Source organism: Narcine bancroftii, chromosome 1 (genome assembly GCF_036971445.1).
Source record: "Narcine bancroftii isolate sNarBan1 chromosome 1, sNarBan1.hap1, whole genome shotgun sequence".
NCBI classification, from domain to species: Eukaryota; Metazoa; Chordata; class Chondrichthyes; order Torpediniformes; family Narcinidae; genus Narcine; species Narcine bancroftii.
In genome coordinates, this window is record NC_091469.1 from 36,562,953 (window position 1) to 36,621,127 (window position 58,175).

Consider the following 58,175-nt stretch of genomic DNA (forward strand, 5'->3'; position numbering starts at 1 on the left):
ATTCAGGACAGAGAAAAATTCTAACCAGAGATCACAATATTTTTATAAATTAAAATCAAGGGAAATAGGGTTAATGCAGAAAATGGCATGAAAGCTTTGCTCATCCTTATAGTCTCAAACAGCAGGTGTGGATATCATGGAACTAACGCCTCCTGTGATACCAACACAGGCTGAGAATTCACAAACACCTCCTTCACAAAATGTCTCATTGTCATTTTTCTTTGGCTTTCTTCAAAGCTGACTGCAGGGAGTCTGGTAATGAATTCTGCTGAACCTGGAATGATCACTTTCAGTGCTAGTTTACTGTAAAAACAAATCTAAAGATTAAAAGATTCATTATGGGGAATTGACCCATAATGCTTCAGAGTCTCAAGATCAGGCTGCTGAGTTAGCCAGATCAATTTAAATTTTGCTTCAGTGGTCTAAAAACCGAAGTAAATTCTCAATACAGGTATTAAGCAATTAACAAATCAGTTTATAATAAACAGTTAGTGGTCTTCTCTGGAGTCAGACATGATACCAGAGTGCCAACAAAGTCAATGAGTCAAGAGTGGCTCAGTGGGATGGGACCAATCTTTCACTGTAGTATCCTGTGTTATTACGGTGTGAATCTCAAATAGAATTCTCATACAAAAAATAAATACGGCTGTCCTATAAACCAAGATGCTCATTGATTCCACACACATCTTTTCTGAAATTCTCATTGTCATCACTTTGCCAAAATTTCTCCTTGTGACCAATAGCATTTCCAAAGAGCATCAGTAGCATGGCAGCACTTGGGAGTTGCTTATTTGCAGCTTGAGAGTTGGAGGTTAGGGTTACTGACAAATGTGCATTTGTAAGGAAGCTTCTAGCTAGCTTCCATAAGTTGGCTAGACATAGCTAGGGGCCTTAATAGAGCTTTCTAGGGGTCATGTTCATATTCTCCATCCCCGCACAGTATAGAGGATCCCACAACTTCTCCAAGGGCATGCTTTTGAAACCTTAGTCTCCCATTTGGAATGTGGAGTTCTTCATGAATTATAAGTTTTACTTCTCCCTCAAAGTTCAAATTATCCCCCTCCCCCGATAATATCCATATGGATAATTTTCTGAAGGATTTGTTACTTCTGAAGCTCTCCCCTGACTGGCATATTATTAGAAGAAATTTCCAAAGAAAATTGGAACATTACAATCAGGAAAAGCTTCTGGCTCTGATGGCTTCTCAGTTGAATTTTATAAATCATTTGTCCAATTACTTGCTCCTCCATTATTAACAGTTTTATCAGATGCTTTGTCCAAGAGTAGGCCTCCTGATACTTTTTATAAAGCCTCTGTTTCATTGATACCTAAGAAAAATAAAGATCGGATAGATTGTGCTTCTTATACACCAATCTCTTTATTAAATGTAGAAGCTGAAATTCTTTCAAAGGTTCTGGCAATCAGATTAGAGAATATTTCACCTTTAATTATCTCCAAGAGCAAAGAGAATTCATTAAAAATCAATACTCACATTTTAATATTTGACATTTAATGAATATAATTTACTTTCCACCATCTAAAGTTACTGATTTAGATGCAGAAAAAGTGTTTGACTGGGTTGAGTGGCCATATTTATTTGAAATTTTGAAAAGATTTAAATTTAAATTTGGTCCAGAATTTATATCATGGATCAAATTGATCTACCATCCCCTCAGGCTTCAGCACCTACTAATAATCAAAGATCTGGTCCTATTAGATTGTTTTGAGGCACGAGGCAAGGTTGCCCACTTAGCCCTTTATTATTTGACCTGGTATTAGAACCATTGGCTATTGCATTTCAGGGCTCAGAGAATATTTCAGGCATTCAAAAGGGGGACAAAAATCATAAACTTCCACTTTGTGCTGATGATTTGTTATTATATATCTCACATCCAGAATGTTCTATACCTGCTATGATAACATTATTATCAAGCTTTAGTATTTTTTCAGGTTACAAGCTTAATTTGCACAAAATTGAACCTTTTCCCTTAAATGGTTCTGTTCCTATCTATGACAATATTCCACTTAAAATAGTGAGGGGATTGTTCCCTCTTTTAGGGGTTAAAATTACTAAGATATTTAAAAATCTTTTCAAAAAAAAACTTCAGTCCATTGTTTATCACCTCAGACCAACAATCATACTTTCATGTGATAAATATTTTAATGTTTGAAAATGAATCACTTTGTGGTTAAGGGACCAGATTGCTTTTGCCTTTCACATCACTGTCCTCACTTTTAAGCAGTACTTAAGACCTACTGGGCCACACATCCGGGGAGTAAATAGCAACAGAACATAAACTATGTTGCAACATACATCAACAATACAAAGATGTCACAATTTATGCATTATTGTTTTATGTCTGTGGTGGGAGAAATGGACTAAAGTTTCACATACTGCTTCTCTGCTTGATACATTCCCCTTATTCTATGCTTTGCTGCAGTCCAGGATAGCTAGCAATGAGGCAAAAGCAATTATATTGCTTGTGACTCAATTATGTGAGGAAAATTTCTAACATTCAAAAGAAGGGCAACATTCATGTGTTGCCCAATGCCAAGAAAAGTCTTTAGGTGGATAAAGAAGAAACAAGCATCCAGACTTGTCCCAAAGTTTGAGGCCATATCCCACATAACTGCAGCTTTATAGCTGAAGGCTTTGGTGTCCTCTTAGGAGTGACTCTATTCAGGAGAACAGCAAGCTACTCTAGACAGAGATAGTCCATCTCCCAGTGCAATTTACCAAGGGAGTGAAGAACTGCTAAATATAGTGGAATGTTGGGAAAAGTAAGCACCTCAAATTCACAGACATGTCAACTGAGAGTTTTGACACCTCAATCTACCCTCAAGTATCTCATTTTCAATGGAGATTTTGAACTCAGGCAGAAACCGCATAAGCTGATGGTAGCTTAGCACAGGCAATAAATACAACCTTATGAGGCAATGGAAATGAGGACAATGATTGAATCTCAAATGAAAACTGTTACATCTCAAACCACCAACCACAGAAGATGCAATTCAAAGGGTTAAATTTTGTCTCTATATTTATTAATGACTATGAACACTATAATTTCTTAACACAATGAACTCCACGGCAAGTATCTATAGCAAATATACAGATAACATATATTTATAAACAGTGTGTATGAGGAAAAACCCAGACCATTACAATAGTCAAAAAGGAAAAATCCCCAAACACCTTTGGTCAGTCAGTCAAGTAAGTCAGTCCAAAAAACACAGTCCACAGAATTCAATCTCAAAGTTCAATGATCAATTTCTTTAGTTCTTTAACTGATAATAAAATATATCATACTGAACATTCGAGAGAGAAATGACTGAGGTTGCAATGTAGTAAACTTACGAATCATCACTTATGAGGCATGTACATTTCACACAGCTCTCCAGCTGTCCTCTGCCGTTCCAACTGCTGCTCTCTGTTTCATAGCTGGATTCTCCCTTTGTTCTCGAAAGTTCCAAGCTGCACCACAAATTGCACAGAGTTCTTAGCAGAAATCCATCCTTTATAATGAAAGTCTATAGTCCAAAAGGTCAGTCCATGGTCCATAACAGAATTTGTAACATCCACAACATATCCATTATAATTTTAAAAAAAATTAAATTTAGACATACCTCATGGTAACAGGCCATTTTGGCCCATGATCCCATGCCTCTCAGTTACACCCAATTAACCTACAATGCCCAGTATGTTTTGTACAGTGGGAGGAAACCAGAACCCCCAGGAAAATCCCATGTAGACACGGAGAGAATGTACAAACTCCTTACAGACTGCGTAGGATTCGAACTTCAAGTCCCGATCACTGGCACTGTAATGGAGTTGTGCTAACCACTACACCAACCATGCTGCCTAGATTAGATTTCTTGCTTCCCAGTGAACAATTATATTTGAAAAAAGCTATAATTATTTCTCCATAATTGCAAGTCATGGCTTTCCAACATGAAGTCATAATTCAACTCTATTAATTCCTATAACTGATGGGTGAAACCATTGCAAAATAGAATTATATAGACCCTTTGGCCCAACTTCTCCATGACATAGCATTCTGGGCTGAACAATTAATGTATATACGCATGTAAGTCGAATTTTGTGGATCAATTCTTAAGGTAAAATTTAGGGGGTCGACTTTTACACACATACTACTTTTGACTGCGGTATATATCTGCATCATTTGAGGCATTGGAAGTTCAAGTGGGTGAGCGTGTGGCTGGGACCTGATGGTAAGTCCCTGTTCAATGTATCATGAGCTCTGATAGATGTTAAGTCCGCATTCAGGGCGTTGGGAATGGATGAGTGGGTGGCTAGGGCCTACGCGAGAATCTGCTGTCGAGGCATCGGGAGCTCAGATGGGTGGGCTCCCAGGGGTTGTGAAGCTCAGATGGGCAGGCAGCTGGAGCATCAGGAGCTCAGATGACCAAGTGACCAAGTCAAGGGTCTGCGGTTGGGCCGTCAGGATCTCCAGTGGGAGATCCCACATGGGATATATGGAAAATATTTTGGGACAAAAATAGGGGGTTGACATTTACATGGTATCGCTTATTACACATGTATATAGGATGGGTGATTCTACCAGTCAGAATAATGGGAATCAGAATCTTTATTGTGAGCATTTCATTCCATGTAATCAGCCAGCTTGCATCTCCTTTCCTATGGACAACAGCCTGTTTGCTTTCCATTTTCTCAACTAGACCATTAAACACAATATGTCAGATCCTGGAAGTCTCATTTAATGACAGCTTATACTAGAGCCACCTGGAGTTGGATGGGACCCAACTCCACTGCCATCTCTTTTGTTGACTGCAGCAACTTCATTTACATCAGGTCTGTGATGAGGTAATCATATATGAACACTACACTCATTAATTGCCCCGTTGCCATGAATCATACCTTAAATGGTGCCCCCTGATTCTATCATTATAATGAAGGCCAGAAGATTGGTTAGATGGAAAAAGCTTTGCAGGGGATATGGATGGTGAGGCAAGATTACCCAATACAGTATATTAACCAGCTGAAAAGGATTAATATCTAAGAACCTGAAAATATCTGGAAAAAGCATCAAGCTATAGTGATAGAGTAGTCTGTAAAATAAGTCCTTTTTTTCCATTTGTGATGTTTATAATTAAAAATTTCTTACATGTTCATGCTAATCTTTAGCAACTTTGCTTTAAGTTGTTGAAAATCAATGAACAATGAAATAAATGATAAGAGTTAAATAAGAGCTGATTGTGATTAGTTAACAAATCAAATTGAATTATCAGATAAAACCTTTTTTTGTTGACATGCCAAGAACACATCCGTGAGATTTTCTTGCATAAAGGAATACCAAATGTGCTTCTTGAGATGATGGAAAACAGAGTGCTTCCTTCTACAAGCGGAAGCAAGAAGTTCAGTTCCACATTAGAGGTGTCAGGTATTTTCATCATCTTTGAGGTAACATTTCTAAATGAATTACCCACTGCTGGAGAGCACTTAGGATGGTGATTGTCGGGTGAGATCAAAGTGTGCATTAGTTACCTTGCTCCCAAATACTCCTTGGAATTTTGAGGAATCTGGCTACTTTACATTTATCCACATCGTGATGCTTTGGTGAACTCAGCATGAAGTATAAAAATAAATTTAAAAAGTGTCCAATTAATAACACCACAAATGTGGAAGCATATATTGATACTGAAAGATGGCTTATGACAGAGAGAACTGGGATTTAAATCCTTGAGTAATGAAAGATGACAGAATATGCTTGACTACTTAATCCTGCAGTATAAGCAAGGTTCGTCTTAATACTTCATTAACTACTTAATCCAATAAACCTTTATGGTAGAATAGGACTTCGCTTTCAGCTTGTTTTACAAAGTATTGAGTCAGAGTCATAAAGTTTGCAGCACAAATACAGCTTTTGTATCAACGTGTTCATGCTGACCAAGTTGTCTATCTAATTTGCAAACTTTTAGCCCATTTTTTTGGAATCTTTTCTGTCCATGTGCCTGTCTAAATGTCTTAAATATTGAAATCGTCCCTGTCTCTGCCACTTCCACTTTCAAAAGAAAAGATTCAAGATTCCTCCATGTTTATGGACACAAAATTTGTTTTCTTTTGTTTGACCTGGACAGGCACATAAGAGATACTTTTAGTCCAGCACCTTTATCAAGATGAGAAAGAAAAGCAGAAGAGAGTCTTTTCAGAGACCTTGATGGATATCATCTCCTCCTCCCATGCTGCCGCCTCCTATATCTGCATGGCCTTCTGTTTATTCCAGCAACAAACCAAGCTCAAGGAAATCATCCTCCTCAGCCCCTGGTTCCAAAACCCTGATGAGATTAGGAAGCTAATCTGTCCCTGAGGCCCTTTGGAAGCCTCCCAGTCCCAACACTTGGCTCCATATACTGGTCGCCAGCATCCACAGCCTGGTGTGAGCCCTTCAATCGCAGAGCCTCTTGCTGGTCCACTGCTGTGGTCCCCAACACAATAGGGTTCTTTTCTTGGCTTCCCCTTCTGGGCTGGCAAATGTTCTCCAGCTCTGGAGCCCTGTGGCTAGTCCACTGCACCTCCAGAGCCCACAACCCTTGAGATCTGGCCTGGCAAGGATGACCATTGCCAACCTAGGCATGGTGCTATCAGCAACTCTTGTTCTCTACCATTCCTCTCTCACTTCTCTTCCACTGAAAATTGACTAAAAATTCTCTCCTACCCACTCCTGATACCTTCTGAGATCCTGCCTCACAACAGAGTAATTCAAGCATTTTCTGTTTTTTTTTTATTTCAGATTTCCAAGATTCTAAAGTCTGATGATAATTTTGAAGTTATGGCATTGTTGGACCAGGAGACTGTGCCCACAGGTGGTCGATATCATCTTTGAACGCAGCGGGTTTTTGGATAAGCCACTGTTGGAAGCAGCCTACAGGTCAGGTGCAGAGATAAAACAAGCAATGTTCAGCCGATCGTGAGTCGAAGTGGAGAGTCAGGCAATAATGCAGAGAACAGTGGTCAGACTACAGCGAATTATAGCCCAAGTAAGGTGGAACACCATCGTGCCTATCCATCCATCAGTCAGAGACCTTAAAACCTAAAAGTCAGACAGTCGTGGCCCTTCAACTCTCCTTCCTCCTACTCTGTCCCTCTGGTTTGCTTCCACTCCCCATTCCTAGTCGAGGCTTTCGCTTTCTGCCTGAGCACGGCTGCCTGCAGACTGGAGGTGCCCCTCTCTGTGGGCGCATCTCCACGTCCCGTTTCCCCTACTTGCCAGGGCGAGCGCGAAGGGAATCTTAGACCATGCTGCTTACGTTGACAATCTCCCTGCTCTTTCTCGTCTGCAAAAGTAAGTCCAAACCTTCCTTTCCGTGGTTATGCACCAGGACAAACTTAACCAGATAGGTGCGAAATCTTATCCTTAAAATAAAACCGGGCCAACGAGCGCAGGGAGTCGTTGCAATTGTTTTAACTGCAGGATTCACACCGCTTGCCTTGTGTTGCTTCTGAACAATTCTGTTATTGCGCTGGTGCCCAGCAGGTACAGGCGCTGTTCATTGCGCGGGGTCTGGGAGACGGCGCGGACTCTCCGAGCTCGGCTCAGGTGCTGAAGGTGTCGATCTCTGGCACTGCCGCCGCACGTTGCCCGCTGTGGCAATGCCTTCCCGGGGAGCAATGCTTGCCTCATATTTCACCACTGGCCGTTTCAGTGGAACTTTCTAGAAAACTTGGAATATTGTGAATGGCAGCAAGGGCGTAATAAACAGTTTGCAAACATTTCTAACCGCAAACACTGACATGCTCCCGAGGTATCATGCGTCAATTGGACACCATCCACTCCTACATTTATTTCTTGCAAGCAATCTCATCCTTCGTTGAAGCAACAAGATGCTCAAGGGGTATGGGCATCGCTGGCATTGCCGGCGTGTATTGTCCATCACGAGCGGCCCCGGAACCAAGCAGGCAGAGGCAATGCAAGACATGAAAGCGCTGGAGAAACTGCATGTCACGCAGCATCTATAGAAGTGAAGGGTAACCAATGTTTCGAGCCTGAGCCCTTCCTCAAGGTCTGAACCAAATGCAGACAGGCGTTGAATAAGAGAAGAGAAGAAGGAGGAAAGGGCAAGGGGGAGGGGGGGGGGAGAAGTACAGGCTAATAAATAGATGAATATGGGTGAGAGAGTAGTAGAGAGAAAAGTAAATGGGGGAAGGGTGGGAAGGGAAGCTGGAGGAAACTAGACAGAGAGATGGGGAAAGAGAAACTCAAGGGTGGGGATTCATGAAAATTGGAGAAGTTAATGATGTCTGGTTGAAGAGAGCCCAGAAAGAATATTAGGCATTGTTCCACTGATTTATGGGTAGTTTGACAGTGCATGAGGCCTTGGACAGACATGTGTCAGTGTGGGAATGGTGTGAGGAATTAAAATGGTTGTCCTCTGAAATGCCCCTGTTATTGCAGTGGACCACCAAGCAAAGGTACTCAACAAAATGATCTCCCAATCTGCGTCCAGTCTCTTCAATGTAGAGGAAGCCACAATGGGAGTCCCGGATGCAGAAGATGACCTCTGCAGATTAACAAGTGAAGTGTTCCTTCACTTGGAAGGATTACTTGGGGCCCCAAATGGTGGTGAAGGTACAAGTGTAGCATTTCCTGCAGTCATGGGAATAGATACCATGGGGGGGGGGGGGGGGGGATTAGTGGGAAGGGATGAGTGGATGAGGGAGTTCTGGAGGGAGTGGTCCCTAAGCAAATGAAGAGGGGAGGAGAGGGGAAGATGTATCTGGTAGTGCAATCACATTACAGATGTTGGAAATTGTGGAGGATAATATGTTGGGTGCGGAGGCTGGTGGAGTGGAATATGAGACATGGAGAATCCTGTACTTATTGCATCTTGGGTCATACAAGGCCAGTGCAGATGTAGAGGAGATGTGGCTAAGGGGTGAGTTGATGACAGTAGAGGGGAAGCCATGTTTTTTTTTAAGAGAATATCTCATAGATTTTGGAATGATTGTGACATTAGTGGTTCTGGAGCCACATATAAAATCGATGGTAGATATCCTCAGTTGTGAACTAGTGGGATTTTATAGCAATAACAGTGATATTTCTTTTACCAGCATTTTTACATTTTACTTAATTTATTAAATAGAAATTCTTCAGCTGCCATGGTGCAATTTAACTTCAAATCTTAGATCAATGTTCATGCAATTCCTTTACCATACTTCCATATATTGTTTGTTTGTCAGCATCTCACCCGATAATGTTAAGATGACATTTATTATCAACTAAAGTAATCATTTTTCAATAAGTTTAAGCAGAAAATATTATTTAGATCTGAATATGTTCAGTTCCATTTCAGTAGAAATTTCAGGATTTTATTTGGGTTTCTGTTATCAATTCACTTAAAATCAGCTTGTTCTCTTGCCAAGTATGTAAATTTTAAGATTTATCTATAGGTTTGTTTGAAATTAATCCCAACAGTAATTCAGTGAGACTCAATTTATATTGACACTGTTCATTCAATATAGGATATAAAGACACCTGAAAGTTAGTTGAAGCTTTGCCACTAGCATTCAAAATTCAAACACACTGTAGTGCTGCTTGATTAAAAAATTGTGCATGAATTTAAGTACCTTTTTGTCTCAGGGGTATGTATTCACACTGGCAGTTCAACTTACTTTGTTTGTCTCAGCCTACTCTAAGATATATTTTAAAATTATATGCCTCTGTTAAATAGAAAAAAGTAGTTCAGCATTTTAATGACACAAATTAAAATTTGAGGCACTTTGTATATTTTCAATTAACAATGTTCTTATTTATTTACTCATTTTCTTTCAGTTTTGTATAGTCTGAAATTCAGCTGATAAGATTCAGCAGCGAACAACAATTTCACAGAATCATGGACGCAGGAAGTCACTTGGTTGTTCAGATTTACACTGACTCATTATAAACAATCCCATCTTTTTAATTTTTTTGGAATATTTCATTTTAAAGTTTTCCCTACATGTAATTATTAAATCATGATACAATACAAGAGATGATTAAATTGAAAATCTTTCATTCGTTACATTAAAAAATAAGAAAAAGTAAAAGAACTATTTGCTCGGTATCGCTCTCCCACACACTGGCATTTAACAGATTTTATATGGTCATTTTCATTTTAAGGAAGAAGGTTAATTCAGGTCTCAAGAGACTGGAAGGATATTTCTACATATTTATACCTAAAGTTTGCATATATGGGCTCCAAATCTGCAAAAATATAAAATAATTATTTATCAAATTATATGTAATTTCTCTACAGGAATACAGCTTTGAATTTCTGCATTCCATCTTCCCATGGCCTAAATGTAAATCTGATTTCCAAGTCACTGCAATACACTTCCTTGCTACAGCTAATGTTATTTTAACAAATTTCAATTGATATATTGATAATTTCAACTTAGGTTCTGATCCTTCTATATTTCCCAATAAGAATAAATCTGGATGTACGGAAATACTTATTCCAAGAAGATCCCTAGCTCCAACCAAAAAGGTTATACCTTGGAATATGACCAAGTTGAACGCAAGAAAGTACCTATCACTTCACCACACCTAAACTATTGATCTAATGGCTCTAATTTCATTCTATTCAATTTTTGTACTGTTAATAAAATCATGGTGAACTCATCTATATCTTACATTAATAGTATTTGTCATGCTTTCTTGACAGAAATCTAACCATCTTTGCTCATCAATTTTAATATTCAAGTCCAGCTCCCATTTCTGTCTAAATTTATGCACTCCTTGTTTAATAGTTCCCTTCTGCCATAAAATATATATTGCAGAAGCAAATTTCTTAGTATTTCCTCTCCTAATAAGAGTTTACACTTCACTACAAATGGGTAACCACATCTCTAAACCTAACTTTTCCCTTAAATATGCCCTCAGTATTCCTAAATATTCCTTATTTGTTCATCAATTGTTCAAAAGACAACAACTGACCTTATAACCATATAACCATTTACAGAGCGGAAACAGGCCATGTCGGCCTTATGTATAACAATCTTCAATATTTTAACACCCTTACTGAACAAATGATTAAAAATCGATTATCTGTTGAAAATGATACAAGTTGGTTTTGAATTAAAGGCATCTTAGGTGATAGACTTCCTTTTATTCCAATTTTGTCATTTATCTTTTTTCCAAACAATAATCAATGTTTCAGTAATGGTGTTTCTTTAACCCGGGTTAATAATTTTGAATCCCATTTATATATATAAATTCCTCTGCTAATCTCTCTTCTATTTTTATCAATCCCATCTCAACCATTCTCTGTTTATCTTTTCTTGTAGTCCTACAAATCAATTTGCACCATGCCTATATTTCCATCATGCTACAAGGAGTCAGCCCAGGGTGAAAATTACTCTTACTTTGTTCTTTATCTCCCTCTCACATATTCACTTTCCTGATCCATAAATCATCTCCACTAGAGGTTAGACCCTTATCTTGTCTACCAATTTCTACCAAATCTCCTTTAAGACATTTTTCCTCCAAGAAGAACAACTCCAGCTTCTTCCACTCAAACTTGCAGCTGAAATTCTTTGGCCCTTGAACCACTCTAATTAATCTTTTCTGCATCCTCTTTGAACAATTTTCTGAATTTTGAAGAATAACTCAAAACAGTGTACTAATATATGAAGAACAGAGTTGCCAAATTCGAGTACACATGACTACCCCTTTAACCTGCAGAAAGTGCGATAAGTCAAAGGAGAAATTATTGAGTGTGAGGAGATGGGTAGCCGCATGGGCCCCAGCTATGCCTGCCTTTTTGTTGGGGCTATGTGAAGCAATCTATGTTACAAGCTATACAGCCAAGGTCCCTCAACTTTTACTCCGCTACATCAATGACCGCTTTGGTGCTGCCTCATGTACCCTTGATGAGGTTATTGACTTCATCCACTTTCCTGCCAACTTCCACCCTGATCTCAAATTCAGTTGCTCCATCTCTAGCAACACTCTCCCTTTCTGTCTCTATCTCAGGAGAGAACCTCTCAGCAAACATGTTCTATAAACCCACCAACTCCCACAGCTACCTCGACTACACCTCTTACCACCCTATCCCCTATAAGGATTCCATTGCATTCTCTCATTACCTCCACCTCCATCGCATCTCTACCTAGGATGAGGACATCCATGCCTTATCATCAGAGATGTCCACCTTCGAACAACGTGGCTTTCCCTCTACCTCTATCAACTCGACCCTCACCTGCATATCCTTCATTACCGACACATCATAGACAGCCATTGTTCTTCTGAGCTGCAGTACTTGACAGTATGCTTCCTCGCCTGTTTACTATCATCACAATCACAGCTCTTTACATTCCACTGGATCCTAATGCAAGCATAGCTTTAGGCTATCATCTCAATGCTATAAATTTACAAGAGAGCTCCTACTCCAAAGCAGCTTGCATTATAACTGGAGATTTTAATCACACAGATTTAAAGGCAGTCCTCCCAAAATTTGAACAGCATATTAAATGTGCTACCAGGGGTAAAAACACACTAGATAAAGTCCATTCAAATGTTAAGAATGGCTTTAGGTCAATACCGCTACCACACCTGGGCCAATCAGATCACGTATCCATATTCTTAATCCCAGCATGCACACTCCTTAGAAGTAAGGCTCAACCCAAGGACTGTTAAGACATGGCTGGAAGGAGCTTCCTTGCGGCAACATGTTTGCTTTGAAAGGACTAACTGGGACATTTTTTGAAGATCAGGATATGGAGGTGTTTACATCAGCTGTACTCTGTTATATACAGAACTTTGTTTGCAATGTCACCATCGATAAATGTATTTGGGTGTTTTCCAAACTGACAAAGGAGGTCAAAACTCTTATTAAGTTTTGTAACACTGCCTTCAGGTCTGGCGATAGTGCACTATATAGTGCTGCTAGAGCCAACCTGAAGGGAGGCATCAGGGATGTTCAGTGGCTTATAAATAGAGAATTGATGACCACTTCATTAATAATGACCCACAGTGAGTGTGGCAGGGCATCCAACTTCTCACCAATTACAAAACCAGTGGTGACACCGCGCTAGTCGAGAATCTTAATAGTTTCTTTGCTCAATTTAAGGTGAAGGGAGCGGGAACAAACACAACACCTTACTCAGCCTCCAACAGCCATGTCTTCACTCTGCAGGAGTATGATGTGAGATGGGTGCTTAAGGCGGTGAATCCAAGGAAAGCCACTGCCCCTGATGGCGTGACAGGATGGGTGTTGAAGGAGTGTGCATGCCAGCTCTTCAAGGTCTTTACAAAGATCTTCAACTTGTCATTGTCTAAATCCATCATCCCACCTTGCCTGAAATCTGCCACTAACATCCCACTACCAAAGAAGAATGTCATATCAGCCTCAGTGACTACCATCCGATAGCACTTCCATTACTCATCATGAAGTGCTTTGAGAGGCTGGTCTTGCAACATATAAAAGCCAGCCTCCCACCCACCTTTGATCCACATAAATTTGCCTACAGGGCAAACATGTCTACAGTGGATGCCATTGCCACTGCTCTTCACACGGCACTGATCCACCTTGAACACCAGGGGAGCTATGTAAGGATTTTTTTATATAGACTTCACTTCTGCCTTTAACACCATCATCCTGGGCAGACTGGTTACAAAACTTGCTAAATTTTGATTTTCCAAATCTATTTGTCTCTGGATTAAGGTCTTTCTAACAAACTGCTCCTAGACTGTTAAAATTGGCACTCATCTCTCCTCTACCCTTTTACTCAGTACCAGCTCCCAACCAGGGTGTGTATTGAGTCCCATCCTCTACTCTCCTTATACCCATGATTGTGCCTCCACATATTCTACCAACACTATTATCAAGTTTGTGGATGACACAACTGTGATTGGACTTGTTTCAAGAGGAGACAAGACAGCCTACAGGGGTAAATTCCAAAGACTGACAGTATGGTGTTCACAGAACAATCTCGTCTTGAACTCCTCAAAAACAAAAGAACTTATAATAGACTTCAGGAGGAACAGTATAGTTCCAGACCCATTATACATCAATGGGGACTGGAAAGGGTCACTGCTTTCAGATTTCTGGGTACGCACTTTGCTGAAGATTTCTCTTGGACAACCAATACAATCGCAGTAGTTAGAAAGGCACAACAACGACTCTATGCCCTGAGGATGGTTAAGAAGGTCAAACAGCAGGAGAAACTACTGATGTGCTTTATCGCTGCTCCATCGAGAGTGTGCTGGCTTACTGGCTTGCTAGCTGCTTGACAACAAACAAGAGGGACCTTCAAGGGGTCATCAGTATGGCTCAGAAGATTATCGGTTGTGCAGTTCCGTCTTTGGAGGATTTATACAGATCTCACTGCCTCAGTAAAGCAGCAAAAATTCTGAAAGACCCTTACCTGGTCATCCGTTTGAAATGCTGCCCTCCAGTAGACTTTTTAGGTCCATTAAATCATGGACCAACAGACTTTAAAACAGTTTTTAACCCAGAGCTAGACATGAACTGAACACTGCCAAACATTGAATATTGCATTGTTTTATAGTGTTGTTTTATATTTTATTTGTTTGATGTATGTGTGCACCATCATGATGTGTACTCAATTTCATGGTACTTGTGCAATTACAATAAAGGTTATCTAATCTGCCCTGGTCCCCTCTGCCCCCACTCCTCTTGTCCTCACCTACCACCCCACTAGCCTCTGCATCCAATACATCCTCCTCCACCAATCACTACATGATTCCCCCACTAGAAACATATTCCCCTCTCCTCCCCTCTCCGTGACTCCCTTGTCCATTCCTCCCTCCCCACTAATCGTCCCCTTGGGACCTACCCCTCTGACCACAAGAGATGCTCCACTTGTGCCTACACCTCCTCCCTCAGCTCCATTTGGTGTCCCAAACAGTCCTTCCAATTGAAGTAACATTTCAGTTGTGATTCTGCAGGGGTTATCTACTGCATCCTGTGCTCCTGCTCTGGTCTCCTCTAAATCGGAGAGACTGAATGCAGAATGAGAGATAATTTTGTTGAGCACCTTGGCTCTGTCCGCTGCAATTGCGTGGATCTTCCTGTGGCCACCTATTTCAATTCTCCATCCCATTCCCTTGCCGAAATGTCTGTCCATGGTCTCATGCACTGCCAGACAGAGACCACCTGTAAATTGGAGGATCAACACCTCATCTTCTGACTGGGCACCCTCCAACCAGATAGCAATAATATTGACTTCTTCGGCTTTCTTTAACCCCTATCCCCCCACCAGCTTCTTCCCCCATCGTCTTTCCATTCCCTGTCTCCTTTCACACAGATGTGATAAATTCTTCCTAGTCCCTTATCATATCCAATTAACACCTTTTGTGGTTTGGATTCCTCCCCCATTGTTTGAATTCTGAGCAGGGGCGTAGCCAGGTTCTAAAGTTAGGGGGAGCAAGCACATTATAGGATGCCTCAACACATACCAGATGGTGAGTCAGTGATTGAATGGTGGGCTGCACTGATTTTTTTGGTGGCGTCAAACCATGGAGGGGGTGTGGTGTCAGCGTTGGACCGAAGTGGGGGGGGAGGGGAGGGTGGCATTGGCATAAGACCAGAGTGGGGGTGGGGTGGGGAAAGGTGCCACTTTTCAAAAATGCTCGGGGGAGTTACCGCTCATCCTGAATCCGCCCCCCTCCCACCTTTATCTATGCCACTGATTCTGAGACTTTCAGATGTATACTGCTTCTGCCTTTTCTGACATTTCCTTGAAGAAGAGCTCAGGCCTGAAACATCAACAATTTATCTTTGTCTCCTGTAGAAGCTGAATTGACCGGCTGAGTTCCTCCAGCATTTCAGTGTTTTTCCTTCAATCCAAGCAGCTGCAGCCGACCATGTTTCACTCTAGTCCCTCCCTGTACTCTCTCTGAAAAACATTTCCACTTTCCAACCCATGTCAATATGATGTCAATTTGAACAATGACATTTGTCTGCCTCCCTGTCACGAGAATGCTCTACAATTACGCAGAAACATCCTTTTCTCTGGTACCTGGAAGACAACACACCATCTTAGTCCCTTGCTTATGACTACAGAACCTCCTGCCTTTCTGTATACCTATTTTGTCTCTTATTCCTCTCTGCCCACACCCAGGCTGATGCTGCAATCCCCTGAAAAGTCATAGCCCCAACAGAATCCAAGGCAGCACACCTGTTCATGAAGGGAATACCCAATGGGGAACCCTGCACTGACTGCCTACACCCTTTACCTTTTCTGATGGTCACCCAACTACTCAGCATCTATGATCATCTCAGCCTTGTGAAAGACCCTGAGTTTGTCCAATTCCTGCTCCAGTTCTTTGACATGTTCAGTCAGGAGCTCCATCTGGGTGCATTACCCACACTTGCAGTCACCAGAACCACTGGAAGATTTCCTGATTCCCCCATAACATTGTAGGATGCCTCAACACATACCAGATGGTGAGTCAGTGATTGAATGGTGGGCTGCACTGATTTTTTTGGTGGCGTCAAACCATGGAGGGGGTGTGGTGTCAGCGTTGGACCAAAGTGGGGGGTGAGGGGAGGGTGGCATTGGCATAAGACCAGAGTGGGGGTGGGGTGGGGAAAGGTGCCACTTTTCAAAAATGCTCGGGGGAGTTACCGCTCATCCTGAATCATTTAAACATAAAATTCTGATAGCGGATTAAGGGTATTTAAAGTAAATCAGGCATGATGAGTTGGTGTGAGTGGCCCACCCCTCCCTTTTCTTAGGTAGAGTGGCAGACATTCCAAATACATTAAATAGATGTTCTCTAAGTATGGGAAGCTGACACTCAGAACAATAGGTGCCCATTACTCCAATACTTGTTTAGCATAAGAGGCCAAAAATAAATGGATGTGCCAAATAAGAATGCAGGAAAAGAAATGGGAATGAACCATTTAGCCCCTCATTCTTGCTCTGTTATTCAATAAAGTCCTGGCTGATCATTTACCTGAGCACCATTTTCTGGTATTAACCCCAGATTCCTTGATTCCCTCGATTTCTTAAAATCTGTCAATCTCTGACTTGAATATACCAGTAAGTGAGCTTCCACAGTCAGCACAATGCCTAGAGGAGCTGCTTTCTCAGAGGTCCAGTTACTTAGGTTGAATCCTGAAATTCACTGTCTTGTGCAACTCCGTTCCCAAAGAGAATGATCTAGCTTTTTGCAAACATTGCATCCTTCTCATGCTTTATTCATCTGAAGGCTTCCGAAGGGTGGCTTAATATTGGTTTTATCTAAGGCCTCGGAAGAATCCAGGTTATCCAGGGATACGGAAATAGTTGTATCCAATCAGCAATTATTGTTCTGGAAAAGGATGCATGGATTTCATCACAAGATATAGGAGCAGAAGTAAGCCCATTGAGTCTGCTCCGCCATTCTATCATGAGCTGATCCATCCTCCCACTCAGCTCCACTTCCCAGCTTTCTCCCCATAATCATTGATGCCCTGACTAATCAAATACCTTAAATGCATCCAATGGCCTCAGTTCCACAGCTGCCTGTGGCAACTAGTTTCATGGACAGTGGCATAGTTCAGTTGCAGAGATGATGAGATGGATCGCTGGTTGAGGGAATCATCTTATTCTCTGCTGAAGATGCAATATGGGAAATTTTAGCATAAAGGAATGTACTGCTTTTGGTTGGAAATCCAGTTAAACTTTATGCAAAGTAAATCATATTGTGATTACCCTGCTACAGCTAAGCTAGGAAAGAAAATTCCAGAACCTAAAACCAGAAGAGCAATCAAATCACTATTACTGATGGATTTTACCATAAGCACATCAAAAATCAAATAAATGAAACAAGTTAAAATTTAGTAAGCCTTTTCTGTTTTCTTGTTTTCAGGTACTTTACCTCCAAATGCAGAGGAACGATTAGCTAACTACCTCTTACATGCTGATCGTTATAATAAGCTCATCAGACCTGCAAAGAATAGCACCGATATAGTAACCATTGCAATAAAGGTGTCCCTCTCACAGTTAATAAGTGTGGTGAGTAAACACTACTACTTTAGTTGAAATAATCCGATCGAGACACTGAACTTTGTTGATCATTACACAATGCAGGCAGAAGAGAAAATTGCTTTTCTAGGATTCATGAGTTCAGCTCAACCAAATAAATCAAGCTTGCAGAATATGGGACTGGAATGCTGCCAACAGGAAAAAAAATATCTGGCATGTTTTAACCAGACTTCTTGTCATTATTTGCCTTAGGGAGTAATACACAAAAGTGCTGGAGAAATTCAGCAAGTCACACAGCATCTATAGAAAGTAAAGAACCTGAACTCTCTGTCAAGGTATCAGTATAAAGCAGACAGGTGTCTGAATAAAAAGGTCGGTGGAGGTGAAGGGCGGGGGAGCAGAACAGACTAACATAGGGATTTATAGGAGGTCACCGGTGAATAAAGGTGGAAGGGTAGAAGAGAAAAAAAGCTGAGAAGCAATAGGGGGAATGGGCAAAGAGCTGTGTTGCATTGTCCAATGAGGAGATTTTGAACTAAATGGCCTTCTTTCTCTGAGGGGTGAGCTCATTGCAATGTTTAATATTCTCAGAGACCTAGATAGAGTAGATGCTGTGAGAATATTTTGCATCTAGAACTGGGGTGCAAAATCAGGTTGAGGAGTCAGACATTTGGAGCTGAAGCAATCAAAAACCCTTTAATGATATTGCTGAATTAAATGAGAGAATCGAACTTTTCTGCAATGATAGCAATGAACATGTCAGAAAAGAATCTTAACTTGTAATGTGTAATCGGATTGTGGATTTCCTCCCCTGCAGAGCACAATCGGTAAGGATAGGTAAGAACATCTCCTCCACAATCTCCATCAGTACTGAAGCACCACAGGGCTGCGTTCTTATCCCCCTGCTCTACTCACTTTACACCTACGATGGTGTTGCTTGGTATGACAATAACACTATCAACACATTTGCCAACGATACCATGGTAGTGGGTTGTATAAAGAAAGGTGATGAGTCAGCGTATAGCAGGAAGATTGAAAACTTGGCTGAATGGTGCCCCAACAGCACCCTTGCACAACATCACTAAAACTAAGCTGATTGTTGACTTCAGGAAGGGAAAGCCAGAGGTGTACAATCCAGTGATCATTGGGGGATCAGAGGTGGAGAGGGTGAGCAAATTTAAGTCACTACCTCGGAGGATTTTTCCTGGACCCAACACACTAATGACATCATGAAGAAAACATGTCAGCGTCTCAACTTCCTCAGTAGTTTGCGGAGGTTTGGTATGACACCAGAAACCCTGGAAAATTTCTACACATGTGTGGTGGATAGTGTGCTGACCAGTTGCTTCATGGTCTGGTATGGGAACACCAATACCCCTGAGCATAAAGCCCTTCAAAAGGTAGTGGACACTGCCCGGGAGATCACTGGCAAAACCCTCCCCTCTGTAGAGAATATCTACAGGTAACACTGCCGCTGGAGAGCAGCACAATCAACAAGGATCCACACCACCCAGCACACAGTCTGTTGTCGCTGCTGCCATCAGGAAAGAGGTCTAGGTGCCACAAGACTCACACCACCTGGTTCAGGAACAGCTGCTTCCCCTCCACCATCAGACTCCTCAACAACAAATTCAATCAGGGACTCATTTAAGGACACTTACTTGTGCACTTCATTGATTTTTTTTATTCTCTCTGTCTTGCACAGTTTGTTTAAATTTATTATCTGTTTACAGTTCTTTATTTGTTTCTTTGTATATGCTAAAAAAAGAATCTCAGGGTTGCATGTGATGTCATGTATGTACTCTGACAATAAATCTGAAATCCAATCTGTTGGATAGATTTATAAATGAGAACTCTGAGAAAAGAAGCAGAAGAATTCAGAGGCAGGAGTAGAACCTTCAAGTCCACCCTACCATCCAGTATCTGCCCCAGGCCTCATCTTCTCTTCTATCCTCAAATTCCTGGTCTTACAAAAAGTTAGCAATTTCCTCTTTATTATAACCCCATTGAATTAGTCTCTGCAACTTCTAGGGAGGAAAATTCCAAATTCCAAAGATTTACCATTGACCTCCGTTTTAAATGATCACCCTCTACTTATGTAACTATGCTCCCTTGTTTGAGATTCAACAACTAGTAGAAATATCTCAACATCTCCTCTGTCACACTCCTGTGAGATTCTTATGTGTTTTAATAAGATCAAGATTATCCCTCATTTTTTAACACCCTGAGGAATTCAGATCTTATTTCTTAAGCCACTCAAGATAGGACAACTTTCTCATCACAGAAATTACCCAAGTTGATCTCTTTTGGACTGCACTGATATAATAACCATTGCAATAAGGGGCTCAAAACTGTGCACAATACTTTCCATGACTTCAAAAGTACAAGGAAAATTATAACAATACTTCCCTTTTTCCTAACCCATCCCTTTTGCAAAAAAAGCAAATATACCATTTCACTTCCTAACCACTTACCTCACCTGCTTCCACATCAATTTCCCCCCCCCCCCCCACCCCTTGGTGATTCATGTACAAAGTACCTGGATTCCTCTGTACTTCATTTATCCACAACCTTTCCCAATGTAGATATAGGCTGCCTTTAGGTTGCTGTTACTGAGAAACGTAACCTCATATTTATCCAAAATAACTTCCATCTGTTATGTTATTGCCCCCCCCCTATCTATCCATATCCATTTGCAGAGCCATGATATTCTCATTGCCAAATTCCCTCCAATGTATTTTCCTGTTATTAGTACACTTAACTACCTGCACTATGGCCCCTCCTGCTGGTTATTAATATAAATCTCAAATAATTGAGAGACAACAATGGACTCTTCAAGCACCGCACTGTCACTTCAGATTCTCTGCACAGAACACCACTGATAGTTAAAGGTCTGTGATCCATGGTACCAGTTAGAACAGGATGAAACAAATTACACTGAAAAAACAGCAGACTCAAATTAAACCTCAAGAGCTAGAACTTTGAGGAATTTTATCTAGATGAAATATTTTGGATTAACATGCTAATTCAGTTAGTTAAGAATGTAGTGTTAGCTTGTCTGAATCATTTGCCAGTATGTATGAATGTGTTTTGGTAACTGTCAGTTCAAGTACATATTTTAAGGTCTAACTGTGTGATATTTATGTTTCTTCAGAATGAAAGGGAAGAGATTATGACCACAAATGCTTGGCTAACTCAGGTTTGTATGATTTAGTGATATGTGTAAAACATTGCAACCATATTAAATCTGCCCCATGAGGAACAGAGTCTTAATTGCAACCCTTTTCTTTTTCCAACTGTGCCTTGGAATGAATGGGGCAAAGTTAAGAACTTCATTTCTGAATGTGATATTTTATGCACACATCCTGAAATGTTCATTGAAATTAACTCTATCCAACTGATGAGCATGCATAAAAGAAGCAAGTAACTGGTACAGTTTCCTGTCTTATATCAACAATGTCCAGGAGTCCATAATAGATACAATGTCAACTATACTGAGGGCAATTATTGATTTAAGGAAGCTTACTCAAGTATTATATCATGTGGAACAGGGTAAATATTAAGCCTTACAGTTTGAAAGTGGCACCCAGTTTCTTTGATCCTCTAACAACTATATCCTTAAGTTAAGCAGTAAAGTCTAAAGTCTACAGATGCTATGCAATACACAAAAGCGCTGGAGAAACTCAGCATCCATAGGAAGTACCATCATTTTAGGCCTGAGCCTTTCTTCAGTGTATGAGCAAAAGGCAGGCAGGTGTCTGAATAAATAAAATAAACCATATGCTTAGAGTGAAACAAGAAAGTCTGCATATGCTGTGATTGAAATAAATACACAAAAAAGCTGGAAAAATTCATCAGGTTCTGCAACGTCCAAAAGATACATAACCGATGTTGCAGGGCACTCATGGAGCTACCTGCCTCCAGATCAATTCTCAACCTTTCTCTCCTACCCTCCTATGCATATCCACCTTTAACCTCTTGGCTGTTGGTCTCTGCTGCTTCCCCTGCCCCACTTCCCTCCTCCTACTTTTTTTTATTCAGGCTTTTGCATTGTAGCCTCCTTCAGAGAGACAGGATGCTGACCTGGGAATTGCTTCATTGAGCACCTTTACTCTGTCCGCTGTAATAGAAGGGATCTCCCAATAGCAACCTATTTCAATTCTCTGCCCCATTCCCATGCTGACAAGTCTGTCCATGGTCTCATTCATTGCCCAATTGAGATCACCTGCAAATTGGAGGAACAACACCTCATATTCCATCTGGGCACCCTTCTACATTGTCTCTTCCAGTTTCCATTAGCCCCACCACCATCTCTCTACTCCTTATCTGTATATTTCCTTTCCTCCAGCTTGCCTCTCTCTCTCTCTCTCTCTCTCTCTCCCCATCTCCCTCCCTAGCTCTCTGTTTCCTTTTCTCCAGCTCTGCATTCACAACTATACCCCTGTCTAACCAATTCTCAGCTTTTCTTTCCTGCCCCCCTAGCCATGTCCACTGATGGCTCCTTGGCAGTTGGCCTACGCTCCCCCCCCCCCCCCGCCCCTTCTTCCATCCTCACCTACCTTTTCAGGCACCTGCCTGTCATTATTCATACCTTGACGAAGGGCTTATATATCTTTGCCTTCTATGGACGCTGCAGCACCTGCTGAGTTTCTCCAGCTCTTTTGTGTACTTAGTTAAAGCTCTATCCTTAAACTCCTTTCCTGCTACCTCCATTATCACTGGCAATGCAGGAGGTTCCCCATAACTTCTTTATCACCAAGCTCAAGTTTGTACTTTTAGCCACCCCTCCTTTGTCTGCAATTCCATATCACCAAATAAACCTCCTCCAAGGACCCATTCCACTCTAATCCTAAAACCAATTCTTAATTTCACTTCTATTTCTATGGACGCCATTTCTAAACTTATTTTTAAATTCCTCTAGCCTCACCTTCTGCCTGCTGACTCATTTCCAGAAAGTTTCTTGCATTGTCTTCAACACTAGCAGAAATTGTATATTAGACAGTGTCCTTTTCCTTTCAAAACTGCAACCCTCTCCTGAATCTTGTCGTGTTTACAAAAATTAATTTTGTCCATTTTTCAACATACTCCCATTGCCAGTGCATGAAAATTACTCCAGCTCTGTTATTAAGGCTGTCATGTATTATATATACCTTCTTGTCTTCAATCTCTTGCACCGTGACATCATCTTCTACCAACTTGCTCTGCTACACATTTTAGGAGCTCACTAGCTTCTCATTGGATAGAAAACAAAGCATTTTCTATTGTGGATTTTTAAAAATTTAATTCTTTAACTTCCCCTCAGGAGTCTACCAAGGGTTCATTTACAAGGACCTCTTCCTCCTCAACAGTAATGGCTCCCACTTCTACCTGTCCTACAATCTCACATCATTCAGCTGCCTCTTTTTCATCAGATTGTTTGTCCAATCTAGCCTGAAACTGCTGCATTTAAAGTCAAAGTTATATTGGGTTCAAGGTCCAAATTGAAAGGAATTATGGGTACACAATCCTTTATCCGGAACCCTTGGGGGACAGTGTGTCCAAATTTCAGATTTTTCCGGATTTCAGAACAAAAGCTAGCTGCCCCAGATTTAAGCCTACCCGAATTGTGCTGCCTTATCCACCCCTTCCTGTCACGCTGGCATCTCTCTCCCCCTTGCCCACCCAAATCGCTCTGCCGTCTCTCCCCCCGCCCCCCCGAGCCACACTGCCATCTCTCTCTCTCCTCCCCCCACCCACCGACTCGTGCTGTCGTCTCTCTCCCCCCCCCTCGCCCACTCAAGTCGCGCTGCCATCTCTCCCTCCCGTCCAACCTTGTCGTGATGCCGTCTCTCTCCGTCTCCCCTCTTGCCCACCCGAGTTGCGCTGCCATCTATCTCCCCCCCCACTCGCCTAACCAAGTCATGCTGCAGTCTCTCTCAATCTCTCCCTCCGTTGTACCAGCACCAGGAAAAAAAAAAAATGCTGGTTTTTGGAGCTTTCTGGATTTTAGATTCCGGATAAAGAATTGTGTACCTGTATCTGTAACCTCATTTTTCTGTGAGATCCTTTATTTCAGCTCAGATCCTAACCATAACAAGGACTACCCACTTTCACATCTATAACTCTACTCATTGGGTTGCAGGGAGAACACTAATAGATTCTTTAATCAATGGCAGAAAGCTGTTGGGACAGATGGAATATAAATCTGGAGTACAGTCTCAACAATAGACACCTTACCCAAATGAGAGGGAGCAGGTGAAATGCAACTTGAGTAATTGCTTGGAGACTTCATGATGAATTTGAATCAAATGAACTTGATCATTATTGATCATCTTTGACACCAGAAATGTTCATGTCACAGAGAAGTTGAAAGAGAACATTGGAACTGATACAGCAGAAAAAGGCTTAATTAAGCCTGTAGGTTTAAAGAGTAAATAAAAAAGGAGAAAGAGGCAGAGATGCAGAATTGTGTTAGGTGGGAATTCCAGAGCTTTGGCAGCAGAAGGGATGGCCGCTACTAGTCAAAAGATTAAACAAACTTTGCCAAAATTTGATAAACCTTACTCTTCCAAAATAAATTATTCTCCTAATTTACAGTTGTTTATGAAAGATTTTTTAAATAATCAATTAATATTTTAAAGTCTGTTAATGAATATATGAAGTGAAAATGTAGCAAAAGGTTCAAATTTCAATTTTACAAGGATCTACCTTTATTGATATTTGTTTAAAATAAACTCTACACCTCTTTTACAAAATGTAGCCCTTTTCAACCATGAAAAAAAAAAATTCACTGTTAATTATCTCTGGTCTGTGTCTGATTTTATCCATTTAGGAATGGAATGACTACCGGTTGAAGTGGGATCCAGAAAAATATGAAGGCATTGATAGGCTCAGAATATCTTCACAGCATATTTGGCTCCCTGATATAGTACTATACAACAAGTAGGTTGACTTTTTAATCATTTTTTTTCATTTTTGAGAAAATATTATAATTTCAAGTATTAATGTTTTGACTCAGTCCTGTTGAGATGAAGGTGTGGCTGAAGCACCTTTTATTCGATGTAACAATAAGTTCAGATGGTGTAAATAGAGTATCATAGAATCACAGAACATTACAGCACAGAAGCAGGCCTTTGGCCTTTTTAGTCTGTGCCAAACTATTTTTCTGCCGCCTCCCACTGACCTGCACCCAGTCGATAGCCCTCCATACTCCTCCCATCGATGTATTTGTCCAAATTCTTCTTAAGTGTTAAAACAGAGCAGGCATTCACCACTTCAGCTGGCAACTTATTCTACACTCCCACCACTCTTTGTGTGAAGAAGTTCCCCCTAATGTTCCCCCAAACCTTTCCACTTTCACCCTTAACCCATGTCGTCTGCTTTGTATCTCACCTGGAAAAAAACCTGTCTACATTGTCTATACCCCTCATAATTTTAAATACCTCTATCAAATCTCCCCTCATTCTTCTACATTCCATGAAAAAAAGTCCTAACCTGTTTAACATTTCCCTGTAACTCAGTTCCTGAAGTGCAGCAACATCCGAGTAAATCTTCTCTGTACTCCCCTCATTCTTCTACATTCCATGAAAAAAAGTCCTAACCTGTTTAACATTTCCCTGTAACTCAGTTCCTGAAGTGCAGCAACATCCGAGTAAATCTTCTCTGTACTCTCTCTATTTTATTAATATCTTTCCTATAGTTAGCTGACCAAAACTGCTCAAAATACCCCAAATTTGGCCTCACCAATGTCTTATATAAATTTAACATTATATCCCAACTCTTATACTCAATACTTTGATTTATAAAGGCCAATATGCCAAATCGACTCTGTACTACTCATCTACCTGTGACACCGCTTTCAGGGAACTACGTATCTGTATTCCAAGATCCCTCAATTCTACTTCACTCCTCAGTGCCCTACCATTTGCTGTGTATGTCCTATCTTAGTTTGTCTTTCCAAACTGCAACACCTCACACTTGTCTGCATTAAATTCCATCTGCCATTTTTCAGTCCATTTTTACAGCTGGTCCAGATCCATCTGCAAGCTTTGAACTCCTTTCTTGCCTCCAATCCTAGTGTTATCTGCAAACTCACTGATCCAATTTACCACATTATCATCCAGACCACTGATATAGAGACAAACAACAAACCTAGCACTGATATTGAGGCACACCACTAATCACAGGTCTCCAGTCAGGGAGGCAATAATCCACTACCACTTTCTGGCTTCTCCCATAAAGTCATTGTTAAATCCAGTTTGCTACCTCATGAATACCGAGTGACAGACCTCCTATCTGGGACCTTGTCAAAAGCCTTACTAAAATCCATGTAGACAACATCTACAGCCTTTGCTTCATCAATTTTCCTGGTAATCCCCTCGTAAAATGCTACAAGATTGGTCAAACATGATCTACCACACACAAAGCCATGACTATCCTTAATCAGTCCCTGGCTATCCAAATATCTGTATATCTGATATTTTTGGACACTTTGCAATAATTTATCTTCTACTGATATAAGGCTCACTGGCCTATAATTTCCAGCCTTTTTTAAAACGACAGAACAACATGAGCTACCCTCCAATCCTCTAGCATCTCACTCGTGGTTATGGAGATTTTATGAGATGGGCCATGAGTACCAACTTAAGGTGGCGGTGCAGACATTCGTCCAGTCCATTGGCCTGTGGGTGGTAGGCCGTGGTGTTGTGTAGCTGAATCCACAACTTGTTGGCAAGCTGTGCCCAGAGCGCAGATGTGAACTAGGTACCCCGATCGCTGGTGAAGTGACCCGGAATGCCGAACCAGGCGACCCAACCATGCAACAGTGCTTGGGAGCAGGAGTCGGTGGAGGCGTCTGGCATCGGGATCACCTCGGGCCAGTGAGTGGTGAGATCCACCACCGTAAACAGGTAATGGTTGCCCCAGGAAACGGGTATGGGCCTGACAATATCCACGTGAATGTGGCTGAACCGTTCCCGGATGTGCTTGAACTCCTGTACGGGCGCCCTGGTGTGCCTGTACACCTTGGACGTCTGGCAATGGGTGCATGTTCTGGCCTAGCCTGCAATCTGCTTCCACAGCCCATGTCAAACAAACCGTTCTGCCACCATCTGGACCGTGGACTTGATGGATGAATGTGAAAGGTCGTGGATGTGATGGAAGACCTGCCTGCGCCACTGCTGGGGAACCACTGGCCATGGAGTACCGAAGGAGATATCACACAGGATGGTGCTTTCGCTGCTCAGAGTCAGGAGGTCTCGGAACCGCAGGCCCATGATGACGGTCTTGAAGGCCCTTGTCTCCTCAACAGACTTCTGGTCCCAGGCAAGCTGGTCGAAGCTGTGGCTGGGCGTCAGCACGCAGATGGCCGGTCACGAGAGTGCATCAACAACCACATTGTCTTTCCCCGCTTGTGCCGAATGTCAATGGTAAATTCCGACATGAAGGAGAGATGACGATACTGGCGGGCTGACCAGGGATCCTTTGCCATCGCGAGTGCCTGGGTGAGGTTTGTGATCAGTGAAGATGGTAAAGGTCCTCCCCTTCAAAAAATAGCGGAAATCCCGCACCGCCAGATACATGCCAGTAACTCGCGGTTGAAGGCACTATATTTGTGTTCCGGCAGGTGGAGCAGGCGGCTGAAGAATGCCAGCAGCTTCCAATGTCCATTCACCTGCTGCTCCAGGATGGCACCAATGGCTGTGGTAGAGATATCGACAGACAGAGCCATATGCAGATCGGTGTGCGGGTAGACAAGCATGGTGGCCTTCGTGAGGGCATCCTTGGTGGCCTCGAATGTGGTGTAGGCTTCTGGGTTCCGAGCAAGCGTTTCGTGCTTGGCTTCGATGAGGGCGAACAGCGGCTGCATGATGTGGGCAGCTCCTGGGATGAAGCGGTTGTAAAAGTTGACCATACCCGCAAACTCCTGCAGTCCCTTGAGACTGTCCGAGCGTGGGAACTCCCTGATAGCGGCAACCTTCACAGCGGCAGGCATGGCTCCTTCGGCCATGATGGTATGGCCCAGGAACTGTATGGACTCTTTCCCGAACTGGTACTTGCCTGGGTTGATGGTAAGGCCGAAGTCGGCCAGCCGGGAGAAAAGGGCACGTAGGTGGGCCTTGTGTGGCGCCTGGTCTTTGCTGGTGACAAGGATGTTGTCCAAATAAATAAAGACAAAATCCAAGTCCCTGCCCAGAGTCCATGAAGTGCTGAAAGGTCTGAGCAGCGTTCTTGAGCCTGAATGGCATGCACAGGAATTTAAACAAGCCAAAGGGGGTGATGATGTCAGTCGGGTATATCCTCAGGGTTCACCGGGATCTGGTGATATCGGCACACCAGATCAACCTTGGAGAAAACCCTCACACCATGCAGGTTGGCCATAAAGTCTTGGAAGTGAGGAATGGGGTAATGGTCAGGAACTGTTGCCTCGTTGAGCCTTCGATAGTCTCCGCAGGGACGCCAACCGCTGGAGGCTTTAGGGACCAAGTGGAGTGGTGAGGCCTACGTGTTGTCAGACCGCCGAATGATCCCCAGCTCTAACAGGTGTAAAATCTCCTCTTTCGCCACCTGGAGCTTGTCAGGCAGTAGCCGGCGTGCCTTGGCGTGAACCGGTGGGCATTAGGTGGGGATGTGGTGGAACACCCCGTGGCGCAGCAAGGCAGCAGAGAACTGTGGCTTGAGGAGTGTCAGGAACTCGTCCAGGATTCGCTGGAACTCGTCTCTTGGCGTGCTGATTGTGGCCATCTGCGGTTGCTCCGAGCGGGAGGCGTCAAGGCGAACGCCTGGAAGGTACGGGCATACACCAGGTGCCTACCTCAAATGTCCATCAGAAGCCTGTGTGTGAGGAGAAAGTCTGCACCCAGGATGGCAGTCGGGAGGGACGAGACGGTGAACCTCGACGTGAAATTCCGTTGGCCAATCTGGAAGTGGACTGTCTCCATACATCCGGATTTCTGTTGTGTTGGCCACATGGAGGAGAGGTCCACGAGGTCAGTTCCTGGACTCGACAGCCGTGGCCAGGATGATGCTGATCTTGGCTCCAGTGTGAACGAGGAACTGACCTCGTGGACCTCTGGAATGAGCAGGGCTGATGACACTTCCAAGCTTTGGCTCCCGAGCGCTGGTGCTATAAGCAGAGGCCTGGAGCAGATGCTGTGGCCTTGGTTATGCTCTTGGGGGCCCCTGCAGGGGCTGAATGCTCTACTGCAGTGCTTGGGGCAGGCTTGGCGTGGTCATGCCCGTGCATGGTGTCTGAGAAAACTTCCACCATGTACAACCCCTTGACTTTTAAAGTTACATGCAATTTTCTCATCATCCTTTCCCTCCTCCACTCCTCTATCTACTCTGGAACTCTGGTTCCCCTTCCCCTGCAAATCTGGTTTAACCCCACCAGAACAGCACTAGCAAACCTTCCCGCAAGGATATTTGTCCATCTCCAGTTCAGATACAAACCATCCCATTGGAACAGCTCCCACCTTCCCTGGGAGAGAGCCCAATGAATGATTCATCAACCTGAAGCTCTTCCTCCTAAACCATGTCCTTAGCCATATGTTAAGCTGCATTATCCTCCTATTTCTAACCTCACTAGCACACGGCACGGGTGGCAATCCTGAGATCACAGCACTGAAGGTCCTAACCCTCTTACCAACGTCATTGGTCCCTACATGGACCATGACATCTGGCTACTCACTCGGCCTCCTGAGAATGCCGTGAACTCGATCTGAGAAATGTCTGACCCTGGCACCAGGTGGCAACATACCATCTGGGATACTTGATCTCTTTCACAGAACCTCTTATATGTTCCCTAACTTAAATCATCTATCACTTCAGCTTGCCTCTTCTTCTCCTTTCCCTTCCTACCCACAAGACTAGACTCATGCCAGAGACCTGAACACCCTATGTTTCCATTTGGAGCTGTAATAGGTGATGCTGCAGTTTTGAAATGGGGGGGGGGGGGTTATCTCTGGAAATGGTGGATAAATTCCCCATGATTTCTTGAGATATGTAACAGTTAGACTGTTGCATTGCGACATTATTAAGGTCTGTACAGCAGTGGCATTTACTCTATTTAACACATTTTTGTAGATATTTAGGATTAATCTCTCAGGATAAACAAGAGCCAAATGAATATAGCTTGTGTCTCAGAATTGGGGATGCCATGTTGGGAGGACACTGATAAATGACATTAGTTCAGCCACTTTATTCTTAACAAAATTTGAGCTGTGAATCCTTTGTCTCTCAGTGCCACAGGAAGGCAAAATAACAATGGAATGTCATGACTACTTGAAGTGAGGAAGTAATTCCACTTCCCTAATTTTCCTGAGAAATTAACCATAAATTTCTCTTTTATTTTTTTCATTCTAGTGCCGATGGAAGCTATGAGGTGTCGCTCTACACGAAGGCAATTGTATATAGCAGTGGACATATCTTCTGGCTGCCACCTGCCATCTACAAGAGCGCCTGCAGAATTGAAGTGAGACATTTCCCTTTTGACCAGCAGAATTGCACTCTGACATTTCGGTCATGGACATATGATTGCACTGAAATTGATTTAGTTTTAAGTAGTGATGTTGCAAGCAGGGACGACTTTGATCCCAGTGGCGAATGGGATATTGTATCTCTTCCAGGGAGAAGAAATGAGATTCCAACAGACCCAACATATGTTGATATCACATACGACTTTATCATCAAGAGGAAGCCATTATTTTATACCATTAACCTTATCATCCCCTGTATTCTGATCACTTCACTTGCAATTTTGGTGTTCTACTTGCCCTCTGATTGTGGTGAGAAGATAACACTGTGCATTTCAGTTCTGCTGGCATTAACAGTCTTTTTACTGCTCATATCAAAGATAGTTCCACCAACTTCACTGGATGTTCCACTAATTGGCAAGTACCTCATGTTTACCATGGTCCTAGTAACCTTTTCAATAGTCACCAGTGTCTGTGTTTTGAACATTCACCATCGGTCGCCCAGCACCCACACCATGCCAAACTGGGTGAAGCAAATGTTTCTCAAAAAGCTCCCGTCTCTTCTGTTAATGAAGCGGCCAGAAAATCGAAGCATCAAGGATCGCATCAGGACAAAAGGGTTATCAGCTTCTATTGACCCAGAAAATATTCAAACAAGCTATGGAAACAAAGAGTCAGCAGTGAAATATTGCTGGAGATTGGAAGATATGTTCCATCAACCGGAGTTAAGGAAGAGGGGATCAGCAAATGTTCAGTCCAACATACAAGAAGCAATAGATGGTATCAGATTTATAGCAGAGCACCTGAAATGCGAAGATGAAGATCAGAGTGTGAGCTCATCCTTTTCTTCCTATTATTTTAACATCTAATGAAACTAAAGATAATAGACATATCCAAAGTCATGGTACATATATGGGTCTTTAATTAAAGATACTTTTTCATGTCATAATCAAATAGAATTTGGTTTCCACCCCCTCTTGTTCAACAGTTTGATGAAGATAGAGCTATGGGGTATACAGTTCATGAACCCACACTGCCCAATTACCCCCTATGTCTTTAGAATGTGGGAGGAAACTGGATCACCCAGAGGAAACCCATGTGGTCATGGGAAAGATGTACAAACTCCTGACAGACAGCACCAGATTTTAACCTGGGTCACTGGCCCTGTAATGGTGTTGCACTGACCACTCCGCTAACCGTGATGCCCAAATCTATCAGAGTCTGTTCCAAATGCAATCAATGACTCTTCACTATTCAGCCGTAAATATTTCAAAGATTCACCACCTTTTAAGTCAAGAAATGTATTCTCATGCTAACTTTAAACAGTCCCATTTCTCTTAATAATTGCCTTTTGTACCTTATTAATTTAGAGGTACAGGTCTTTCCGGCTGATGAGCCGGTATGCCCATGTGACCAATTATCCTACTAACTGCGTATGCCTTTGGAATGTGGGAGGAAACTGGAGCACCCAGAGGAAATTCAAGCAGGATTGAGGAGTACAAACACACTCCTTACAGCCAATGCCGGATTCAAACTCAGGCCACTGGTGCTGTAGTACAACTTCCTGTAACCCAGTATGTTATCATTTAAAAATAGTCAGAATTGATTTTTTTACCAGAGAGTATGGACAACGCGGGTTCCCACCATCTACCAAGTGGTTGTCCCTTCACATCACTTACACATGAGGCTCCCTTATAGTCTTATCACTACTTCATATTGTCTGATGTTAAATTTGACCTCCTCAGCCAAATTGCCTTCAGAGATTATGAGAACAGGAGACCCAAGCAGCACTGAGTCATCTCAGCCTAAAATATGGAAAGTTCTGTTTGTTTCTCCTCATTGTTTTCTCTCTATTCACTAATTATCAATCCACTCTAGCACATTACTCCTGATATCTAACCTTTTTTCATCTTCATAGGATCTCATTGAAAGCCTAAAAATCCAAATACACCACATATTTCAACTCGAGACATGCTCAAAAAAATGTTAATATCTTAGTCAAATGTGATATCGCTTTCACAAAGCAGTGTCGAAAAGTGTTGGAGAAATTCAGCAGGCCATGCTGCATCCATAGAAAGCAAAAGGCAATAGACATTTCTGGACTGAGCCCTTCAGGCCTTTTGAAGAAGGGCTCAGGCTCTAAACCCAGTATCTCTGAAGGGACTCTCTTTTGCTTCTCTCCCTCATTATTGGGGCAACAGGCAATGCTCATGGTGACTCTTTGCTTGCCTTTACGGCAGGCGAAAGTATATAATGTATTTTACAATTTTTGTATCATTACATGACAATTAAAGGAGCCTTTGAACCTTTAAATACTGATTACCTTTTGTATTCTATGGGTGTTACATGAGCTATTGAGTTTCTCCAGCACTGTTGTGTATGACACTTGCAGATTTCTTGTTCAGCTTAACTTTCGTAAATCCATGTTTACATTGCATACTCTGTTTATATATAACTATATAACCACTTACAGCACAGAACAGGCCAGTTCGGCCCTACTAGTCCATGCCGTAACAAATCCCCACCCTCCCACTGACCAGCACCCGGTCCATACCCCTCCAGTCCTCTCCTATCCATGTAACTATCTAGTCTTTCCTTAAATGTAACCAATGATCCCGCCTTGACCACGTCTGTCGGAAGCTCATTCCACATCCCCACCACCCTCTGCGTAAAGAAATTTCCCCTCATGTTCCCCTTATAATTTCCCCCCTTCAATCTTAAACCATGCCATCTAGTTTGAATCTCCCCCACTCTTAATTGAAAAAGCCTATCCATGTTTACTCTGTCTGTCCCTTTTAAAATCTTAAACACCTCTATCAAGTCCCCCCTCAATCTTCTACGCTCCAGAGAAAAAAGCCCCAGTCTGCACAACCTTTTCCTGTAACTCAAACCTTGAAATCCTGTCAACATTCTCGTGAACCTTCTCTGCACTCTCTCTATTTTGTTTATATCTTTCCTATAATTTGGTGACCAAAACTGTACACAGTACTCCAAATTTTCCATGGATCAAAGTCACTTCCTTTAGTATAGGTTCCAATATATTCACAAAGACTGAAGTAGGGATAACAGTTTGGGAAATCCCTACTAACACTCTACCTTTTTTAAATAGAGTGGTCACATTATTTTTTTACCCTTCTATCAGCAGGAATCATTTCTGAAACTGCACAGTTTTGCAATGTGTTAACCAATACATCATTCTAATTCATGGCCACCTCATTCAAAACTCTGGGACTTACCCCATCTAGCCCATGGAGTTTATCACTTCTCAAGATGTAACAGCAGTAATACTTTTTTTTCAGGTATTCTTTACACTTCTAATGCTAAGTTCATTTGTCCAGTCTATCAGTAGATTACAATTCCCCATGATTAAAATACATTTTTCATTCTTTAGTTCCTGATCTATTACAGGCTCTATATCATAAATTATATTCTCCCACAAATGCTTTCTGCCCTCTGCCACTTCTTAAAACCTTTGTAGTTTTGTACCAAGATGTCTCTTACAACTGCTGTGATTGCCTCCATTATTAACAGATCTATCCACCTCACATTCTTAAATTTCAAATATCCTGGAGCATAGGTTTCTAAACTGTAGTAATTCTGAGGCCTGCATAACAACCTCTGGCATGGCACCTTTTTGATTGTCTCCTGAACATCCCAATATAAAAACAGTAAATGCGAGAAACATTCAATTAGTCAGGCAGTATCTGTGGAACGAAAATCTGAAATAATGTCCAAGTAGAAGTCCCTTTGTCAGAATTGTTTCTCTTTCCACATATAGTACAATGCCAATTATGCAAAGTGGTCGGGACCGGGCCTATTTTGAATAAATGATATTTTTGGAGAATTTATCATTTTTTAAGCACAGCCCAGTAACAACAGCAAATCACTTGTAACAGTATTTAAAAAACAAACAATAAGGGAAGGCTTTTTTTTTAGCATAAAATAATGTTTAATTCTCACCAGAAAAAAAAACAACCTAACAAAATAAGATAAATCCAACACCAAAAACTCAATATTCTACTCAGAGGTTTTTCCAAAATTCCCATTTTTTTTCAATCTGTGATGCCAGTTCAGCTCTAAAACTAATTCGAAGAACTGAGGATTTCTGATTGTTTTGGATATCATCATTTATCCAAATTTTTTCAGAGGTGAAATTATGTCATTTCAACTTCAAATTCAAATAAATGAGGATTTCTGATTTTTATGAAATCCTCAATTGTCTGATAAAAATTTTGGAGCTGAACAGATGTCACTTCCGGGTCCAATTTTTTTGGATAACTGAGGATTTCGGATAATCCAATTTAGGAAAATCAGGGTTGTACTGAATATTGCCTGACCTACTGAATGCATTCAGTATTTCGTGTTTTTTTTTCAAATTAGCATCTGCAATTTTTATGATTTTCTGCCCAATGTGCTACACCTGTTGGTTTTCTTATACCTGCAGTGCTGATCTAACCCGCAAAAAACTCTGAGCATATTTAGCGACACCACTTCCCTTTCATTAAACAAAATTCATTCCTTATAATTCTGTCCTAATGTTAAAGAAAACAAGAGTTTTCATTTTAAGATTAATTGGACAAGGTTCAGTAATACTTTGTTTCCAACTTCACTAAAGCAAGCCTTGCTGCATTAGTTGATGCAAAATTATACTTGGGCTCCTCCCAGATGTTTCTTGTGCTGGAGCTTTTGTTTGTGATTTTGTAAGGCTGCAAGTTTTCTTTGTTCCTTTGGGTGGCATTTTCAACTTTCTAATTCAATACACTCTGCAGCTGGGGTAAGCATTTACTTGAGCAAATTTGAGGTCTTTGCAAAAAATTAGTTAATCTCTCTATAAAAGATTTTAGGCAAGAATTAGCATGAATCAATGCTCTTGATTTATTTTAGCTCAATCCAAAATTAGCCAGTGATGTGCACACTACTCACATCTAAAAATACTCTGTGCAGGGTCCATACAGACAAAAATTGCACTATTTTTTCCCCAAATTCAGATTTTCATGGATATGATTATGTGCGGTAGTTCAGGTCCCACTTAATTACTGGTACTAAAAAAATGCATTGAAAAATGTTTAGTGAAGTTTATAATAAATATTACTTATTACAAAATAAGGGCAATCCATTCTCCCTTTAATGATAAATTCTTGCAAGACCATGGGCAAGAGCACTGTTCTATTTGTAAGTTTCCACCTGGGCAGCCACTGGTATTCACAGCGATACTGATCACATCAGCCACATTAAGTAAAAAGTGTCCTATTTAATTTCTCTCCATGCAGGTTTGGTGCTTATATTTCCTTATGAACTTGTGAGAGTACTTCAATTGCACTTTATTGACTAATACATTTTATAATAGTCTAAGATCCAGCTGCGCTGGATGGGTCACGTCTCCAGAATGGAGGACCATCGCCTTCCCAAGATCGTATTATATGGCGAGCTCTCCACTGGCCACCGTGACAGAGGTGCACCAAAGAAAAGGTACAAGGACTGCCTAAAGAAATCTCTTGGTGCCTGCCACATTGACCACCGCCAGTGGGCTGATAACGCCTCAAACCGTGCATCTTGGCGCCTCACAGTTTGGCGGGCAGCAGCCTCCTTTGAAGAAGACCGCAGAGCCTACCTCACTGACAAAAGGCAAAGGAGGAAAAACCCAACACCCAACCCCAACCAACCAATTTTCCCTTGCAACCGCTGCAATCGTGTCTGCCTGTCCCGCATCGGACTGGTCAGCCACAAACGAGCCTGCAGCTGACGTGGACTTTTTTACCCCCTCCATAAATCTTCGTCCGCGAAGCCAAGCCAAAGAAAGAAAGAAAGAAGGGGTGGAAATCTCTTTACAAATGCAAAACAGGAAGCTACAGTTATGTCCTTAGAAAAGTCTGTTATCCCATTGCTGATCCATTGGCAGTGGCTTGTGACATCATTTTGGATGCCAAGGTTAATCTCTTGCCTACCTGAGTCTAGCCAGTACATACATCTAACAGTGCCTCTCACATCATGAATCCAAGCACTATTTGTATACTGAAGCAATATTCCAGGTGCCCTGATTATTTTAGCGCAGACCTAATGGGATTTCTTGCCTGTTGTGGATCTGTTTTAAACCACATTCACTGTCCTTTTAATGGATGGCCAACTGATGGTCTTCTCCACATCTTGAGGAAGGGCTCAGTCCTGGAACATCGGTAATATATCTTTACCTCTTATGGACGCTGCATCACCAGCTAAATACCTCCACCATCTGTGTGTTTTAACTACAATCATAGCATATGTAGACTTTCATGTTTTACACCATCTAAATAACAGGGAGCTAACTGAGGAAGATTAGAATATCTCTGACCTTTTCACCGAGGTTGAGCATTTACAATAGATCATCTGCAAAATTACAGCAGGAACCATTATTTGGTTCCAATCACCTTTCCTCCTCCTCTTAAGTCCTTCAAGCTGTAATTCGTTCATGTAGAAATCCTCTTCAAAATGTTTGCATTTCCAATGGAATTCAACATTAGTTTTCAATCCACCTGCATGCCCCATTTTGTATGCATGGTCTCATGTTTTTCCTCATCCTTTATCACTCACAATTTCTATTTCCACTTTTTCTTCTTCTTTTCTTTCTTTGGCTCGGCTTCGCGGACGAAGATATATGGAGGGGTAATGTTCACGTCAGCTGCAGGCTCGTTTGTGGCTGACAAGTCCGATGCGGGACAGGCAGACACGGTTGCAGTGGTTGCAAGGGAAAATTGGTCGATTGGGGTTGGGTGTTGGGTTTTTCCTCCTTTGTCTTTTGTCATTGAGGTGGGCTCTGCGGTCTTCTTCAAAGGAGGTTGCTGCCCGCCGAACTGTGAGGCGCAAAGATGCACGGTTTGAGGCGATATCAGCCCACTGGCGGTGGTCAATGTGGCAGGCACCAAGAGATTTCTTTAGGCAGTCCTTGTACCTCTTCTTTGGTGCACCTCTGTCTCGGTGGCCAGTGGAGAGCTCGCCATATAACATGATCTTGGGAAGGCGATGGTCCTCCATTCTGGAGACGTGACCTACCCAGCGCAGTTGGAACTTCAGCAGCGTGGATTCGATGCTGTCGGCCTCTGCCATCTCGAGTGCTTCGATGTTGGAGATGAAGTCACTCCAATGAATGTTGAGGATGGAGCGGAGACAATGCTGGTGGAAGCGTTCTAGGAGCCGTAGGTGATGCCGGTAGAGGACCCATGATTCAGAGCTGAACAGGAGTGTGAGTATGACAACGGCTCTGTATACGCTAATCTTTGTGAGGTTTTTCAGTTGGTTGTTTTTTCCAGAATCTTTTGTGTAGCCTTCCAAAGGCGCTCTTTGCCTTGGCGAGTCTGTTGTCTATCTCGTTGTCGATCCTTGCATCCGATGAAATGGTGCAGCCGAGATAGGTAAACTGGTTGACCGTTTTGAGTTTTGTGTGCCCGATGGAGATGTGGGGGGGCTGGTAGTCATGGTGGGGAGCTAGCTGATGGAGGACCTCAGTTTTCCTCAGGTTGACTTCCAGGCCAAACATTTTGGCAGTTTCTTCAATCTGAGGTGCCTGCAAGCTCACACCAAGACACAAGAGCAACTTGTCCGTGAACTACTCTTTGCAGACGATGCCGCTTTAGTTGCCCATTCAGAGCCAGCTCTTCAGCGCTTGACGTCCTGTTTTGCGGAAACTGCCAAAATGTTTGGCCTGGAAGTCGGCCTGAAGATAACGGAGGTCCTCCATCAGCCAGCTCCACTTTTACTCACAAAGGAAAAGGAGGTGTATGGCTCATGTGGTAAACCACAGTAATGCTGTGATTGGTTACTGATGGCTGGACACACCTCCTGAGATTGATCCTACCCACAACCCCTTGCATGGTCCTCTTGCTTCTCCAGTCTATAGTCAATAAATTGACTATTGGTTTTGTGGTGATTGATGGTGCATCAATTTTATTGACTATAGGCTAGAGCAGCAGCCAGCCTCATCAACTGATACTGGCAGAATGAATGGAGAGCATGCAAGGGGATGTGGGTAGGATCAATCTCAGGAGGTGTGTCCAGCCATCAGTAACCAATCACAGCATTACTGTGGTTTACCACATTCAGCCCTCCTTTTTAAGAAGAGTCCTGCAAGGTGAATAGATGAAGCAAATATATCCACACATTTACAGGTTAAGTCTGTCAAGGACGATTGAGTTTACTGTAGTGGTGACAGATGATATTTGCTTAGAAGTTCAAGATGTAGAATCAGTTTTGATGGAGATAAGTAACAGAGCAAAAAGTAACTGGCAGGCACCTAAAAATAGTGATCTGTAATATAAATTATAAACCAAAACATGATGGGGGCTTATAAGAAATATACTGCATTAACCAATGGGTGATTTACCTATCATATAGATTGAACAAATCAAATTGGCAAGGGTAGCCTGATGAGTTCTTATATTGTATTCAAGAGAGTAGGGAGCAAGCATTTTCTAGGTCTAGGCTGTAGTAAAATTGGATCTATTGCAATTATATCATTACGAAGGATTCTGTGGGAAGGAGTGATTGTAGCATTGTACCATTTTGTATTCAATTTGAGGATGAGAAACCTGTTTCTGAAACTAATTTTCTAAAGTTAAATAAAGTCAAAAGTAGCGGTAAGAGGAGAAAATTGACCAATATGGACTGGGAAAATAGATTAAAGGGCATGTTATAGATCAGTCAAGGCACTCAATTAAGGAAATATTTCATGGATCTCAGCAAAGCTATACTTCAAAGAGAAAGAACAGTTCTACAGGAAGGATGTATCACTGTGGCTCCCTTATGATGTTGCAAATTGTTTGAAATCAAAGAATAGACCAGAAGATTGAGATTAGCGTTGGAACCAGCAAAGGATGACCAAAAAAATAAAATGAGGGTATATATCAAAAATAGAGGGTTTAAGCTTTTAAAAAACATGAAGTATAAAAGGGAAAAAGAGCAGCTAAAGTAAACAGTGCCCCCATGATACACATCTTTGTGGCTTAGGTGGGGAAATGGATCGACACCGGTGAAAAGAACAGGCGAAAGGCAGGTTGTGGCAGAGAGAAGCCTGTAAACTGCAAAGGGTTCAAGTGGGCCTCTCCTTATCCTTCTTCTGCAGATCAAACTTAATAAGAAAATAATGCCCGTGACTGCTTTCTTTCAGGGCAGGAAGACAACTTTGGTGTGGGAACATAACATTTTGGGCACCTGAATAGAATATGGGAGTAGCCCAACACCCAAAGCTTAAGGTGGCTTCATTAGCTGTCCTCTGGAAAACATCTGTAAAGATTAAGCTAACAAGTGAATAAAATGATTTATTTGGTGACCAGGATAATTTTTTTCTTTTATGTTCTATGGGCATTTTTCTTGGCTTTGTGATTGCCATTCAACTAACTGAAGCCCTTCCAATTTTTGATTTACTGCCAAAAGGCTGGTCAAGATTTTATTTAATTACTCCAAGTTGAACCTTTCACCTCAATGCTATGAGGTACTCCTGACAACAATGGAGCAATGTCATTTGAAATATTAGGCAATGCTTCTCAGATGTAATGCAGGAGGTGAATTCTCCAAACAGCTCAGTGTCAATGGATTGCCTTGTGATGCTGACATTTTAAGAGATTAATTTTCTGGTTTAAATAATGCTGCAACTCTTCACCCTGCTTGAACTCAGTTTTAAGATGCAAATTTCCACCAGTCTTCCAATAGCAATATATTAACAATTTGTTGGCTCCTTCATCTTCATTTTTTTACTTTGAGGTGTCTCAACACAGTGGATCCTGGATGCTGCTGTAAACTACCTGGTCATATTTCTCCTTCACTGGAGTTGGAATTGAGGATTTATGAGACCTCCATTTCCTTTCAAACTGTTGTATCATTTTTCATGTTGATAACAAGAATGGCTTTTGAAATAAATCAACTAAATTGCACGAGGTTGATGCACATTCCTCTTGAACTTCAAGGTGCTGAGCTGTGGAAAGGCACAGGATGGACATGCTGTCCACCTGAGTGAAGGTCCCATCAGTAGTTCTCCTTATTCAGCCAAAAGGGGCTATTTCAGATTCTGACCAGATGAGTGATCCACATGCCTCATTCCCTTCTTCTCTCATGTCAAGGAAATGTATCCAAAGAGGGCTCCTGGCTTGACAAACAGCTCCCGCGGTGAAATCTATTATTAAGTGAAATTTTGCAAATTTAAATGGGTGGACAAAAATGTACTATGCATGGAAATTAATGCAGTAGTTTCTTAAATCAAAGACAAGTAGCCACAAAGAATCAATGGTATAATGGAAAATATTCATATGTTAAATATTTATAAATTGGGGGTATAGTGGTAATTTCATTTTTATCGCTCCATTTATAACTTCAGAATGATAGAGAGCTTCACAACTAACAAAATATTTCATTGTGATATGTCAGAAAGCAGGCTCCCACAACACCAAGATAATGATATAATTTTGTTAAAGAAGCACTCACTGGAGAATGTATAATATTGGAACTTCCTGTTCTTCAAAATAGTGCCATGGAATAGATATGCCTTCATTTAAGAGGTTTAACATCTCATTCAAAAGTTTTACTCTCCCTCATTACTGAAGTGAGAGCCTGAATTAGCTTCAGATAATAGTGGTGGAATATGTGGGTAATTAAAGCAGTGTCTTAAACTGTAAGAAAGCATTGTAGATTTTTTTTGTCAAAGACCTTGCAAGATTATAAATGCACATGTTGATATCATGGAAATAGGCCCCAAGTTACTTCATGCAAGAGCATAAATTGTACCAATATTTGCTCAACCTCAAATTAAATGGTACTTTCAATTTTCCTGCAAGTTACCTTCAGTGGAAATGAAAGTAGAAAGAACAAGGTGGAGTTAATATTACCCAGATTCCTCTTGCCCAAATTCAGAATGATCAACAGTGTGTTTTAAATGCGACAGTTTAAAGGAAATGGATGAATGCCAAATGAAAGCAAATGTCTGGATGATCCTGAGAACATCAGCACTCAGAATGACCAAGAACACTAATAAATTATTTGCAACATTTCGTTGTAAAATTTGAACAAATAAATTTTTGATGTTTGATTTTTTTGATCTTTGATTTTCAGATCAGTGAAGACTGGAAGTACGTTGCTATGGTGATCGATCGCCTGTTTCTGTGGATATTTGTGTTTGTGTGTGTGGTTGGTACTTTGGGTCTTTATCTTCAACCTTTCTTTCAAAACCACACCTCACCACACGTGTTTTCTGATGCGGAGTAATGTTTTTCCACATGTAATGCTTGCACCTTTCAGATATGAAAGAAAATTAACTAAAGACATCAACAAGCATGTGCTGTTTACAGATACTCAGCAATGAAGCTGAGTATGTATGCCACTGATCATTTTGAATAAAAATTGCTGCATGATCATCTAATAAAGAAGTTTTAACATGATCTCCGGTTCCATCCATTTGGTTAAGTTTTAAACAAAAGCTTACTTTAAGAAATTTTTTTGAACCGTTCTCAGTAAGCAGTGCACCTATTATGTCTAATTCTAATATTATTACAATGTTTTACTGAAAAGGCAACACAATTCTTTTACATCAAAACCCAATGTACCAGCAGTATCCAACCTTGATTAGCAGCATGGGCCCTAACACAGGAATTTTCACTGGAAATCCTTCAGCACTTGAACTCCAAATAGACACTCTGTCTTCATGATTGATACAACTCTGAAACATAACTCATGTTTTGTGCTGTTGGTGTCATTATGTTGCTTGTTTGTCTACATTTTACCTCAGCATTAGGAATCTTGTAAATGAATGTACCCAAATGAAGTCAGTCTTGTCCAATCTATGAGCTGAGTATACAATTCTGGCCTCTGATGTTGAGTGCGATGGATTTTGATTTCGGAAAAGTTAGATGGGAAAAGCCATGAAAAGAAAATGAAGATATTGAACAGCAATAAAATCTTCTTCCTGCACTGCTGATGTACACAGCTCTTTCTCCAAGATATTTGCTTCCATGCACAGGGTGAAAACATCCTGGTGATATGGCCAGTATTTATTGCTGTCCACTCATGAAGGTGAAGGGGGGCCATCTTTTTGAACTCCTGCAATCTTCAACATAAAAATAATTCCATGGTGTTGTCTAACAGCGAGTTCCAGGATTTAGTTCTGGTCACAATGGGGAATTTTAATTTAATTCTAAGGTGGGATATTCCATGACTGGCAGTTAATGGTGTACGTGTATACTTCTTAGTAGCAAGGGTGGGAGTCTTGGGAAGGGAAGCTTGGCAAGTTGTTGCGGTGCATTTAGTAGATAGAACTCATAACTGGATGGTGTGCTCAATTGTGGAAGGAATGTTTGGAGTGGAGAGTGGAGAATCAATGAGGCAGACTGCTTTGTCCTGCGTAGCGTTTAGTTTCTAAGGTGTGGCTGGAGCAGCAGTCATCCAGCTAGAGGTAATTCCACCACACTCCTGACTTAAGCATTGTAGATAATGGAAAGGCTTTGGAAAATCAAGGGAGATCCTCATTACAGGATCAATATCCTCCGAACTATTCTTGTAGCCTCACTTATTTATGAGGTTGGTCCAGTCAAGCTTCTGCTCCGGATGTTGATGGTAATGACTCAGAAAAAAGATGGTCATGACCTAGCACTTAGCTGGTGCACGTCAATAGCTAATTATTAACCTTTATCTGAAGTCTGTCCAGGCCTTGATCTGTCCTGGCATGGACTAATTCATTATTTAAAGAATTGTGAATTGATCCTGAACAATGATCATCGAAGAACCACAAACATCTAACGTGAGTGGGAGAAGACTATTAATGAAACAGCTGAAGTTAATTCAATCTAGTACAGATGAAACCCCTGCATTAATATTTTGCAGCTGGAAGATTGACCTCCACCAATCATTATCTTCCTTTGTGCTGGTGACTTTTAATATGATTCCATTTGGCACCTTTTCTGGGTTGCCTTGACGTCACACTTTCGGATGAACTCTCACTTCATTTCTGGAATTCAACTTTCTATATCTGGACCCAGAGTACAATGTAGCTTTTTTGATCAGAAATGGGATAAAGCTAACTAGAATATCAGTTAGCAGATTCTTGGTGACCAAGTGCAACCTTCCATCATTCTATTGAAAATGATTCCTGGCTAAGGGATTTTAACTAGTTATGTTAGTTAGACAGGACTTACCTGGACAACTATCTATGCTGTTGGGTGGATGCTGGTGTTTTGGTTAAACGTGAACATTTTGACCTGAGACAGATATCATTCTAAATCAAAATATTAAGCAATAACTAGAATAATGTCTAATCCCATATTGGCAGTTACACCTTTTCTTGATGTCACATGGAGTGAATGGAACTTGCTGAAGACTGACTTCTGAGTTGTGAGGGAATTCAGAAGGGAGACGAATACAGGCAATTCACATGATACTTCTGCTTGAAAGTGGATACAAATGTTCAGCCTATTTTTTCTCTCAGACAGCTCCAAGAAAAGTGCAGAGAACAAAACAAAGGACTCCACATCACCTTTGTTGACCTCACCAAAGCCTTCGACACCGTGAGCAGGAAAGGGCTTTGGCAAATACTAGAGCGCCTCGGATGCCACCCAAAGTTCCTCAAAATGGTTATCCAACTGCATGAAAACCAACAAGGTCGGGTCAGATACAGCAATGAGCTTTCTGAACCCTTCTCCATTAACAATGGCATGAAGCAAGGCTGGGTTCTCGCACTAACCCTCTTTTCAATCTTCTTCAGCATGATGCTGAAACAAGCCATGAAAGACCTCAACAATGAAGATGCTGTTTACATCCGGTACTGCATGGATGGCAGTCTCTTCAATCTGAGGCGTCTGCAAGCTCACACCAAGACACAAGAGCAACTTGTCCGTGAACTACTCTTTGCAGATGATGCCACTTTAGTTGCCCATTCAGAGCCAGCTCTTCAGCGCTTGACGTCCAGTTTTGCGGAAACTGCCAAAATGTTTGGCCTGGAAGTCAGCCTGAAGAAAACTGAGGTCCTCCATCAGCCAGCTCCCCACCATGACTACCAGCCCCCCCACATCTCCATCGAGCACACAAAACTCAAAACGGTCAACTAGTTTACCTATCTCGGCTGCACCATTTCATCGGGTGCAAGGATCGCACATCGAAGTACTCAAGATTGCAGAGGCTGACAGCATTGAATCCACGCTGCTGAAGATCCAACTGTGCTGGGTAGGTCATGTCTCCAGAATGGCGAGCTCTCCACTGGCCACCGAGATAGAGGTGCACCGAAGAAGAGGTACAAGGACTGCCTAAAGAAAGCTCTTGGTGCCTGCCACATTGACCATCGCCAGTGGGCTGATATCGCCTCAAACCGTGCATCTTAGCGCCTCACAGTTCGGCGGGCAGCAACCTCCTTTGAAGAAGACCGCAGAGCCCACCTCTCTGTCAAAATACAAAGGAGGAAAAACCCAACACCCAACCCCAACCAACCAATTTTCCCTTGCAACTGCTGCAACCGTGTCTGCCTGTCCCGCATCGGACTTGTCAGCCACAAACAAGCCTGCAGCTGACGTGGACATTACCCCTCCATAAATCTTTGTCCGCGAAGCCAAGCCAAAGAAAGAAAAAGAAGAAAGAAAGAATGTGGCCATTATTAAGGTGGAAATATTCATTAAATAATTTCCCCATGTGAATTGTTTAATTGCTCTGATTTGTCAAATTGTGGTCTAACTGTCACAAGTTATGCTGTATGCATTAAAATTAGTATTGATAAGAATCTCATTTATCATTTATACACATTAATAATTGACTCAGCAGAGGCTTGAGACCAAACCTTGGAAGGATCGAATTTAGCATTTATCTCTAGAGCTCTTACATATTTATGCAAACAACATTCAGACATTTGTCACCACAGATCTCAAACTTATCATTTGCAAAACACCATCAAAAAATGCTCACAAAACAAAAATCTGTGCTGCCAATAGAAAGGATATTATATTTGTCTAAGGTAATAGATAATAGTAAAGGGGCTCTGATTTGGTTAAAAAAAAAAGGAGCATTGTTTCTGCACGTTACCACATTGCACAAGAAAGGAAGGGTTAGTTTTACTTAAATCAGTCATAGATTTTCTATTTCACAATATCATTTAGATTTGATCTGCTGAGGCCCACATTCCATTGATTTCTTAGAGGCTTAAATGTAAGAACTGAGTTTGCCCATACAGTCTTATCCTACTCAAACTACAGATACACGTAATTTCAAATGTAAATACCAACTTCACACTGTCTAATCGATACAGCCAATTGTGTCAGACCTTCTAGGAAGTGTGATCTTAAAGAAAAACTAATTATAAATGGTGCAACAAAAATCTCCATAACTTAAAGTGGTACCCCAACCCCACCCAGACCTATCACACTCTCCCTCCCTCCCCTGTCTGCACATGTTCATTGGAATCCAAAGAGGAGCATTAAGAAAGAGATTCTAGAGAACTTTAAGAGCCAGCTGGTTTAAATCTGTTCATTAACCTTCAACAACCCTCACCCCCATCTTCCTTTGTGCTAGAACTATTTCAATTTCTAGTGAGTTTTTCATTCACTTCCAGTGAACCTTGATCCATTGACATAAACAAACAAGTTAGGATCAACACTTTTTTTGTGAATTCAAGATTTGTTCATATGTAAGGGATAAGCCTGATTGGTGTTGGGATCTGAGAGGTCTTTGGATTTTCACTAGCTTTTCATAAGCCAACAGATTGATACAAAATCAATGCACACCCCTCTTTTTTGTGCACCCTTTGACTGACATTTTATGTTGTGCATTTTTTTTGGCAGGACAGATCATTGTTCAATCCTTGCCAACAGAATTTTGGTCACAGTGGACATATCATCTTGGTCTCTGACCTGCATACTTAACTAGTCATAGGCAATATAAATATCTGAAAAATATTTCCCACTTTACTGTGTAAATGATGATCGAAGAACATTTTAGTTTATGTAGCTTACATTATGCATCACCAAAAATGAAATTACTGACTGAAGGATCAAATCTGGCTTTCTGAAGCTGATCCGTGCTTCTTGTAGAGTGAATAAAACTCTCACAACTGGAGGGAAAACAAATGTTTTAATTAGCTTATACGATAGGGTCTCACAATAGTCTTCAGAAGGGTTCTGGGTTTAAGTGCTAAGGGTTGTAAGTGAGCAGTTGGGGGCAGAGCGAGGAGATGGGGCCAGTGAATCCCAATTCACTGCACTCACACCTTCCTGTAGAATTTAGGTTCTGTGAATGAAGACAGAGAACATGGGTTCTTTAAAAAAAGGTTGAAAAATATACAGTTATTTACAAATTTACAGATTTAAGCAATCTAGGGTTCTGGAGATCCTGGTGGAGCACCTTAGCAATAGGTGGGGGCCTTGGACTCCTTGGGTCTCTGGTCCCCTTGTGAGGGAGGAGAGGTGGGCTGGGTCTCTAGCTCAAAGATAGAGGGGGATGCACTTTCTTCCTGAACTGGATCCCCTCAAGCCCTAACTGGTTTTTCTGGTGGCGAGAATGAGCTCCATGGCTTGCAGGGCACCTGAGGCAACGGAATCTCTGTTCTGGCGGGTGCCAGGTCCCTGTTGGAGATGGTGTCCTCCCTGACATCTGGGTACTCTACATAGGCATACATGGGATTGGTATGGAGTAGTTTCACCCTTTCCACCATGGAGGTTGGTCTTGCTTCTCCTCACATGCTTCCTGAGAAGGACTGGACCAGGAGTAGTGAGCCAGGTTGGGAGTGTGGTTCCTGATGCCGACCTTCTTTTGAAAGTGAATAGGAGCTTGTGAGGAGTAGCGTTGGTCATGGTACATAGTAGCAACCGGATGGAATGGAGCGCCATTGGGAGGACTTCCTGCCAGCGTGAGTCTGGAAGACCTTTTGACTTCAGGGCCAATTTGACAGCCTTCCAGACCGTGGTGTCCTCCTTTTCAATCTGCCTGTTTCCCCAGGGGTAGTTTTGCTGGATGCAATGTCCCTTGCCAGCAGGTACTGATGTAGCTCGTCACTCATAAAGGATGAGCCCCACTCACTATGAATATAGCTTGTATATCCAAACTGGGTGAAAATAGAGTCTAGGGCTTTTATGACTGATGAAGTGGATGCGTCTAGACATGGAATGGTGAACAGGAGGTGGGAATACTCACCAATGATAGACAGGAAGAAGGTGTTCATATTTGTGGAGGGGAAAGGTCCCTTAAAATCGACACTGAGCTGTATGAAGGGCTTGGATGACTTGATCAGATGTGGCTTTGTGGAGCGGTAGAAGTGCGGCTTGTGCTCCATGCAGACCTGGCAAGAGCTGGTCATTTCCCTAACGTCTTCCATGGAGTAAGGCAGATTGCATGCCTTGAGGAAATGAGCCATGCAGGTCACTCCAGATGGCAGAGCTCATTAGGCTGAGACCACAGTTGGTCATGACATGCAGAGGCACAGCTTCGTCTGGATAAGGCAACTGGAGGGTCATTAAGAGCTCCTGGCCGATAGGTAATGTCATAATTATAGGTGGAGAGCTTGAACCTCCACCTAACAATCTTGTTACTCTTATCTTTTCCCCTCTTGACATTATTGAACGTGAATGTGACCGAGCGCTTGTCAGTGAGGAGCATAAATCTTCTATCAGTCAGGTAGTGTCTCCAGTGCCTCACGGCTTCTACAATGGTTTGAGCCTCCTTTTTCACTGATGGGTTCCAGACATCTCTGGTCACATTCAGGTAGGCCTGGAACCAGTCTAGCCAATATGTGAACTCCTCAGCCATGTCAGGGAACAGAGGGTCTATCAGTAGCATACCAGGCTTGAGTAGCACTTCCATCATTAGGGAATAAACTAATAAAATTGTAGTGTGAATAAAAGCTCGCATGACTGGAGGGAGAACAAACACTTTTATTAGCTTATAGCTGAGGGTAGGGTCTCACAGTCTCGGAAGGGTTCTGGGTTTAAGTGGGAAACCAGGGTTATAAGTGAGCAGATGGAGGCAGAGCCAGGAGGTGGAGCCAGCCATCAGCACAACACACTACCAGTGAATCCCAGTTCACTGCATTTGTACAATCATTAAAGAAGACCCAACTGCGCTGGGTGGGTCACGTCTCCAGAATGGAGGACCATCGCCTTCCCAAGATCGTGTTCTATGGCGAGCTCTCCACTGGCCACCGAGACAGAGGTGCACCAAAGAAGAGGTACAAGGACTGCTTAAAGAAATCTCTTGGTGCCTGCCACATTGACCACCGCCAGTGGGCTGATCTCGCCTCCAAACGTGCATCTTGGCGCCTCACAATTCGGTGGGCAGCAACCTCCTTTGAAGAAGCCCACCTCACTGACAAAAGACAAAGGAGGAAAAACCCAACATCCAACCCCAACCCACCAATTTTCCCTTGCAACCGGGCCTGCCTGTCCTGCATCGGATGTGTCAGTCACCAACGAGCCTGCAGCTGACATGGTCATTACCCCTCCATAAATCTTCGTCCGCGAAGCCAAGCCAAAGAAGAAAGAAGTAATTGGCCCTTGGCTGGTTTTCACTTGTTTAAAGCAGATGCAAAATGGACTGATTTCAGAAGGATGCTCACAAGGTGCCTGAAAAAATGCCTGGTTTGAAATTGGTTGCCCAGAGTGGGTTGGTCTCTGCTATGTGCTCATCAGAGGCACAAGAGCTTTCCACAAGTTCAGGAACTGAACTAAAAAGGGGTTGTAGAAAGACTGGTGGATCTACCTGTATGGATAAACTGCTATGGCCTATTTATATGTGCGTCCATCCTGTTAGCTTGTTGGTTTGGAGATTCATGCAGTCTTCCTACTTTGTAACATAACAAAATTACAGATGCTCAGTCTGAAGCATAAGCTTATAGACCACATGTTAACAATTTTAGTGATGCCATAATGCTTTCACAACAATGTGTGACTCATGGTGTAACAACATTTCTATCCTATGGTCCCAGTGTCATTTTGAAACAGGCTGTAAGCTTTAAGGAAATCTTGAATAATTTGTTCACACAGGCACGTGCACATCATTGCCAGAAGTTTAAAATCATAAACAACTGGGAGTAAACTTGTTCATGACTTTAAAACAGCTTGTAAACGTATCCTTTCCTCTGAGACTCAAGGTATTCCCTCTTTATTTTCCCAATGGCTAAACGTCAAACTTTCCTACATTGGACTATCTATGGACCTGTATCAGGTAACAAGATGAGGATGCTACAATTAATACAGAAGGCAATGAAATGGAGACACAAGAGATTGCAAATTGTGGAGGAAAAAACAATGACCCAGAACCTTATGCAAGGCCTCAGTCTGAAATCTGACAATACACAAATTTTGCCTGTCTCATTGTGTTCCTTCAGCAACTCATTTTTGAAATGAATGGGGGCATGATTTTTGAATTATAAGTAAGATTGAAGAGCAGTTTGCAAAAAGCAGCAGACACAATTGGCCCACGTTCTGAGAGTGCTGTCTAAGGTCATCAAGAGCTAAAGATTAAGTGATATTTAAAGGTGAAAGATGGCGTGCAGACAGAATTGAAGGGAAATGTCATGAAATACAGTTAAAAGACAAAGGTCTTTAAGAAACAGAATACATGGGTCCTATTAATATATATTAATAGTGATATATCACCATTGGTGATTTCATATAATGTCACATTATTTGTAGTGTGAGGCCACCATTTAAGAGAGAGCTCAGGGTTGTAATTGACTACATATGTTGAACTGTTCTGAAAATACAGATTGTGCTTTAAGAAACTGTCTGGACATTACAAGCAGGGGATGGTTTGAAAACGCTGGCTACTGCCACTTGATTAGTTTAAAGTTTTTTTTTGCAGGAAAAAGGAGGATGATCCGGTCAACATTACATTATATTAAACTCCTTTTTTTCCATTGGACATTCTCCAGAAATTATATGCAATAAAATTTTATTCCAGTGACCACTTGCATGGAAGGGTGATTGTTTTGACCCCCGTGTGTGCCACACATCAGTAGAGACAGAATGTTCATCTGTCCAATTACAGGTATGGTTTATGTAGATAAAGTATTACATTGTATCTGCATTTGGATGGAGCAAAATTGTTCTCTGTTTTACTTCAAACAACACCCTTGGTGTTGTTTATCCTTATCCTGCACTTTTTGAGTTGTTATGGTATTATCTTTGTACACTTTTTTTAATAAGAGCAGTGTTTCCTCTTTAAATCTTCATCTCAGATGGAGTAATACAAAACATTATTTTATAGCATGTTTAATAGTAAGTCGATGTAACTAATCATTAACCTTTTTTCCACTGGCTGGTTTAATCAGCACACTAGCATCAGCTGACACCAGGGACATGAGTAGGGGTAGAGGACATCAATCTCCAACTTGATCTGATATCATTTGACAGCGGCATGCTGATTGTTTTCTTTTTTCACTGGACCCTTAATCGGTCAATTCCCATTAATTCCTGGGACAAGATGCCAGTGGAAGAGGAGCTATTGACACAATGGCCAAGATGAAAATTTTGTATTTGTAAATACCACCCAAATAAACTATTGCTATACATGTCTGATTCAATGTGTAGAATGTTTTTCCTCCATTTCTGTCGTCAAGTCAGCCTTCAGTTTAATAATGCATCTTTTTAATAAGTCTTTTTGTATCAAGATCACCAACTAAATACAATATTCTAAGATGCCACTCAGATAAATTATGTTTAACTGCTATTTGTTTTATAAGAACGTTAAGGTATTTATAATTTCTGGGGAATGTCCAATGGAAAAAAAGGAGTTTAATATAATGTAATGTTGACCGGATCATCCTCCTTTCATTGATATAGATGTACAGCACATTGTAGAGTACAATACAGTACTGCATTTGAGTCTGTGATTTATTGAATGAATAAGCAGAGAAAGAAAATATGGAGCACATTAACAGCCTTTTCAAGATACCTAACCTGCTCTGACCCTCTGTTTACAAATCTCTAATTAAGTTAGACAGTAACAATCATCAATCAACTGCAGGAAAAAAAGGAATCAACAAAATCTAATTTTACTTGGCATTTGTTACTTTTTAAAATTTCTTGTTATTGGAAATCAGTAATTGTATTGGGAAGGGTTGTGGCCGTCATGTGACAGCACTGCCCCCTATCTAGTCGGAGGACACACCAGCTGCAACTCAAGGTTTAGTTCCGCCCCACCCATTAGTGCACACCTTGCTGTTGTTCATATGTCAATGACCTGGACTCCACTCTCCAGCCTGCCTATACTTGGCCTTGGGTTATTGGCTGTTGTAATTAGAGTAACCCTCCTGTCACTGAGCTATCGGCCCCCAGTAAATAGCATGGGCTTGTCCCTCCAGCACTATAAAGGTGCCATGTGCTCTTTATTCTTTCTTTTTTGCCAGCTGGGACCACTCTAGGCCTAGAAATGTGGAAGGGTGCTAGGGAAACTGTTGGTAAGATGTGCACTGTTAAAAGGGATGGACATGTTTAATTAGTGTCCTTGTAGCATAGAGCCGGGCCTGCACTGAGTCAAGGGATGTTGGGGCATCGTAGTAATTTTTCCCTGATCATTCTATGTACTAGTTCATTGTGTGTTGTGCATGTATGCTCTGCATCAGTTGCCTTCTATAAATAAAATCCTTCCCTACCTCAAAACTGTGTTCAGAGTCCTTGCCTTTGAGACCTACCAAAGCTGTTTCCTCACTCACAACTGTAATGGACAGGGCACTTCAGACCCCAGACCCTGGATTGGCCCCACCAATCAGAAAAATAAAAGCACCCGCATTTAGAAAATCGTGCGTATCCATCAGAGGCAATGTGGTGCTTCTAGAAGTGCAATTATCATTGGAAAACCATTTTAAAAAATCAGTTGTATCATGTTTATATTGTATCTGGAAAACAAACCTTACATTTTTCTTGTTTTAAGCATCTTCTTCAAGTAAAGTGGAGCACACAGACAATGAAGTGGTTGAAGGGCACTGATGGAGGGGGTCCCTCCAGTCATCTGAAGGCTTTATATCTTAATGCAAGAAGCATTTGGAACAAGGTAGATGAATTAGCTGTGGAAATTGAGAAAAACAAATATGATTTGATTGGGATTACAGAAACATGGCTGCAGGGTGGCCAAGCCTGGGAACTTAACATCCCGGGGTATACGATATTTAGGTGGGATCGGCAAGAAAGAAAAGGGGGTGGGGTAGTATTGATGGTGAGAGAAGGGACCGACATGATTGACAGGAATGATATTAACTCAGAAGATGCGGAATCTATATGGGTAGAACTGAGGAATAGCAAGGGGCAGAAAACGTTAGTGGGAGTGGTATATAGGCCTCCAAATAGTAGTGTAGAGGTGAAGGAAGGCATTAAAAGAGAAATTAGAAAAGCGTGCAATAAGGGAACAGCTGTCATCATGGGAGACTTTAATTTGCATATAGATTGGACTAGTCAAATTGGTAAAACTACTGAGGAGGAGGAATTCCTGGAATGTTTACAGGACGGTTATCTAGACCAATATGTCGAGGAACCAACTCGGGAGCAGGCCATTTTAGATTGGGTATTATGCAATGATAAGGGGCTAATCAGCAATCTTGTTGTGCGAGGCCCTTTGGGTAGGAGCGATCACAATATGATCGAATTCTCACTCGACGTGGAGAGTGATGAAATTAAAACCGAGACTAAGGTCCTAAATTTAAATAAAGGGAATTATGATGGTATGAGACAGGAGTTGAGTAAGATTGATTGGATGGTGTTTATGGGGGAGTTGACTGTGGATAGACAATGGAAAGCATTCACAGATCTAATGGAGAAATTGCAAAAATCGTTTATACCGGTTTGGCATAAAAATAAACCAAAAAAGGTGACTCAACCGTGGATAACAAGGGAAATTAGAGACAGCATTGGGTCCAAAGAGAGAGCATATCAATTGGCCAAAAAAAGTACCGCAACTGAAGACTGGGAGCAGTTCAAGATGCAGCAAAGGAGGACAAAGGGATTAATCAAGGGAGCAAAAATAAATTACGAAAGTAAGCTCGCGGCAAATATAAAAACCGACTGCAAAAGCTTTTATAAATGTGTCAAGAGGAAAAGATTGGTGAAATCAGAGTAGGTCCTTTGCAGTCGGAATCAGGGGAATATATAATAGGGAATAAGGAAATGGCAGGCCAATTAAATTATTACTTTAGTTCTGTTTTTACAAGAGAGGATACAAATAACCTCCCAAGGATGTTGGGAAACATAGAGACTAATGCAAGGGAGGAACTGAAAGAAATCAGTATCTCTAAGGACATGGTCTTGGGGAAATTAATGGGATTGAAGGCAGATAAATCCCAAGGGCCTGATAATCTACATCCTAGGGTACTCAAGGAAGTGGCCATTCAGATAGCAGATGCTTTAAGAATTATTTTCCAGAACTCGATAGACTCAGGATCAGTACCTATGGATTGGAGGGTAGCTAATGTTACTCCACTATTTAAAAAGGGGGGTAGAGAAAAAGCAGGGAATTATCGGCCGGTGAGCCTTACATCAGTAGTGGGCAAAATGATGGAATCCATTATTAAGGATGTAATAGCGGAGCATATGACTAGCAGAGAAGGGATCGGACGGAGTCAACATGGATTTACAAAAGGTAAATCGTTCTTGACAAATCTATTGGAATTCTTTGAGATGGTGACAGGTAAAATAGATGGGGGAGAGCCAGTGGATGTGGTGTACCTGGACTTCCAAAAGGCCTTCGATAAGGTCCCGCATAAATGACTGGCTTCCAAAATCAAGGCTCATGGGATTGGGGGCAAAGTAGTGATGTGGATTGAGAACTGGCTGGCAGGTAGAAGACAGAGAGTTGGGATAAATGGCTCATTTTCTGAGTGGCAGGTGGTGACCAGTGGGTGCCACAGGGATCTGTACTGGGACCCCAGGTGTTCACAATTTACATTAATGATCTGGATGAGGGGATTGCAGATGACACTAAGCTAGGAGGGGTTGTGTGCACGGAAGAGGGGGTCAGGAAGCTCCAGTGTGATTTGGATAAATTGAGGGACTGGGCAGATACATGGCAAATGCACTACAATGTGGATAAATGTGAGGTATCCACTTTGGTAATACAAACCGGAGGGCAGATTACTATTTGAATGGCAATAGATTAAGAGATGGGGAAGTGCAGAGAGACCTAGGGGTACTTGTACATCAGTCTCTGAAGGCGAGCATGCAGGTACAGCAGGCGGTTAAAAAGGCAAATGGTATGTTGGCCTTCATATCAGGAGGGTTTGAGTATAGGAACAAGGATACCTTACTGCAGCTGTACAGGGCCTTGGTGAGACCCCCCTGGAGTATTGTGTGCAGTTTTGGTCACCTTATCTAAGGAAGGATGTTCTTGCAATGGAGGGAGTGCAGAGGCGATTCACCAGGCTGATACCTGGAATGGCAGGAATGACTTGTGAGGAAAGATTGCGCAAATTGGGATTGTACTCGCTGGAGTTTAGAAGATTGAGAGGGGATCTCATAGAGACATATAAAATTCTGGCAGGACTGGACAGAATGGATGCAGATGGGATGTTTCCAATGATGGGAAAATCCAGAACCCGGGGCCGTGGTTTGAAGATAATAGGCAAACCATTTAGGACCGAGATGAGGAGGAATTTCTTGACCCAGAGGGTGGTGAATCTGTGGAATTCATTGCCACAGAGGGCAGTAGAGGCAGCTTCATTAAATATATTTAAGAGGGAATTAGATCTATTTCTTCAGTATAAGGGTATTAAAGGTTACGGAGAGAAGGCGGGGACGGGGTACTGAACTTTAAGATCAGCCATGATCTCGTTGAATGGCGGAGCAGGCTCAAAGGGTCGAATGACCTACTCCTGCTCCTATCTTCTATGTTTCTATGTTTCTATCATTTTGCATGGTAAAGCTGCAACCATCAATGCTTCTTTGTTTAATATGGAGCAATGTTTTTGCTCCAAAGTGAGCCAGAAAATATGTGCAATAGGGAGGATGCAACTGTTAGCAAAATGTGTTGCAGGAATACTGAGCAGTCAGTGTGCTGCATTGTGTCACTTACCTATATGAAAAGCTGACATCTCTTTTCCTCCACATAATTGTCAAATTCACTGCGGGTAATATAACTGCCTATCTGTCATACTTAGTCATCAGTTGTATACATATATTTTGTTGGCTGGCCTATAAATACCATTCTGCCAATGTGCCTTTAAATTGACTTTAAAGTGCCTTTAAACCGTCATACACTGACAGACCAAGTGGTGGAGTCCTGGAAATAAGCTGAGTGTAACACTGGGCTCTGAGGAACTTCCCTGTACTGACAACCTCTCCAATCACACTTCCAGCTCAACTACGCCATTCAAATGTCTATTTTGTTCAGTCTCATCCAGGACATTAAAATATTTTGATAAATTACTCCTAAAACAGAAGTACGAATCAATGTTTCTTGAAAAACATGAAAACGTGACTTTTGAAAGAAACATTTGGCTGTTTAAGATTACCGAAATTGAGTAAATCACCAAAATAATTGTAATGCTGGTATGGCCTGTTGTTGTGTGCAGCATTCCGTAACGTTATCTGCAGTAATAAACCAATAATTTCATTGTGTGAATCTTTTATAGCAAAAAAAGATTTGTCAAAGCCTCAGATAATGTCCTTTGGAGCTCTCTGGATGGCAAAGAAATAAATCAATGAGCTGCTTTCTGTCTATCTGCAGAAGTCCCAGTGTAGAACCATCAGAGGCCTAATTGCAGAAACTGCCTCTTACGTGCTCATGGCTGAGTCTGCCACTGATTCACAATATACATGCAGAGGTCAAAACTGGTAGCAAGATGGGGGCCCTGGTTATGCAGGAACCAAGCACAGGGTGGGAAACTTGTCAAATTTTTCATGTACCAGGACATTTCATGATCTTGCAAATTGCACTCAAGAAAAAAGCAGTAGATATTTCAGGAACAAGTAGGTGGATCTAATGATGAAGCCTCAAGTTGCATTGTCTTCTTAATGTTTTTATATATAAATATCTCTCTTTCTCTTTGGCTTGGCTTCGCAGACGAAGATTTATGGAGGGGTAAATGTCCACGTCAGCTGCAGGCTCGTTTGTGGCTGACAAGTCCGATGCAGGACAGGCAGACACGGTTGCAGCGGTTGCAGGGGAAAATTGGTTGGTTGGGTATTGGGTTTTTCCTCCTTTGTCTTTTGTCAGTGAGGTGGGCTCTGCGGTCTTCTTCAAAGGAGGTTGCTGCCCGCCGAACTGTGAGGCCCCAAGATGCACGGTTTGAGGCGATATCAGCCCACTGGCGGTGGTCAATGTGGCAGGCACCAAGAGATTTCTTTAGGCAGTCCTTTTAACTCTTCTTTGGTGCACCTCTGTCATGGTGGCCAGTGGAGAGCTCGACATATTACACGATCTTGGGAAGTCGATGGTCCTCCATTCTGGAGACGTGACCTACCCAGCACAGTTGGATCTTCAGCAGCATGGATTCGATGCTGTCGGCCTCTGCCATCTTGAGTACTTTGATGTTAGGGATGAAGTTGCTCCAATGAATGTTGAGGATGGAGCGGAGACAACACTGGTGGGAGCGTTCTAGGAGCCGTAGGTGATGCTGGTAGAGGACCCATGATTCGGAGCCGAACAGGAGTGTGGGTATGACAACGGCTCTGTATACGCTAATCTTTGTGAGGTTTTTCAGTTGGTTGTTTTTCCAGACTCTGTTGTGTAGTCTTATAAGGTGCTATTTGCCTTGGCGAGTCTGTTGTCTATCTCGTTGTCGATCCTTGCATCCGATGAAATGGTGCAGCTGAGATAGGTAAACTGGCTGACCGTTTTGAGCTTTGTTTGCCCGATGGAGATGTGGGGGGGCTGGTAGTCATGGTGGGGAGCTGGCTGATAGAGGACCTCAGTTTTCTTCAAGCTGACTTCCAGGCCAAACATTTTGGCAGTTTCCGCAAAACAGGACGTCAAGCGCTGAAGAGCTGGCTCTGAATGGGCAACAAAAGCGGCATCGTCTGCAAAGAGTAGTTCACGGACAAGTTGCTCTTGTGTCTTGGTGTGAGCTTGCAGGCACCTCAGATTGAAGAGACTGCAGGAAAGGGCTTTGGCAAATACTAGACCGCCTCGGATGCCCACGAAAGTTCCTCAACATGTTTATCCAACTGCACAAAAACCAACAAGGTCGGGTCAGATACAGCAATGAGCTCTCTGAACCATTCTCCATTAACAATGGCGTGAAGCAAGGCACCAACCCTCTTTTCAATCTTCTTCAGCATGATGCTGAACCAAGCCATGAAAGACCTTAACAATATAAATATAAAATCATGCAAAACCGTGTGCAGAAATATTTACACACTATATGTTCTTGGTAGAAAACTTGAACGTATTTATTCAGCAGAGATACGGATCATCTGCTTCAGTAAATACATTTCCTCATTACTTCCATGCTAAAATGCATTTACTTATGGGTTTTTTTTCCAGGTAGATATTTGTACCTTGAGTATTTGGAACATTCTTTCTCAGATAAGTTAAATTCTACTTTTCCTTGATGATTGTTAATGGAAAATTTAGTATTTTTCACCTTATTTCTATTTTTTTCCTGAGAACATGGGAGCAGGGCATTTGGTGCATTAGGTATAGCAGGCTCACAGAGCAATCCCACCGTACACATCTCCCACTCCACCGCCCCCACCCCTCACATACCAATGTATTACTCTTGAACTTCAACTTATTCCAATTCTCCCACCACTCACCAACCAGCAAGTCATTGGGATGTGAGATCACCCAAGAGAAATCTTCAAATGATCACAATGAGAACATGCAAGCTCTACACAGACAGCATTGAAAATCAAGATTGAACA

The 58,175-nt window shown here is 42.0% G+C and overlaps 1 protein-coding gene across 1 annotated transcript; it reads left to right on the forward strand.

Annotated features, from left to right (window-relative positions):
- The first annotated feature begins 17,821 nt into the window (after positions 1–17,821).
- On the forward strand, positions 17,822–41,628 carry chrnb5a (cholinergic receptor, nicotinic, beta 5a). The gene is made up of 5 exons (XM_069883894.1): positions 17,822–17,983; positions 21,108–21,152; positions 24,765–24,874; positions 30,296–31,235; positions 41,476–41,628. The coding sequence occupies exons 2-5, from the start codon at positions 21,126–21,128 to the stop codon at positions 41,626–41,628; spliced, it is 1,230 nt and encodes a 409-aa protein (XP_069739995.1). The 5' UTR covers positions 17,822–17,983; positions 21,108–21,125.
- Positions 41,629–58,175: the final 16,547 nt, after the last annotated feature.

What these genes read in the sequence shown, in the direction of transcription:
- chrnb5a (XM_069883894.1), top strand. Translation starts at nt 21,126, where the DNA reads ATGACCACAAATGCTTGGCTAACTCAG. An exon ending in GATATAGTACTATACAACAA is followed by an intron (nt 24,875 to 30,295) that starts GTAGGTTGACTT and finishes TTTTCATTCTAG; the next exon opens with TGCCGATGGAAGCTATGAGG. An exon ending in GCGAAGATGAAGATCAGAGT is followed by an intron (nt 31,236 to 41,475) that starts GTGAGCTCATCC and finishes TTTGATTTTCAG; the next exon opens with ATCAGTGAAGACTGGAAGTA.